Here is a 72,089-nt window from a genome sequence, read left to right as displayed (position 1 = left end):
TTTCACATCAAGAGACAAAAAAAACTGCTAAGAGCGGGTTTGACTTGCACACGAAGGATTCTGCATCAAGATGCAATAGGTACACTAGATAGTATTGACATTATTAATATATGAATTTAAGTAGTAGGAAATTTATAATTTCTGAATTTTCGTGGTCTGGTCTGGTTCCGGCGGCTCCGGCCGTGACTAGCTACCAGCCTTCCGGAAAGGCTTGACGCTAAGCCATGTAGCGTTCCGGTGTAATGTCGCGTCGAAACCGATCAGGGGTATGACTACCATGATCCCTAACAGGTTAGCCCGCTACCATCTAAGATTGCATCATCACTTACCACCGAGGTGAGATTGCAGTCAAGGGGTAACTTGTAGTGGAGTAAAAAAAAAAGGATCCCATGACAATTATCATTATTTTTAGTAACAGCGGCAACAGAAATACGCACTCTGTAAAAATTTGAACTCCTTACTTATTACCCCCTGACAGGCATACGGACAGGGGAGATTATGGTACGTAATAAGGTCCCGTTGGTACTCTTCCGATTCCAAACTCTGAAAAGGCAATTCCGATTTTACTAATACTATAAATGCGAAAGTTTGTATGGATGGATGTATATTATATGTCTTTTTCAGCCAAAACTATTGAACCGATTCAACTGAAATTTAGAATGGAGATAGATTATACCCCGGATTAACACATAGGCTACTTTTTATTCCAATAATATGTACGGTGCCGTAGGATTTATGAGAAACCAAAGAAACGCAGATGAAGCCGCGGGCAACAGCTGGTTGAATAAATATAATCGATCATAGAGGCAAGTCTTCAGTTAAACCAACTGTCAAACGGAAAGGGTAAATATCTATTCGAGTAACTTCGATTGGAAAAAGTTTTTGAATCGAACTTTCCATTGCATCAAATGGATCCGGGCGCTATAGGTAAGTAATTGTACTCCCCGCTCTGACCAGTGACTAGTGAGTTCCTGTTTGGAATAAAAAGCAGAAATAAGTTAGACCTACCTTTTTTGTTGTAAAGCTTTTATTTACAATGGAAACGGAGGCTTTAGGGCATATTTTTTTTTGGATTGAAACATACTCCGACTTCCGAGTGGATAAATTCTGTGCTTGCGACGAAAGCACGTAATACGAGTAATTTTTATTTTAACCCACGACGCAAAATCGACGGGGTGTTATAAGTTTCTGCGTATGTGTATGTGGCATAGTAGATCCCGGTTTCTTTCTTTTCTTTGTTTGAAAGATGAAATCACTGGTAGTGTTCTTAGCTATACATGACAGATATAGAAACTGCCAGGATTGTGTATTTTAGTTACTTTCACAGCATTATGTCCAGCAAATTATTATGGGGTAAAGCTGCTGATATTGATTCTATTTTTGTACTGCAGAAAAGGGCTGTTCGTGCAAAATATAAAATGGCCCCAAAAGAGTCTTTCAGGGATAAATTTAAAGAAGCTAAAATTATGACGGTGCATAATGAACACATATTTGAAAATTTAATTGATGTACATAAAAATATAACAAAATGTAAAAAGAAAGTGGACTGTAAAAATATTAATAATAACTGCATAAAATTAGTAATTAATTTAAGGGTAATTGTATATCATTTTATAAAAAATTACCACATGAAATCCTTAAGATGTCTCTTAGTAAGATCAATTAATTATGTTTCATGGAAATCGGTCCAAGATGGCCGCCGCGACAAAATCCGGATAACATACTCCCTAACTGCCTCAGTAGTCAGTATGGGTATCAAATGAAAGGTTTTGACTAGTAAAATATTAAACACTATGACACATGTCAAATCCAAGATATCCCCCACATAAAGAAAATATCCTTGACCATAAACTGTTTCATTCCGCTATAAATTAGCCTTGAGTGCATTATTTTACCTCGTTGTAAGAGATAATACAATCTAAGATAGTAGCGGGCGAGCCTGTTAATTAGGTTTCTACGTGGCATCGTAACAAATAGTGGAATCATCTGGTCCCTAATCGGTTTGGAGCATGTATTCGTCCTTAGGGTGGTAACTAGCCATGGCCAAAGCCTCTGACCAGAAGTCATAAATCTCCTAATCGCCTCTGCCGGAGGTAAAACCCGGACCTCCCACTTTTAAGACCACATTACTCACCACTGTGCCACGGATGTCGTCAACAATAATACCTGTAGGTTAAATATTTGTTGGTTTGATTACGTTCACCGTCATGAGAGTAGTTGGAATCGTTCAAGTACTACGTTCTCCATATAAACTGTATTGGTACTCGGCCAGATATTAAACAGGAAGCCAGATAATTAATTAATAATTACAATATGTTATCTATATTTGCACATAACAAAAGAGCGATAGTTGTTAGTATCTTCTTACATTTACATTACACATTACTAGCACGTTAAATTAACAAAATACACCAAAACTAATACATGTAAATTTTTGGTACGACCTGCGATTTGAACTCAGGACCTCGTGATCCTTAGTACTAAGCCAACGAGGCAGTTAAATCTGAATAAAATATACTTAATAAAAGGCTGTGAGTAATTTTGGCTTAAATCCTCGTCCCTATGTTATTTTTTGCTGGAATCAATAAACTTTAAACAAAATTGATTTAGAGGGTCGGTTTTCTAAATACAGGATGACTTTTTTCGTCTCACAACATCAGTGACCCTGAGAATCTGTCCTCTGTCTGTCTCTGAATGTGTGTTGGATGAAAATAATAAATAAGCCACATATAAAAAAATAATAGCATCGTGTTAAGAAGTATCCTAAATATGAAGTGTAAGCGGCGCGGCATCAATTCAATCAAATATTGGTATGTCTATTAGATATATGATCAGCTCCTTCCAAATTTCTAAATTAATGTTAGTAACTGTTTCACTGTCTGTCTGAACTCCTTAGCAGACAACAGTCAACCCATCACGTATGCCTATCTAATTATTATCTTGGTTAAGCTTCTGAATACGAGCCAACTAAATGCGATTTTGACTCTTCCTTCGACTTCCTATTTGTTGTTAGGAATAGGAGCTGAGACTGACAGATGCCAAATTTTCTTTTCAACCTTCCATAGTCGAGCACCCATTCATTTACTGACGTACAGTCAGCAATGCGTACCTATACTAGGCCATATTATTTACAGTCATTTGTTAATTGAAAGAATAATAGGTAAGGTGAAACTGGGGTAGGACCCCGGTGATATGTAATGTTTTATTGATTGAAGGTTTCGAAATAAAGCAAACGTTTTAAGCTCCAAGAGCAAGAATGGATATATTATTCGAAAACAGCTAAATTTATTAAAAGTTGTGAAAGAATTTGCATCGCAATCTTTATTACACTGATACTGTATTAGTAATCTGTAAAATATATTCATTAGGTAACTGATTTATTAAGGAAGATTGTAAAAGTTAGCGTCCCGTATTTTATGCACAGTACAGCTACAGTTTGATATAAATTACGTGTCACGTGTTTGATTGAATGAACTTCGAAAGTACTATAATATAATTTTACAAAATTTCGCACACATGTGTTATTAGGATTATTTTAATTCACAGTTTGATCCGTTTCTAAGTATTGTAGTGTAAGTTATAGCGTTACGAATAAATGTTAATCTACAAAAGAGCAATATATCGCAGTCATCCTTACAGTGATATATAACTAAGGTAACTTAATACTAAGGTAATAATAATAAATAAATAAATAATAAATATACTACGACAATACACACATCGCAATCTAGCCCCAAAGTAAGCGTAGCTTGTGTTATGGGTACTAAGATAGCTGATGAATATTTTTTTATGAATATGATACACATAAATACTTATAATATATAGATAAACACCCAGACACTGAAAAACATTCATGTTCATCACGCAAACATTTTCCAGTTGTGGGAATCGAACCCACGACCTTGGACTCAGAAAGCAGGGTCGCTGCCCACTGCGCCACTCGGCCGTCAAACTAAGGTAACTTTAGGTATGACTGCAAACACCCATGAGAATATTCCATCTAAAATTTCATCTCTGACTGATATATAACTCAATTTCCTTGTGAGGTATTATCGCTTTTTGAGAAATTGCAACTTTACTATACTGATAAATAAAATTAATAAAAGTATTTTGTTATAGGTACGGTACCTATAGACAAAAAGGTTGGGTTACGAGCCTCCTTGCCCAGACATTTCCCAGCGTAAGACTTAAGGAAAATGTCCCGCAATAGTAAAAAGTAATTTCGTATGAAATTGTATGAATTCAACTTCGTTACTACCCGCGCAGGTATTCCGCCACCGCTCATTTAACGTGTCTTTTATTCCACTGAAAGCTTGCACTTGGCTGCAATCTCAACTAGTGGTAAATGATAAAGGCCGGATGATGGCAGTCTATGATGGCAGCCGGATAACCTGTTTGGGGCCACCCTAAATGGGTTACCCCGAGCATAATACCGAAACGCTAAGTCTCTTGAAGAACACGTCTTTGTGAGTAGAATGGTAACTAGGTTCGGCCGAAGCCTGCAACCAGACAAACCAACAACAGTACAGATTATGAAAACGGTTGTCGAGACTTATACCTACGGTATTGCCTAATCAACGGATTATCGGAATAAATTTCTTTTTATCGTAACGAACTCTCGTTCGTGACGTGACTTGTTAAAATAATAAGTTGACACAGTTTAAGTAAGCAGGTATTGTTTTGTTGTGTAAAACACGTGATTTTGACCACAAAACAACTGATTGAGAAATTGATGATGCAGTCTGATGGAAAGCGCTAAGCGGCGATTACACTTGTACTTCCGTAACAGATTCTAGAAGTCCCTTGCGATCAATTAATTTATTTATTTATACTCTTTATTTAGACACCACATCAAGTTCAGAAAAACAAAACAAAAGAACAGACACTTCAAGTACGTACTAGGATACAAAAGGCCTTATTGCTTAGTAGCGATATCTGCTTTAGGATTAGGAAAACTAAAAAGAAAAACGAAAAATGTACCAATATAAATACTTTTGTAAGCTAGTTAATAATGACTTACGTAAGCTGCAAGTCGCGGAATATAAGTCAAATGCAAATACGTCACGTTGCGCAACCTGTACAGTAGGACGTTGAGGCGAGATGAATCTAAATCTTTCTACAATAATACGTATTTTGACCCCATTTTTTTCTCATAATCGATATGAAAAGTACGTACTTCTGGTCAAACTGGTTATATTTCGCGACTTACAGCTTACCTACGTAAGTCAATATAACTAGCTTACAAAGTTGTTTACATTAGTAAATTGATCATAAGGGACTTCCGTTACTTAGTTTCAAGTGTAATCGCAGCCTATCATAATTAACATTTTACAAAATAGAAATACTCATTTATAATTAACATTTTATATGCTCGAACAAACGTCATAAATTGACAAATTCATATAAATCTGACATATGAAAATAACGCCGCTGATACGTTACACTAATAAACTTAAAAACTTTCTCTGTATGCATGTCATACTATAGGTTAGTACACACCCTACGTGTATTCAAAAAATTAAAAATTAAAAATTCATTTATTTCAATTAGGCCTAATATAAGGACTTTTGAAACGTCAAGTCTGTCTGTGTATAGTGACTCTACCACCGGTTCGGAAGGCAGATTCTACCGAGAAGAAGCCGGCAAGAAACTCAGCAGTTGCTCTTTTCCAACATTAACAATTTACATTTCACATTTTAAAATTCATTTTTCTATCTTGTGAGAGATGAAAGCGGAACCGGATGCTTCCAAGCAACCTTGTCACTAAGAAATTCATCAATTGTATAATAACCTCGCTGTAATAAATGTGTTTTAACACATTCTTTAAATTTATGCATTGATAGGTCCAAAATTACCTTAGGAATCATATTATAATATGCGTATACGTGTAGTGGAAGACTGAGCCTTCTGTGACTTTATTGTAAATATTCTCTCCTGCAAGGCTAGCACGGGCGGGAGATAAAAATTATGTCCCCGATTATTTCCCCTGACAAGGGATATAATTAACGTGCCCACCTGCTAAATCACGGGAACATGGAATAAGAGAAGTTTACCGCCGTTTATTATTACATATATATTATTAGAATATTATTTCCACTTGTGCGATACATATATTTTTATTTATACTCTTTACTTGTACACCACTCAGAAAAACGAGACAAACACATGAAGAATGAAGCAGGATACAAAAGGCGGCCTTATCGCTAAGTAGCGATCTCTGCCAGGCAACCTTAGGATTAGGAAAACTGAAAAGAAAACGAATAGGTGGGGTACACTATTTAATACATACATACGAATATCTACATACTAATACATAAACCAGACTACACAAATACAAAAATACTATTGATAAATATAAAAAATAAATATAATAATACATATCTTAATATACCATAAATACTTAAATATGAGTTTGAGCAGATAAATAAATAATAATAGTCGTCTTTACTGAGCGAGATAATGAGCCTTAAAAGCATTTTCAAATATGCCCAATGACTTCGACTGTCTCATGTAAAATGGGAGATTTATGATGGATAGATAGATGGATAGATAGATGGATAGATAGATGAATAGAAAGATGGATAGAAAGATGGATAGATAGATGGATAAATAGATGGATAGATAGATGGATAGATAGATGGATAGATAGATGGATAGATAGATGGATAGATAGATGGATAGATAGATGGATAGATAGATGGATAGATAGATGGATAGATAGATGGATAGATAGATGGATAGATAGATGGATAGATAGATGGATGGATTTTTATCCTGTCCTCGGGGATATATTTGTCTCCTGCCCATGCTAGCCGAGCTGATGGTAAATAATAATGCAGACTAAGATGTTAATGCGTTTGAGGGTAGGTATGGCAGTTATATTCAATGCAATTTTCAAAAAGCTTGCTGAAGCTCTATTAATAGGTAGCCAAATAACTTGGAAGGAGGGCTACTTTATCCTGTGGCAAAAGGTATCGACAGTAGAGAAATAACTAAATTCTGCACAGACCGAGTTAACACTTGCATTACCGTAACAATGCATAATTTGTTTACTAAAGTACAAATTATACTTCCAAAAAGTGGTACATCAACAGTAAGCACTGTAAAAAACAATTGAAACAGTTTTTTTGAACGGAAAAAAGAGAAATATTAGAATATAACTGCGTCAGCACTAACGTGAGGCAACATCCGTTTTGCCAACCGCATCCATGCAAACAAATAAATTCAGAATCCTGACATTTCAAACATTTGTGGCCTCAAATTTTTTTTTCAAACATTTCAGTGAATAAAGCAGCCTTAAAATTGTATAGACACGACAGTTAATTGAATAAAGTCTGTTTGGGCTTATTGTGCTGAAAATGTTGTGAATGGTAAGGAAATATAAAAGATGGGTCTCAGAGTATATTTGGTTGCAATTTTACTTTGTCAGTCCATGCGTGAATCTATCAAAGAGCTCTAAATTAGGGCGTGGTAACTACACTTTTTAATTTAAGCAATCTAAATATGACTTGCTTTAACGGTGAAAGAATACATCGTTATCCGTAACCGCATGCCTGAGAGTTCCCATAATGTTCTCAAAGGCATGTGAGCCAGCTTGGTCGACAACAGCCTCAATTTCACTCTGAAAGGAGACCCGTGCCCGGTAATGGGTTGATAATGATGATGAAGATGATGATGAACTTCAAATTGATGAACTTTGGGTTATAAAATGACACATTTTATAACCCAAACTCCAACAGCATTGTACCGACTGTAACACAAACACGACAAAAATGAGGTTTCTTTTCATACAAAACCATATAGTTTGACATCTCTTAATTAAAAAAGTGTGACGGTTTTCCTCCCGGAACGTCTATCTTTGTCCCTGCATGACTGTAGAGTAAGAAAACGTATTTTCTTTTCATTTCACGGCGTAATGAAAACTGTCGCACCTAATGTTTGGCTGACGCCATGGAAAAAAATAGCGCCATCTATTCGCAGTACTTTAAATTAACTTGCGAGCTCCTCTAGTAGTGATCACCGTCGGTGGCGACAACGACGACGAACCGATTGACTACGTCGTATAGGCGGCGTCTGTCGCGGAATTTAAAGGTGTCGCAGATATGTCATCTATCCACCAATCTGGAAAACTACCCAACAGAACTGTTATACCTATAACATTACAAATGAAATAGTCTGTTTTTTGGTTTATCATTTCCCGTAGCAATAAAGCATCGTATTTATTATTTTTATCATAGATATAGAAGGTATATGAAGTGGCTCGTGATATAGTCTTCTTTTTAAATTTTCTGGATATTTCACGGCTTTACGCACGTGTCCGAAACCGGAAGATCCTCAGGAGATGTTGACTTTACAATCAATAATTGTTAAGACTTAACATAGGGTACATTGCCGAAGATTTGTTTGGTGTGGAGTATCCTTATACCCCATGAATAAATTATAAATTACACCACACAGATTCTCCTGCTTTTCGCGGACTATAGCAAATTAAGCTTAATTTTCATTATTTATCAAGGATTTCCGCAAAGTAACGCCTGCTTCTACCGAACGTCAATGACCCTTTATTTAACTTATATAAGCTACCATTTACCAGATTTTAAGAATCACTAATCAAGAGAAATCTTTGATAAAGGTACAATTTTACCTACTGGTGGTACTTATTTTGTTTTGAGCACAGAATTAAGAACATACAGAAACCGAGTACACTACTTATATTGAAGCATCAAAAACCACTCCAATTTAGTAGTGTTTCTCGAACAGCCGGTTAGACACTTCATTCATTTTGACAGCAGTTGACAGTAATTATATAACCTCTAATGTTCTAAACGGAAAATTGGGAAAAGTTTGTTGGATAGCGATGAGGCCACGAAAGAATTAATTTACTTTATAAACTATGACAATATGAACTTATTGTTCACAACCTCGCATAACGCATTTCACTCCCTGACCCTACAGAGAACGATCCAACCCGCCAAGAAGAAAAACCCAGTCTCCCGCCAAAACTCACAGCCGTCCAGTTAGGATCCCATCAATTTGATTGGTTCCCGCCGTTATGCGTCTACCGGCGTTAACCAATCTGAGAATGACAACCGATCATCTCGTTAAAAAATAAGATTAAATTAAAAATAACAAACAAGTGGAACTTATAACGCTAGTTAAATTTAAATCCTAACAATAGCATCTTCTTCATCGCAATGGTTGTTATTTGTATCACCCGTTCATTTTCCTCATAGGTACCCAGGAGATTTATTTTTGTGACTGTTTTCTTTTCATTATACAAAATGTTGAGCTATAGTTAATTCAACAGTTCACTGGTTGTGATCAAACATTTTATTGGTGTCAATGTAATTAAAAATACCGCTTGGTAAATAAAACAAACAGAAGCGAATATAAAATCCTGTGGCAGTTTTATTTATTTATTCAATCATAAGATACCGTTTGACGTTATAAATATATTTCAGGCAAAGCCTATATTAGATACAAAATACTACCATTTCAAAATAAACTAAATTATAAGCAAATTTTTTTGGCTTCACGTTATCAGTCTTAGAATACATTACTGCATCAAAGAGGTCCGATAAAGAATGTTCCGATTTTTTTAAGTCTAAACCCAGATCTAAACTTTCGATGGTGTTCTGAGTCTGTGGGTGTTATTTGTGTTTGTCAAAAGTACCTACTACTAAATATAAAATAATAGATAGATAACGTTAATAGCTTCGATCACTTAAATTTGTTTTTTTTTTTTAAACGAGGAGGAAAAAATCCCTTCGGACTTCTGCCTTATGGCAGGGCATGTCCGACTTGCACGGACTAAAACAACCCCCCCTATCTGCCAGGTCTGCACGGAAGCGCTGGGCATTACTTCATGCCGACCTTCTTAAGTGTTTTCTCTCTTTTCCTTCTCATCTCTTTCTCGTTCCTCTCTCCTCACTATAATGCTTCTTAGCATTTGTTCTTAGCATGCGCGCTATCAGACTCTGGGAGTCTACATTACTGCTCGCTCCCTGTGCTACGGATCTCAAGTCTGTGCAAGCAGTACATTCAAAAATAGCATGTCTTGGGGTGTCTTCCTCTCCACAAAAGAAGCATTCCTCTCTTGGAGCTTTCCCAATTGCGAAAAGGTAGGTGTTGAACACCCCGTGGCCACTGAGCGCCTGAGTGATCCATCGGTCCACCTCTCCGTGCTTCCTGTTATGCCACTTCTTAAGGTCCCCAATTAACTCCCTTCGATCACTTAAATGCTCACAGATATTAGTCGATTGCGCTGGGTAAGCAACTCAAGTCAGTAAATTAATGCTTGATATGCTTTTGAGGTTTGAAGGAGAGTAACGCTTTCTTCGGTTTAAATATTAATCATGATCATCCTATGATATTTATGCATTTCTTACATAACCACTTAGATACGCTCACGGAGTTTAATTAAGAAGTGTTTCGTTATAAATAAAATATTTTTTTCTACAATTAGCGTGTGAATTCAATATTTAAAAATGGAATTATGAATATCACACCTTTATAATTTTAAAAGCTTACCGTCTAACTCTGAATACTACTCACAAACCCATACAAATAAAACTATGTTGTCTTACCACTGTGTCTCACAGTGCTCTCGATCGCATCGTGGACGTTTCCACCAATCATGAACTAAAATAACGTTACGATTAGGTGTATGGTTTAAATATAATCGGCATACTCTCTTACAGGTTAGCCCGCTACCATCTTTGAATGCATCATCACTTAATATCAGGTAAGATTCAAATACCACATCAATTCTTGACGCTTTTAATTGAGTTGCCATTTGCAACATTCTTTTAGAAATGTTGCCGAACGTTTTAGGTACATTTCTCATAGTGTGTAATAAAAAAAACCCGTCGATTATGAATACATCAATTCGAGGTGGCTCGTCATGCTCAACTTCTTTCTCTAAACATTTCATTAAAGCAGATTTGTCGGTCTTGCAAATGGTTCCATCCAAATGGCACATTGATAATGGTACTGAAGTAATGGGGTACGATAAAATTTTCGAAATGTCAATCTTGAAATCCATTGAAATTCCTAGCATACGTCCAAATAAATCTCTTTGAATTTTAACTTCTTGAATTTTCCCACCAACATTATTTTTTTTCTTTTTTTCGCAATCTTTGGAGAAATTATTAATAGATGTCTTTTTAATAGCTTTTTCAAATCGGCCGAAACGAACGAAACGAAACCGAACGGCCTGTCTCACTCGCACCAGTTAGTACCTAAGCACCGCGCTCTCACATTTTCTATGCACTCCAATGCGTCTGGCAGGATGATAGAACCCTCGAATGTGTCTGACTACTAAAGAAACATCTTTTTATAGTTCCCCAAAAAACATATATAAAATTCAGCTTTTAAAAAATAACGTAAGTAAAATTACAAAATATTATAGTTTAGGGGTGTCTGGCGAAGGGTTGGAACCGTATTAAGCGTCTGGTAATGAATGACGTAAGTTGTGATATTGTTACAAACAGATATATATAAAAAATAAGTTTTATAAATTAATAAATTTAAGATGGAATTTTATACACCTTTATTACCTGTTACCTGCCAAAGCCACCACTACCCAGGTATAATGGGTGGGGATCGTTCTTACCTTTACTAAAGGTATACATAGAAAAACTTTCAGCTTATATTATAAAAGGAAGGTCTGGCAGTCACGGGCTCTTGCTCTATTAAGAAACATAAAATATTTTTTTCTACAATTAGCGTGTGAATTCAATATTTAAAAATGGAATTATGAATATCACACCTTTATAATTTTAAAAGCTTACCGTCTAACTCTGAATACTACTCACAAACCCATACAAATAAAACTATGTTGTCTTACCACTGTGTCTCACAGTGCTCTCGATCGCATCGTGGACGTTTCCACCAATCATGAACTAAAATAACGTTACGATTAGGTGTATGGTTTAAATATAATCGGCATACTCTCTTACAGGTTAGCCCGCTACCATCTTTGAATGCATCATCACTTAATATCAGGTAAGATTGCAGTCAATGGCTAACTTGTAATGGAATAAAATAAATCGTTAACTAAATTATCGTTGTATTATTTGGTGCTAATTCACTAAACACCTACTGCGTACCAATTTTAAGCACGGTGGTTGACCCTTTAATTGACCAGGAACGGTTGTTGACCACTTGCAGCATTAAGTTTAAATATTAAGATTTCCCGCCTTTTACTTTTTTTTTTATATTGGCTATATTTGTATTGTTAATTACTAAGTATATTTATACTTAGTAGTTTTACATTTTACTAGGCGCCTTCTTATAAATGTTGTATTAAATGTTTATTTTTGCTTTTTAGTTGTTTAACAAAATCGGTTTTTTTGGTTAACATTTTTTTTTTACAATCAGCATCTATTAATCACCATTGATAATATTGTTCAACCTACACACACGGTTAACAACTGGAGCCTAGTAGTCAACAAGGGGGTATATTCTAGATTTTGGAATTCTATTTAAATTAACAAATAAACCAAAAATGATTAAACAATTTTTCAATGCGTATATAACTTTACATAAGATAACAAATAAAAGAAAACAGTAGTAAATATAGAACCTATTTGATATAACAACATTTTGAAGTGAAAAGGTATCCCTAATTGGTTTGGGACTGGCAAATCCACCCTATATCTAGATCTAAACCTACATTCCAAGTTCAATCATATCTGCATTGTAGTTCCGTAGTTAAATTATCACCCAAATAGTTTTATCAGTGAAAAATATTACAGATTATTTTAAGTAATCCGGACGACATACAGATAACCCGTCTACTGTACATTATTAATTCTGACATCATAAATCACACTTAATATTCTATTTTTTTGAAGATTCCTCGCAAACCTGATCGCGTTTTATCGGTAACAACGCGTGGGTTTGATAAGGTCAACGATAAGTCTTATCTAACAAAGCGTAAAGCTGCCGTAGTAGACACATAATGATACAGGAAGCGTTAAAGGGAACCATTTTACTTGCCAACGTGATGGACATTCTTCTGTGTCATTCAACGTTCGTGAAACGGCTTCTCTCGCCAACGTAGCCGGGCGGCATCTTCTTCTTTCCCCTAGGTCTGTCTCCGTACTTTATCGGTCTTTAACTTCAGAACGCAGTATTTTGTCACACTGAACTGACAGCACTTCTCAATGCCAAAACGTGACACAACATTGCGTTACTACTTCAAAGCTGCAGCATGTTTATTAATAAGGTAGTAAGGGTCTTGATAATATATGTGGCAAAACGTTGGAATAGTTACGCCGTGTATACACAAAAAGTTGCTGTACCTTCCAAATGTCACAGTGTGAAAAAAACATTGCTTATCTGTTTCAACATTATGCACCGTCAATTAATAAGGGCATAAATGATTGAGTCCTGCCAATATTGGTGGAGGCCTTATGGGATTCTAACAGGTAGCGGTAGTTGTCAACTGTGAGTAAAAGTCTAACCTGTTCGGGGTGTGACAGTTGTGTTATTTATTCCCAACTTACCACCCACAGGGGATGGAACCCGGGACCATCCACTTATAAGACCACTGCGCCAGCAAGGTGAGCATGGACAGGAGCCATTTTATCCACGGGAAATAGACACAATGTTTATCCTCTCCCATGGTTTTATGAACACATTCCGGGATAAATCTGTGCGCACGAATAGAATTAATATCCAAATAATATACGTGTATTATGAAATGGGGGTTACCATCTCATTGCCTGTTGCCCTGCTTTGTCGGGTCAACAAGTAAAGTCCTGTGTCAGTAGATATAATCGGGGGATAAACTTTGGTCCCCTTCCTTTGCTAGCCGTTCCGGGAGGTCGTCAAAAGATATCTACTATAGTAGTTCCTTCATGTCTATGTAAAGAGCATTTGATGTAAAAATAAATAAGATAGGTATAAGTACAAAACATAAGCGTAATTCCTACGAGATTTGAAAATTAGCACCATTATTATTTATTTTGCCCATTATGACATATGCTTGATATGGACGAGTCGCAGTTGGCAAGTCTAATTAATACCTTTAGTTTCAATCGCTTTGATTATTCAAAAATGACTTTAAATTTGTTAGATTGGTTCCGTGGCAGAGTGCTTACAATATAAACATTTTGATAGAATACCAAGCAAGCCAACATTAAAGATGACAATCGTTTGATATGATGATAACGGCGATGATGAAGTACTGAGAATGCCTATTGAAAGTAGCGTTTGTAGAATACATCTGAATCCTAACTTTATGATTTCATTGTCTTCATCATTATCAACCGATTCTAGTCCCAATACAAGGCACGAGCACAGTAAATATTTAATATATTTACTGTGGCTCTGGTCTCCTTGCAGGATTAGGATTTAACCCGTAGTCTTCGGCCACAAATAAGGAATATTCTACGTAATCTTGAAAATAAATCCGCGCTTGGTGATTCGTTCCCTTATAATCATAGACTCTACTGTACGGCATTTAGCTATTATTAGAATATATATTAGTAGGATAGCGATGAGGCCACGAAAAGATGCAAATAAACATACTATACAAATATCACTTTATTAATTTACTTTATAAACTATGACAATATGAACTTATCGTTTTACAACCTCGCAATTCACTTCATAACTCTCTAAAGAACGATTCAACCCGCCAAGAAGAACAAACCCAATCTCCCGCCAAAACTCATAGCCGTCCAGGTAGGATCCAAGCAATTGGATTGGTTCCCGCCGTTATGTGTCTACCGGCGTTAACCAATCGGAGAATGACAACCGATCGTCTCGTTCAAAAATAAGATTAAATTAAAAAAATAACAAAGAAGTGGAAATTATAATGCTAGTTAAATTTAAATCCGAACACTATTAATAAATATAAAGAGGCAATTAATAAAAACACCTGCCCGGATGTATCAAAAATTACCTCCAACAATACGTTAGGTTACGTATAATATACACGAATAATAAATAGGTAGCTGTGAAACCGTAATCTAACTTTTTAAATTCAAATCCACTTGACATTGTTATTATTTGTCAATATTCAGCTTTAACTGATTTTTCAATCTCCAAATAAGTGACGAACTAACTGAGGAATTTTCTTAATATGTCAATGTTTTATATGAAAATTGATACACCTTCAAAGCATCTAATATCGCATTGTTTATTTTTATCCTTAATTTTTTAATATGTCCATGCCGTATGTCTAACGCGCAAATTGTCTGAATTATTTTGCCACTTGTTATGGAACCCAAATATTACGTTTTTACAACAGATAGGATATCAAAGGCAGTGTGTATACAAACAATCTATAAGCCACATGTATCGCTAGTGTACTACATTGTTTTTTTTTAAATAATTATTATGATGTGGGACAAAGTGTGGGTGTTTTTCGCAGTGTTACTTTTTACTTATATATCTAAAAAGATTACTAGCAATGAACCGAATAAGATAAAATTCCACTTCTATTTCATTGTTTATTACTTATATGGATCCTTCTTGGCGGCCTTTATTTGGCCTTTCTTTTTATTAAGACCAAAAGATATTAAGAATGCACGGTAACTACATTAGAATTTTTCTCTTCGCATAGACGAATGCGTTTTTATGTGTTATCTTTTTATTTATGTTTTATTTTATAATTAGGCTCAAGTTTTAAACACGTTTATTCTCAGGTTATTAATAAATAAATATACTACGACACATCGCCACAATTAATGCCCCACTGTTCTCCCACTTATAAGGCTAAAGGGCATCATACCACTGCGCCAGAAATATCGTCTTTTGTCCTTATTAACCCCCGAAATATTTTTGGCCCGGTGGAAAAGCTTCATGGAGGTACTACCTCCTTCCTTTTGGGACTGGTTAACCCGAACTAAAAACCATCACGGCATGTCTCTTTGGCTTTACTAGACGCCCGGAGAACAGCCGCAGCCGGGGTTCCCACGCTAAAGAGGAGGGCATCGGGACAGCTTGACTGTACACTTATTGAAGCAGATGAAGAGTCTTACCTCGGAATTATTCGAAAACTTTTGTCTATTATATAGGATAGTCTATGATATATGATATAGATAGTGCCCAGCAGTGGGTTACTATTACGCTCAGGATGCTGTTGACGACCACCATTCACAAAGACAATATTGTACAGATTATAATTTAAAACGTACTAACGATATTTTTCTTTTATCAATACATTTTTTTCAGATTTGGAGCATCGCTTTTAAGTCCAGTAACTAAACTATATAAATTAAAATGGGATCTGCGAAATGGCGAGATATTATCCGGAGACCAAGGCGCTGTTATCGTTTCGAATCACCAATCATCACTAGACATTTTAGGTGCGTGTCTAATCACTTTAGACTGTGTTTAAGTTTTACTCGATATCCTATGATCGTCTTAAAATTGACAAAGTTTCTTTTTGAGTTCTAAAATACTAAATAAAAAGTAATGTTTTTCGGATGTATGTTTCACTACAATATAGCCCTTGACTGCAATCTCAACTGGTGGTAAGTGGTGATGCTGTTTAGAATAGTATCGTGCTAACCTGTCAGGAGTATGGAAGGATCTTAAACCCATTCCTTTTATCAGTTTTTGACAATAATGTATGTTTATATAAGGTTTATTTAGTGTACCTTTAGTAACTGAGGTAAAAACATCCCCAGAAGCTTTTAGCAGTAGAGTAGTAGGAAGCACCTAAAAGCACATAATAAGTATAGTGTTTAATTATTTGTAATCTGTGGCCGATAAGGCCACCTTTTGTTTCCCACCTTTTAAGTGTCTTTTTTTCCTGTCCATGTATTTTTCTTTTGTTATATAAAATATTAGATTAATTATAATGCTATCTGATAAACACTTAATTATTTTTAGGAATGTTTAATATTTGGGACGCCATCGGTCAGTTGGCGCCAGTTGCAAAGAAAGAAATATTTTATGTGTGGCCCTTCGGATTGGCTGCGTATCTCGCTGGTGTCGTATTCATAGATAGAAATAACGCTAAATCTGCATACGAAACACTAAAAATGACATCAGAAATTATGGTTGAAAAAAAGGTATTTTCAGCAAATTTTTACTTTCCAAAATTCTAAAAAGGTCTAATTTAATTTATTTCAAGCACTTTTAAAACGTCTAGTATGTCTGTTTGTAGTGACTCTAGTCTCTACCACTGGTACAAAAGGCAGTTTCTACCGAGATGAAACCGACAAGAAACTCAGCAGTTGCTCTTTGCCAACATCAACAATTCACATTTTACATTTTACTACTACAGTTAGCCCTTGACTGCAATCTCACCTGATGGAATAAGACCACCGTGGTATTGCAGTCATATTAAACTCATATCCCTAATTTGGTTTCTTAGCGAAATTATATCGAAACGCTAAATCTCTTCTGGGCAAGTATTTGTTGGTAGAGTGGTAACTATCCACGGCTGGCGTTCCCAGCAGACCAGACCAGAGAAAATTCAGATTCTACAAATTCAAACACTTATTAACCCACCACTGCGCCAGATAGGTCGTCAAAATAATGGTGGTACTGATAGCCTAGTGACCCTATTCGGAGGGACCATGTACGATCCCCGGCACGCACCCCTTACGAATAATAATATATTTACTTGTTAGAGGCGCGTGCCCAAATAGAGTTCTAAAAAATTTAATATCACTTGCTTTAAGTGAAGCCAACCATGGTGAGAAAACCTACGAGCCGGAGTGTTCTCCATAAGGTTTTCAAAGTCGTATAAGTTCTATCTAATTCACTTGTCCAGCGTGGTGGACAACAGCCTATACCCTTCCCACTGTGAGAGGAGACCCGTGCCCTGTAGTGGGCCGGTAATGATAACGATAATATAATACCTAATATAATTTAAAAGTACTAGCTACCTGCTAGAGCTGGGGCCGGGACTTCATCCGCGCAGAATTTCTTTTGTCAATTGACATTCCCGCGATAATAAAGCCTTTAATAATTCTTGTAAATTACAATTCAACAAAAGCAACATAAAGTTCAACATGAAGTATTTAATAATACAATTATAAGCAAATTTAACCGTGTGGTCATATTTTTTTTCTCTAGACAAAGATATGGATATTTCCTGAAGGTACCAGAAAGAAAGACAGAAACTGTAATCTACTCCCTTTCAAGAAAGGGGCATTTGCAATAGCAGTAGCTGCACAGAAGCCTATATTACCTATTGTGTACTCACCCTACTACTTCATTGATGAAAAGAAATACATATTTGACAGAGGTAATTTTTCTTTTTCTCCTTAATCGCTTTAGTCTTGACCAGTCTGTCTGCACTTATGTGTTCGCTTTACAATTAGTTTCCATCCCACCTCTCAGACTGAATAAATCTATATTAGATGGAAAAGATTTTTTAGGTACCTTCTTAGGTACCACACACACAGCGAAAGGCAATCGCAATTTTTTGCAATTCTGTAACAATCGAGAGATCCGTGCATTTTAAAATTCGCGCCGTAAAAATATCTGTGTTTTGATGCAAATTTCACGCGCTGCGCCCGAATATTTCCTGGTCTATGAAGTTACAAAAATCAGGAAGAAATTTTTTCGCAGTGTGGGCGAAATTCCATACGCAAAATAATATAAAAAATTGCGAAATAATTGTTGCAGTGCTGGTTAGCTCTTAGGTTAAAAATTTAACAAGTTCGACAAACAATCTTGTAAAATCTAACCCCCAATCTCAAAGTTAACTTGTTCTTTCTCAATTATTTACGGCCGATTGGCGCAGTGGGCAGCGACCCTGTTTTCTGAGCCAAGGCCGTGGGTTCGATTCCCACAAATGGACAATGTTTGTGTGATGAACATGAATGTTTTTCAGTGTCTGGGTGTTTATCTATATATTATAAGTATTTATGTATATTATTCATATAATTATTCATCAGTCATCTTAGTACCCATAACACAAGCTATGCTTACTTTGGGGCTAGATGGCGATGTGTGTATTGTCGTATTTATTATTTATTTACTACACATACTGTGTCTATAAATAATGTTAATTTCTATAAATAGGTATATTTATTAAACCCGCATCACAATATATTCGTATTGATAGGTTAACAACCTTTAACATTCACTTAGTTTTCTTATTACCTACTATCTAATGAATTTTAAACGCATTCAATTAAGATATCAATTAATTAGATATATGTTTTAATAATAAAACTAGATATTTTTAAAATAGGTGCTAAATTACTGGCACTTGCCAGTAATTTCGACACACACTTTGTTTGTTAAAACGTACCTAACTATTAAAATGCAGTTTGCATTTTATGTCGCAATGGACTGAGGGTTCCGTTGTGTGTTATTTCATACAGCATAATGTATACTAAATTAAATAATAAAATGCCAGCGAACACTAAGGCGAATGGAATGATGGAAATTAGCTATTATTTTCCGAAATACTGTGCCCTGAAATACGCCGTCCGAGTTAATGTTTTAGTTGAATCATCTACAACACCCTCGTTCGACTCATAGAAGTCAAGGACAAGCAAATAATAGCTGCAAGCCCCTTGCTTTTTTTAAATTTATTAAACCCGGCTCAATATACTCGCATACTCTGACTAAATTCAAAGGGAGTTATTTATTTTATTTTAAAACAATTTAATCACGACAGTCAAAACTCTTTTAATATTATAATCAGTGTGGATATGCCAGTCTCAAACGAATCGTTATAGATTTTCACATCAAAATGTTATTATAGAAATAGCTTCGTTGTTTTCTACTGTTTCATTTTTTTTATTATTCGTCATCAAAAATTATAGTTATACAGACAACTAGTTGTTGACCGTATTTGTACCTGAGAGTGGCAGAGGTGGACCAATTTTTTCCATAGTGATTCTTTGATTCTGATTATAAACAAGATGCAAAGGCAAAGGTTAATTGGTATTACATGGTGTAATTTTTTTGAAGGATATATATATTTTACAGATTTATAGTAAATGTTCTTTTTTGACTTTTTTTATTCCACTACAATTACTAGTTATCCCTTGACTGTATTCTCACCTGATGTTGTGTGATGATGCAGTCTCAGATGGTAACGGGCTAGCTTGCTAAGCGTATGGCAGTTATATCGGTTTTATCGCGACATAGTACCGAATCGCTACATCGCTTAGCGTCGAAGGGGGTTACTAGCCACCGTCAAAGCCAGACGAGACCAGAAGAAAATTTTTAATTTATAAAATTTAAATGTACTTAAATCCAGAGCGCTCACCTCTGCGCTAGGGAGGTCGTCATATCATCATTTAGTTCTTAGGATAATCCTACTTCAGTTGTTTTTTGCTTAAACAATTTTGTAATATGCAAGTTAATAAAATTTACAAAATTGTTATAACTTTGACCAATTCAACCATAAGATTTTGTTGACCAGTTTTAAAAAACGTGTAACATGGTTGTTAAGCTTAAATTTTAAGATCCTATAAATCAACAAGAATCTTTTCAAAAGCATTAATTATAATTGAGTTTATCCATCAAATTATGAATTGCTACAATATAGCTAATATTATAAACTACATTATAGCGCATATAAAAAAAATTGACAGTGTCGGAAAATCTTAATTATAACATTTAATGCTGCAAATAGTCAACAACCGGTGCCTGGTCAAATATAAGGTCAACCACCTTACTTTGATGAATTCCTGTGACCTTTCCGATCCCCCGATTGCATTTGACAAACATTTTTTCCTAGATAATATAACATATAAATAGATAGGTACCTACATATAACTTACAATACATAATATGTACTCACATAATGTTTACTTTTAACTAGGGCACGTGGTAATTCAATGCTTGGATCCCGTTAAAACTGAAGGCTTACAAATGGAGGATGTACCTGAACTAATGGAACGTGTACGAAATCAAATGGAGAAGACATACAAAGAACTTACGAAGGAAATTTTAACCAACTTACCGCCGGATTACTCACATTCACTTGCTAATGGCACCTAAAATTACTGTCATTCATAAAGTGTATTTAATGTGTAACTATTGCAGAGTATACCGCCTGTAATTTGAGTTTACCATCTGCCTTAGATATTTAAAAATAATTAATTTAATCCCAACAGCGACGTGTGTTTGTATATTCGTAAGCTCAGGTAGATAAATTATTAGTTTATAAACAACTTTATGTAACTAGGCATAAGAATATAATTTTTAAATAAATGTCTTCGGACAACATACTCATTCTTATCGTACCTATAATGATTTTGTAGACCTCCTCAAGACATCAAATTTACCTAGAATGCACTGCCAATAAACTTCCACACGATTTTTATGTTTTTAAGGAGCTACGTAGGTACGTGCTGAGTCAAAGCAATTTTTAGGAATTCTGTTTCGAAGTTATTGCATAAGCAGACAAACTAAATTTAATGTTTGTAAAGTTTGTATGTTCCCAAAGTTATAATACTAGAGATAATAACTTTGGGAACGAATGCGCCGTACCACACACACACACAAAATTCGAAGATTTTCAGTTTTGAATTCTTTTTTTCAGCTTAATTAAAAATTGCAAATTTTATGTGCTATTAAAGACTTTCGTTGCTTTTTTCTAGACGTCCGCGACTTCCGAATGGAAGGAGCCATCGCTCATATTTTTAGAAGCTTAATTTTGTTGACTAGCTTAAATTAGCGAAAGTGTTATTCGAAATATACTATTAATCCATATCCAGATAAATACCGACGTTATTATCACATGTATTTAATTATGAAACAAATTGCCCATGCCATCATTATTGATTTCAATTAATATATTAGGAGAGAGAAATCAAATTTGTTATTTAAATGACATTTATGATGTGTAAGGCGGGCGGTCATGAGAGATCAAAACAATCTGGATTAATTTTGCATTGTTAAAACCGAGCAAATAAACTTTTCTTACAGAATTCTTTGAGAACCAGATTCTTTGAGAACGCAACCGCGGACGCAGTTGCGTTCAACAACTTATTTCTAATAATTAAAGCGTTGACCACGATCTCCTATTACCGTTGATCAAAATCTCTAATCTGTGATTTGCGATTATTTTCTTACCTGTTGCTCAAACCTCGTACCAAATTGTCAATGTCAATGTCAGTTCTCATAATAATCTGTGCAAAAACTTCAAAAATCAAACCTGCGGGTTGCGGGATGCGGTCGCGGGAACGAACTGCGGTTGTTTGATTGCTCGAATTATAGATCCGTAAAATTAATTTCTGACTGAATATGAAATACAAGAGCTGTTGTATCACTTAAATAATATTATTAAGTGTAAAGTGAAACAAGTGGCGCTATTAAATCAGTGAAGTTTGAGAATGGACCCATCTATATTGATTTCAAAATAATAATACACGACATAAGAAAAATATTAAACAATATCGACTATCCACTCAATTAAAGCGCAAAGTGAATTAATTTAGCTGATTGAACCATAAAGTACCAACCGGGCGGTTGAGTCATGCAGCATTCGATTTAGTTAAGTTCATCATTGTTTGGAGAAAAGAGCCGCAGTCGAGTCGGCTTGCAAACATGTGGGACGTAATTGTTTACGTTTGTGTGATAACAACCGCAACGTATATTTTAAAACAACTGTTTTCAGAAACGCCTAATTATGTGAAGTTCCAGTCAAAATTTCTAGTCTTTTATATTTGGTCATCCGTTGTTTCTTTAGTGATGTTACCATTCTTTGTGTTCAACCAAAAAAATGTGAAGAACTCCTTGTAAGTGTTACGTATTGTATGATTATTTAATATAATGTACTTAATCAAGCATTTGCTACTTTGAACAAAGTTAATGAACTGTGTTTTCTTTTATTCAATACTGTCTTGTATTTTTGCTTAGACCTTTTACAATTAATCATGAAACATACTGTGATTGCTTTTAAGTATTGGCCTATATATATCAAAGAAAAATAGGTATGAAATTATAAATTTAATATTTTTATTTGCTTGAAATTGTTTACAGATTTGGAGCGCAAATAATCAAACATATAACAAAATTAATAGAAATTAAGTGGCATTTAAGAAATGGACAAGTCCTTGCAGAAGACAGGGGAGCAGTCATTGTATCAAATCATCAGTCTACAATTGATATATTAGGTAAAGCCTTGCATTCTCAACCATAAATAATAGCATCAGCACTAGCCTTATTAATGTCCAACTACTGGAAGCAGATCTCTCATAGCTCTAAAGTCTTACACCTGGCTGTTTATCAATAGTTGAAACATGTCTAGATATATAAACTATTGAAGCACTTGATATTTGAATACAATATCTAGACAACTGATAAGATATTTAATTAATTATGAAATTATGTTCTCAAAAGGTAAACCTAACATATCATATAATATAAATATTTAATAATTAAAAAAATAGTAATTTTTGTTTTATAATTCTGTCCAAACGAAGCTACAGATTTAAGTTACTAATTATTCCAGGAAAAATTAAGCAATGAAAATGGCAAACAGTCTTTTACAAGAAATTTCATAAACAGAAATTATAAAACTATCAGATTACATAATTTATATTTAAACCCCCTGATCCTACAATATGCACTTTTGTATACATATTCTGATCTGAGAAGATAACATGAGTGTCAGTGTATAAACCGAGCCATTGCTTTTTTACATAGTATCAAACAAGTACTTTAGGACCTTGTAATGTTAAATTTAATACACTAGGTTATCCAAACTAATACCAGACCAATCTATAAACAAAAATTTAGACTACTGGTTATAGAAAAAAATATTGGAACCTGTTTTGTATTTTGGTGTACTCAAATAATAAAAGAAACATAATTTTCGTCATTGTTTTGCTAACACAACAACTGTAATAAGTAATTAATTGCAGTTTATAAGAATATAAAAAAATAGTGGGATGTTTTAAACTGAGCTAAGGGTAGAGTTTTTTATCACATAAATGGTTTTAATACCTAGTTATGTTCAGGTTAGTGTATTTATTAACCTTGACTCATGCAATAAAATCACAAAATTAATTCTAGAAGATGTATTTGAATAAGCTTAAAAAATACTCATAATATAGCAACCTATTTTAATATTAAAGATTACATAAATGTTACTTTGATATGAACTTCTATAACTACAAAGCTAATTAAATTTAAATGAACTTCGGGTTCATTTAAATTTAATAGACAGTGATAGAATAAAAAATAGCCGGCTAAGTTTTTTGTAGGCTACTTATATTCGCGTATAAAACTGTAGCTTTAGTGTTAAGCTAATAAAAACCACCATAACTTCACAATAATGGGAAGAAATATTTTTAAACCCTTAAGTTCCTGTGATAGGCGTTCATGAATGAAGACTTATTTTGTTTTAAATATTTCTGTTAAAAGTAGTATTAGTCATTTTTACTGCTACTACCAGAAGAGGTGGTAACTACTAGTCTGTGTTATAAAGTTAATAAATCAAAGTCAAATATTTCTTTATACTAATAGGCACATAGATGGCACTTTGATGCATACCATGTAAAATATATCCCATGTTGACAAACCATTTTGATTACTACCCTAATAATAAATCTCTTGCTGTTTTTTTTTTCTCTATACACTTTTAATAAGGTGTCTTATCCACCTAACAACCTTAGTTACCCTAACTATACTTTCTAAGTTCTAACCACTGGGCTATCACTGCATCACTATTCTTGTCTATTGGAGAAATTTGAGAGTTCGAAATTTAAAGTCATGGTTTAATTTAGATTTAGAACAGGCAACAAAAAAATCTCTAATGAGTCAGTTGTAAATGGTGTGGGTTTATCAGGGATCTCTAGTAGGAACTTTCTCTTCCTAATTTATATTAATGACCTTCCTTACCACTGTACAACTAGAAAGTAAGTCTTTTCCGAGCCGCATGATCTCCATCAATTTCCTACCAATCCCGAATGGTAATTTCTTAACCGAAACGTGCAACAAATATTTAACAAACTTTTCGCCCTACCTGAAAATCTAACCCAGAACCCAGTGAGCCTTAATCGAATTTGGCAGCTACCACACCAACGCAAAAAAAAACTCTTCAAAATTGTGGTTTTATTAGATTATAATGGCAGGCTATTTTAAATATTTAATCAGATATCTACTTTTAGAAAAGTATTTAAGCTTTACATTGGTTCAAATGTGTATTTTATTAATTAATATACAAACTAACTGTTGCCAGCCGGACTTCGTCCAAGTTTAGTTAGTTTTATTAAAAATCTGGCCGGAACTTTTTGTCTTCCAGGGATTTAAAGTATGCCTAATATTGGTTCGTTTTCCAGGATGAAAAGTCCTATCCTATGTCATCTTCAGGATGCAAGCTATATACTTGTATCGAAATTTAAAAAGGTCGTTGAGTCGAACATAGTTTACAAATAATACTTTCACATATACTTATTTAGTAATACGATAATGTGAAAGTGTGTTTGTTTGTTTATTAGGTAATATAGCGGTTCCCGTGGGATTATTAAAAAACCAAAAAACCCGGCAGAAATCGCGGCTACAACTAGTTTATGGATTTCTACAGTAAACCTTGAAAGTCTTAATATATTTCCATTCTTTTCCACAGATTCCATTTGGTTAGTTTACGATTTGTATACAAATTAGTTTACACATTTGCATTCAAAATAACAGAATTTATAAAATTAAAGTAACAATGGAAAAAGAATCGCAGAATCGCCATTTTTTTAACAATAATATTACTTTTCTCGTTAGCCAGTTTTTTAAATAATGTTAATTTATGGTAATTAGCTTTTTTAGTTTTCCCGATTATCATTATCACTAAAGGCTGCAAAATGGAAAACTATTCCTTGAGGTCAGGTCACCAACAGCTACGTGTTTTAAACCATAAACAGCATTTATAATAGCAATATCAACTAACGTAAATTTATAGTCTGAACCGATAGCCAGTTAATTATAATGATAAACAACCATGTCCAAATAAGGTCATAGTTCAATGATATTCTCATCAATGTTCATTTCTAAATCATTTCCTGCTCTTAAATAGAAAATAGCTGCTGCGTTTGTTAAGTTAGCAAGTTCGACTACGAGTACGACTACCTTCCTGGATTCGATTCCCGGGCCGGTCTTTTATGGGGTTTTCTGTCAAGACATTTTAGAGAAATTGAGGAAGCAAAGCAGCGTTAAGCACTTATCCTCTCTACTATAAAAATGAGTTCTCCACCCATTACTGAGACAAAAATAGGCCAGGGCTGTAATAGGCGTCAAAGAACTAATAGCGTTATAGCTATCGGATTTAACACGACATCGTACCGAAACGCTGCGCCGCCGCCGTGTCAATTTAAACACATAATTTCCTATATATTAGTGCTACCAAAATCAAAGTTAATAATCAAAGTTATTTTTTATTTTATTTTTATCACTATGAGCACTTTTCGATACAAAGAAAAATGCGAGGTATAAAACATTTTTTTATTATTATTTTTTTTTATGATAATATTATTAATAAAATTACAGGGTTGTTCAACATATGGCATGTCGGCGGAAAAATAGCAGCGATTGCAAGGAAGGAACTTTTCTATGTGTGGCCCTTCGGCCTGTCCGCGTATCTGGCCGGAGTCGTTTTCATAGATAGAAATAATTCCAAAGATGCGTACAAAACCCTCGAGGCCACGTCCGAGGTCATGATCAAAAACAAGGTGATTAATTTTTTTAATCTTCATACATAATCTGCAAATTAATTTTTATATTGTCTTATCTAAAGCGAAGGTTGCATTAATTGTTCTATTCATTTCGATTCGCTTAATCCGTTTCAAGTTAACTTGAACAAGCCTGTGCCAATAACCCTAATCTCGCCTGGTGGTAAGTGATGATACAGTTTCAGATGGCTAGCCTGGCATTTTCATAAAACCTATACAGTCCTACGCGGTGAAGTACCGGAACGTTAAATTGCTTTGCGACAAATGATTATAAACATATAAATAAATATACTACAACAATACACACATCGACATTTAGCCCCAAAGTAAGCGTAGCTTTTGTTATGGGTACTAAGATGACTGATGAATATTTTTTTTATGAATAATATACATAAATACTTATAAACACCCAGACACTGAAAAACTATCCTGTTCATCACACAAACATTTTCCAGTTGTGGGAATCGAACCCACGGCGTTGGACTCAGAAAGCAGGGTCGCTGCCCACTGCGCCAATCTTTATCGGTAGGGTTGTAACTAGATACGTAGCTGTAGCTTCGGGAAATTGTGGAACTCGGGACCACTCACTTGTGAGACCACAGCGCTCACCACTACTTGAGGGACTCGAATCCTATGCATATGCGATTAAAACAAATAAATAAATATATACTACGACAATACACACTCCGCCATCTAGTCCCAAAGCGTAAGCGTAGCTTGTGTTATGGGTACTAAGATAACTGATGAATATTTTTATGAATAATATACATAAATACTTATAATATACATATAAACACCCAGACACTGAAAAACATTAATGTTCTTCACACAAACATTTTTCCAGTTGTGGGAATCGAACCCACGGCCTTATAAGTAGTATTAGAGCTATTTGTGACGGAGCTCGTCCGTGTCCGAAGTACTGCCGTCGTCTTATTTCGCCGAGTAGCATTGCTGTAGTCCAGTCCGAAGGGCTGCCGGTGGTATTAAAACCACATAAAGCCCAGCACCTACGCCTGGGGTTTATGGTCATAGGGCAATACTTTGTAGGACGTGTTTTTGTGGACCTCCCTGGCGCAACGGTGAGCGCTGTGAATTAAAGTAGGAGGTCTTGGGTTCGTTTCCCGGAAGGGGCAAGTTGGGAATTTATAATTTCTGAATCTTCTCTGGTCTTGCACACTACCGACAAAGACGTGCTGCTAAGCGTTTTAGTGTTCCGGTGCGATGTCGCGTGGAAACCGATTAGGGGTATGACTACTATACTCCCTAACAGGTTGGCCCGGTACCATCTTAGACTGCATAATCACTTACCACCAGGTGAGATCGCAGTCGAGGGCTAACTTGTAGTGGAATAAAAAAAACGTGTCCTTTGCATGTACTGTGAAAAGTTGCTCTGTTTATAAACACACAGTTTTCTTAGCTCTCATTAGTTTGAGCCTCCATTTATTACTATACTGGCAGTCCGCCTCGTCTTCGCACGGGTGCAATATACTCAGATACTAACTTGGGACAGTTTGGAGATATTAATAATACAATTCCGTTTGAACTATCTCGTAAGGTTATGGCCACCGTTTGCCAAGTAAGCGCACAAAAATCCCTTTATAACGACATCACATTACAATTCTTTAATTTTTTTTTGTTTTTCTTTACTATAATATGCATGTAAGTAGACAATGTGTTCAAGGGCTAAGTGACAGCCCGGCGCCCGGCGCTTATTGAATATTTGGACAAAATTATTAACGTATAACTTTAAGCTAGAGGTTTAATTCCCTGAAGAGTTTCTTGCCTGCTTCTTTTTTCACCGGAGAAGGGTCACATTTCAAGGGTTTTTATTTTGATGCATGTTTGAGATAGCCATAAACATTATTCAGCGAAATTGTAGGTCATATCATCTTGTTTTATAATAATGAAACAATAATAATCATTAGTCATTTTTCGGTATTATGAGGCATATTAATAAAAATGTGATTATTCTTTAAACTTTGAGTTTATTTATTTGTTTTTAAATTGTTTCAATCTATTTAGATAGATTTAATATCTTGAATTGATATATTATTATAACAGCTAGTAAATAAGCAAGACAGAATGAAAATAACTGCGAAAACAAAAATAATAATTTAAAAATAGCGCCGCAAGTCAGGAATAGCTACAAAAAACATCAAAAACCCAGTAAAAAAAGGTTATATTAAGGTTATTTGTTTAAACTTAGTCCAATTATTTAATATACGCTGGGCGGTCACTTAGCCCTCGGACACATGGTATATAGAGGGAGCGACTTAGCTTTATTATGTAGAATACAACAGGAAAAAAATAACGATTTACTGAATGGATATGAATAAGAAACGGGTATAGGTTTGGTTTCCATTTTGCGTGTGTTGAAAGCAGTTCGGACTATAGTTGTCACCACCCCTCCACTTCCCGCGGGTGTCGAACGACTAAAGGAATTAAGAGATAACGGGCAGAAGCGTGGGCTGCTAGTACCATCTACTGCGATCATCAACCCAGCCTGGCAAATCCTCGTGTTTGGTTAGAGGCTTTTAGTCGCCCTGTGTCCCTGTGGTTGGTTCTGTTTGATCGTTAGGTTTTGTTATCTATATACTCGTATATGAAAGAGAAAGTGTGTGGGTATGTTCCGTATAGGCTCCGAAACGGCTGGACCGATTTCAATGAAACTTTCAGGGAATCTCCGGATTGACCTGGCGAGTAATCCTGTAAAGATTGGTGACGATCGGGGCACTCCTATTTTTGCACTGCCAATCTGTCAAATACAGCTTTTATTTACTATGATGATATTCTATTGTTGGGTGTACATGGGTGTAGATAATGATCTTCACCCGCTCGATAAGAGAATAGAAGAGAATGAATACGGAGATAAATAAATGATTTAATATATTATGAGACTTAAATTAAAAATTTAATGATGTAAGTTTATTGTTTAAATAAAATAAAGCAAAATCTAGCCCGGCGAAGCGGGCTGGGTACGCTAGTACACCATATTTTTTATTTCGCAATCGTATTGTCGATCATAATCTTATTATGTGTCCTTAGCTTTTAAATCAAATTACACCCAACCACCGAGCGTAACATCATCAAGTAATAAATGCAAATAACTGGAATAATTAGTAACAAAGATATTTTTAATGTTATTTTTTTAACCGACCCATTCCAACCAATTATATATTGTCTTGTTCTAACTTGTTATTTCTCTCACGAAAATGTAAAAAATATTAACACATTTTTATTTTATTATTGGTATGACCTACGTGGGAGACCGCTCGCCAAGGCATTTTTTTTTCGTAAAATTTAAGACGCATGTTCGTAGTAAAAACTTGATTTAATTATTTTTTTAGAGAGGTTACAGAGATAAAAAATATATTATTTACTATTTAATTAAAAATAAAGTGTAGTGTAGCTTCGTTGGCAAATCATTTTATAGGCGGCCATAACCGGAGGGATATGGGTTCCAATCCCGTCGGTTCCGAAATTTGTATGTTATGTGCATTTACCGTAACGAATATTATACTGCCACTTTTGCCCTAATTTTTTCGTGAAGAATAGTTATTTTTTTGGAACAATTGAATAAATGCTTTTAATGAATTTTAAAATCATATATGTAAGGAGGTTTAATTCGAGAAAACTATGCCAATTTTTTGATGAGTGTTTCTTGTTCAGGCAGGTAACCTGAATTTTTTCTATTCATTATAAATTTATTATGTACAGCTATGTAGCGGTACTAAATATTTAACTATACCAAATTGTAACTTTATAAAACGGAATGTTTGTTCCAAATTGACTTATTCTACTACTATTCTTCTTTGATTTTAAGTCGTTCGTTGAGTGTTCGTGACTTGAAGATGGGTTACGAACCTTTTCTGAGGTTCTTGTATTATATATAGTTTTGATTTTATATTAACAGTGGTGATAGCCTAGTGGGTAAAGCTTCGGATTTCCTTTATTTGATGCGTAGCACGCACGTCTTAACTTTTTTGGAGCTATCTATATATATAAAAGAGAAAGTGTGTGGGTATGTTCCGTATAGGCTCCGAAACGGCTGGACCGATTTCAATGCACCTTTCAGGGAATCTCCGGATTGACCTGGCGAGTAATCCTGTAAAGTTTGGTGACGATCGGAGCACTCCTATTTTTGAACTTTCAAATACAGCTTTTATTTACTATGATGATATTCTATTGTTGGGTGTGCATGGGTGTAGATAATGATCTTCACCCGCTCGAGAAGAGAATAGAATAGAATGAATACGGAGATAAATAAATGATCTAATATGTTATGAGACTTAAATTAAAAATTTAATGATGTAAGTTTATTGTTTAAAAAAAATAAAGCAAAATCTAGCCCGGTGAAGCGGGCTGGGTACGCTAGTATTTTATATTATTTTATAGCCGGAACATTCAGTAAAAGAGTTACAAGTGGTTGATCCATATTTTTGGAGAAATACCTGCCATCTAGCCTACCGTATCTACCAATAGGTACGGCTAAAGCATACTAATACGATTTCAGTATGCAACTTTGCAATTTGCAATATATTTTTTTGGGTTTTTTTAATCTTCTTTTTGTTTCTTTTTGCAAATTATATGTCGAGTCATAGTAACTTAAACTTTATATTTTTATTAAAGTATTTTTACCTACACTGGAGATTAGATTAGTATCGGTATAATCATCATCATCATCATTGATTTACTGCCGCGTGCGGCAACAGCGACTGGTTCTGTTTTTTTTTTTTAGATTACATGTAAGGGCTTCGCTCATGCGCCTTAATGTGACTCATATACCCTATTTTAGCGCTAAATATGCGTGCACAGTGAGGACATGTAAGGATACCGTCAACGTAGTTATAGGACGGTACAACGGTAAAATATTACGTACCTGATTAATAAAAAACTTGAAATTTTCCTTAGACTAACTTAACATTTGTCACATTTTCCTATGGATTAAAATTTTGGATGGATTGTGAAAGCAGACCACAATTCAGTCAGAAATACGGTCAAGATGAACTTATCTCTTTTTCGTCATAAAGTACGAAAATAGTAATGAATTAATAATAATTCAAACTCCTTTTTCTCTCTTTTATTCTGGGAGGAGACCCGTGCAATTTAGTGGGCCGGTAATGGATTGACTATGATGATGCTCTTTCTACCATAAAGGGTTGTCTGTAGGAAATCGTTCAAAGCGATAAGACCGCCTTTGCGCAATTTATATATATGTATTTATTTGTTTTTGTTGTTTTTTCTTTTATTTGTACAATAAAGACTTTATCTATCTCTTTAAACATCATATAACAGCAGCATTTAATTTAAAACTGTTGTTACCTCCTTAGTGGTGTGGTAAACCAGTAACACGAATACGATTGCTCTTGTTTTCCAGACAAAATTATGGCTGTTTCCTGAAGGGACAAGGAATAGAGATTTCACAAAACTCTTGCCGTTCCGAAAAGGTGCGTTCAACATCGCCGTGGCTGCTCAAGTGCCAATTTTACCAGTGGTCATATCGCCCTACTATTTCATCAATAGAAAGAAATACATATTTAACAAAGGTATTATTTTATTTATACTCTTTACTAGCTGAGATAGCACAGTGAATGAATGAATGAATACACTTTTATTGTACACCACACAGAAAATTTACAGAGATACAAATACAACAGCACAATAAGGTAGAACGTACAATTTGGCGACCTTATCGCTTAATAGCGATCTCTTCCAGGCAACCAAAGGTATACAAGAAAATGCTATACGAAATAACATAATAAATATATAACGGAACGAACGATATAAATAACGGAATAACAGTGATCACGGTGAAGCCTCGAGAGGGCCTCAAATTTCTTTGAGTTATGTGCGTTTTCATCAATTATATCACTTGCTTCAACGGTTAAGGAAAACATCGTGTGGAAACCTGCATCCCTGAAAGTTTCCATAATGTTCTCAAAGGCGGTGGATCCAAACCAATCCGCACTGGGCCAACGTGATTGAATACGACCTAAACTTTCATTGTGAGAGGAGACTCACTGTTCTGTAGTGGGCCGATTACTAGGTCATTCCCGCGTTCTTCGCCGACTTTTCGTACGGGTTTTTACTAATACAGTAGGAACCGTTTGTTTTTCCGCGATCAAACGCTTTTGTTACTCTCCGTCCTTCAACTAACTCTTTGTCAATAATTAAGCCGATTGGTTGCTGAGTTAGGGCGTGAAGGAACGACAAACAAACAAAGACACTTTCACATTTATAATATTAGTTAAGATTTGCACAAGTTAAAGAAACAAAGGAAGAATAGATAAAAAATACTGAAGTAGAAAAAAAGCGGCCTTATCGTGTGGTAGCTAGGTATGTTATGTTATCTTTAAAAAATGTTCACTGGTTAGAAAGATTATACCGTTTTGCATAAATAGTTAAAATGTTAACAAATCACAGGTTGCAGCTTTTTTAAACGCCCTTGGTTTGGTGCTTTAAAAGTCTTTATCGTGAAGAAACAATGAAACTAGTGAAAATAATGTAAAAAAATATATTCCAATACCAAAAGCACCTAAAAAGTAAACGATCGATCGATAATTAAATATTCACTAAGTAATTGTTTATTGCAAAGTCAACATCTGAGGATGCTCAGGTCTTGGAGCGAAACGTGCGTAGGGAGTACTTTGCTGAAGATCTGTTTGGTGTGGAGTATAAAGAGTGTAGAAGTTAAAAATTATACCTTACAAATTCCCCTGTTTTTCGCGAATTGAAGCAGTATACTTTCATAAGCTTAATTTTAAATTAATTGAATATACTTCATCCACGCATTTCGAAGTCGGCTTATGAAAATAATTATTAATTCTAGAATATTCACATTTAACACGGTTCCATATTTTTTCCGCTGTGTGTGCTTTCTAGTTCACATCTTGTATTAGCCTTTGCTATCCCAATTATATCTACCTATAATTGAAGAAAGTTGAAAACTACTGTTTGATTTTGCTTACTAAAATACCTAATATTTTAATAAAGAAAACTGTTTCAGAGTATTTCCTTTAAACGTTATATCCAAAAACCAAAAGTTTAGATGTACTGAATGTATGAATAAAATTAAACCAGCTAGGTCAAGATAGTAGATAGTTTAAAAGGATATTGGATGCATACAAAGCTAAGTCCATTTACATTTTGAACCACAGTTTTAAAATACTGTGGTACCCATCTTCAAGTCACGAACCCTCAACGAATGACGTAAAATCAAAGAAGAATAGTAGTAGAATAAGTCAATTTGGAACAAACATTCCGTTTTATAAAGTTACAATTTGGTATAGTTAAATATTTAGTACCGCTACATAGCTGTACATAATAAATTTATAATGAATAGAAAAAATTTAGGTTACCTGCCTGAACAAGAAACACTCATCAAATAATTGGCATAGTTTTCTCGAATTGAACCTCCTTACATATATGTTTTTAAAATTCATTAAAAGCATTTATTCAATTGTTCCAAAAAAATAACTATTCTTTACGAAAAAATGAGGGCAAAAGTGGCAGTATAATATTCGTTAAGCACAGTAAGTGTACAAGTTAGTCCTTTACTGCAATATAATCTGTTGGTTATTTATGATACCTGTTAGTTGTGTGGCAGTTATATGAACCCCATACCCCTTATGTAGGTTGGAACTCTACATCGCTTGAAAGTTTTTCGGTAGGGTGGTAACTAGGCCACGGCAAAAGCTAGACCAGAATTTTCACTGTCAGGAATTGGACCCGAGAACTCACTTAAAGCATAGCGCTCATCTCTGCGCCAGTGAGTTAGTCGTAGCTGAATTTAAATTAATTCAAAACTTATTAGGTATGATTTATAGTGATAAAATAATAACATAGATTATGTAGTTATAATCTGGTTTACTATCGATCTAAATAACTCAAACGTCCTTATAATTATCGGGTATTAACTAGCATTATCTAAAACATTGACATTCTCCGATACATAGGCAATAATTATTATTAATAGTTTATTGATTCCTAGCAATTAATAAAGCCATTAAATATCTATACCTCCTACTTATTCTGTCGATACTGACGAATATTGTGCTGAAGTATAAATAAATAAATATACTACGACAGTACACACATCGCCATTTAGTCCCAGAGTAAGCGTAGCTTGTGTTATTGGTACTAAGATAACTGATGAATATTTTTATGAATAATATGCATAAATACTTATAATACATAGATAAACACCCAGACGCTGAAAAACATTCATTTTCTTCACACAAAAATTGTCCACAGCCTTTGACTCACAAAGCATGGTCGCTGCCCACTGCGCCATCGGCCTTCAAAAACGTATAAAAAGTATATACGGATATATATGGATATTTGCAAACTCCATCCCTAGAGGGATAAAATAGGGGTTGGAAGTTTGTATAAACGTCTTATGTTTGTGAAGCTAGAGACACCATAATACGCATCGCATTTAAGTTAATGACAATAAATAAAAAATAAAGTGTAAAAAAAAATTTAATATCATTTTTTAAGAGTTGTAAAATATGGGTATTAAACTTTTTTTCGGAGGGAGGCGGGCTTGGGAACCTGTGTATCACGATGAAGAAAAGTACGTTTCTGCAAAGTTAAAACATTTTGCATAGATATACAATATGTAAATGAAAACCGAAATAATACTTCACACGCAGACTAGAGATACATTATGTACTGTCTCTAAGACTTATCTGTGTAACCGAAAACCTAATAGTTTTTGGGTAAACCACTGTTATATGTTTTACTGAAAGAAATCAGATACTTTATAAGGTACACCTCTCGTAGCGTAGGTACTAAACCCGTATCGGTCATATATCTTCAATAGGGTTTTCATAAGTAAACACTTAGAATGTTATGAATTAGTTTGTATACAAAATAAATATGATTCTTTGATTTAATATTTTTACCAGATGATTCCTTATGAAATAATTATACTTATGCATTCTGCAATAATATTCCTTAAATCTGTTAAACATTGTATAGCTTGCATTGGAGATATACATTACAATATTTTTAGCCCGGGCAAATAAAAAATCGAGGATAAAAGCGCGATATCTCGAAATCCACTTGACTTAATATGAGAGTAAAATTAGGCAAGTATATTCTTTGTGTTGTTTACATGTAGGCAACTTTTTACGTTGCTTACATGTACACAACACAACCTTGGTTGTTTTGTATAAAACAACAACAAATATTGGTTGAATTTGATATAAATGCCTTATTCGCGACTTCTAACCGACTTAAATAAAAAATGAGGCACTTTGCGAATGTCGTTATAATAATGTTTGTGCGTAACATAATTCCAGGGCACGCGATAATCCAGTGTCTAGAGCCTATCTCCACCGTTGGACTGACAATGGACGATGTCCCAGCGCTCAAGGACAAAGTTCAAAACATAATGGAGCTAGCTTACAAGGAGTTGTCAAAAGAAGTTCTCAACGCTTTACCACAAGATTACCCTCTAGCCAAGCAGGACTGAACTCGGTAAAAATATATCAATTCTTTTTTCCCCTGTGTATATTTTAGACGCGTGAAAAAATGTCGCGTAGTTTATTACTGGTCTTTTTAGACTTGATTATTCGTTCGTTAAACGTAGAATTCTTTCGTACGGCAGTTTTACCAAATAGCTCCTACACAGAAATTTTAAATGTGTGTCTACCAATTGCACGATTTGTACAATTACCCTCGAAGCTATCGAATTTTCGGCATTCCCTACCGAAATCTACCGATATACCGAAATGTTTTTTTACCAAATATAAAGAGAATTACTTTTTTTACCTTATTTTAGAACATGTACAGATTCTAATGGGCATAAAGAATTTTGCTTTTGACTGTCGAGACTACTGTATGTAGAGACCCATACGTGGTGGTTAGATATAGATTTCAGACAAGAGAGACCACCGCTGGACATTAGAGCTGGACGGCCAGCACTAATGTCCAGCGGTGGTCGTCGTCGTGTCCAACGTGCAATAAATAAAATACAACATTTATATTGTTAAAATTTCTGTGAGGAAGCATCATATGAACCTATTTTGTGTCTTAATATCCAAATATACTGTAAAAATCTTGTCAATAATACAACAAAGCATACTTCTTGCTACTATCGCTTATAGAAGTATTTGACAGTGTATTTGTGACCTTGAAGTTCTAAAAAGTATTATAGTACTAAAACAATATTAAAATAATAATGATCAAGCGATGGTAGTGGAGCTGAAGTTTACAGTCATATATAGAGATTGTTTAATTTAAACTGGCGAGATTACGGAATATAGAAAGGGACATTTTAAATTAATGCTTAAACTAGGAAACACTTGCATTTAAAAATAACCTCACTTCTTTTTGGGCACAATAAATATTCCTTTTGCTAATTGACTATGCAAAGGTAATTGGTTCTATTTTTTTAACATTTTGTTGGTGCAATATATATTAATTATAATACCAAAAAAAAAAAAGTTGGCGTTGTTTTTGCAACGTCTACCTACGTAGTTAAATTAAATTGATGACCTGACAGCAAAAACTTTTTTTACCGCTAAGTAGTTGATATGTCCATTAGTTGCAAGTTGCAGCAAAGTTTTGTTATCAGAGATTTAGTCAAATGCCTAGTAATATAGCAAAGTCTCACTTACTAATTCGGCATAAGGCATATATTCTATTACAGTATAGAAGGAGGCGGTACTATCCCAAAATCAATTTTATTCAATACACATCAGGCTTAGACAACACCTTTTACCGCGCATTATAAATAAGCTTTATAGATAATGTTTATCGATTTATCTCTCACTATACTAAAAAATATTACAAAATGACGCGGCTTCAAAATTATGGTCTACAGATTAAAACAACTGTAGATTCTTTATTTCGAGACGACGACAAAACGTTGTGACATGAACCTTTCCTACTAGACGACGCCGCAGTCGCTATAAGACTGATACAACTGCATATGACAATTCTGGGATCGTTGGTATAAGAAATGTGGTTTAGTTGAATATAATGACTGCCAAAATTTTGTTGATATGATAAGTGGAAGTAATAAAAATACATCTTGCTTAATGGGAATATAGCTGCCTTGTTGCATTTGCAATAAAGACTTTAATCGTCTCTATCTGATAATAATCCCCAGACGGCTAAACATAATTAATATATTCATCATAAATAGCAACGATCATCATTCATTGCTATTTAATACTCATTCGAATATAACGGTTTCATGCCATTTAAATATAACACACACACAAATCTATAGACAACTAAGACATAGATTATATTTTGAAGATTATAATATTCGCTAAACTAGAAGCAATCGAGGATTAGTATAGAACTAATTCTATTTTGAAACCACTACCACTAACCACTAACCACTTTAACTTATACCTGTCATGATGGTCCAGTGGTAAGCATGTTCGACTTCGAATCACAAAGGTCCTGGGTTTGATACTTAAGAAATACAGGCCTAGGTTAAGTCATCATATTTTTCCGTAGGAAATGCGCTATAACAGCCTGAAATTAGGAATTTGGCGTAGACCATCCTTTGCCTTGAAAGCAAACATGTGATAATTGTTTTGACCACTAATTCTTAATAGAGCAGCTTAATGGGTCTTTGTCAAAATTCCTCTGATGATGAACCACATAAAACTACGGATCCTTTACCAAAGCGTTATTAAGGCGGCCCGGCCGTATGTCCATTCATAAGTTTTCGGCAGATTATACCATTATTAACAGCTCTATAACATAAACTCAGCTTATCGTATTATCTCAGCATTATCTCGACCTTAATTTAAACAACATATAATTTATATATAAATCTCTTGGTTATAAAAAGAAAACGAATATATTTGTGTATGTCAAAAATATTGTATATGCTGTTTATCAAATTAAGTTGATATACCTGAGAAAAAGCTATAATTAGATAAGCATTTAAAATAATCAATAGATGAATGATCTGCTGAAAACTTTAGTACGGTGATGCGACCGGGACGACCTTAAAACTCGAATATAGAAAGTCGTAAACGAATAATTATGCAATGAACATAACGTCGCAGTCACGACTCGAATTCAAAATAGTTGAGGGCTGAATTTAAATGATTGTTAGGTCATCGGTTCATTTTAACTCGGTCAGTATTTAGAAAGTAAATTAGGCTGTGGAATATATTATAAAGAAATCTTCCGAACAGGCCGATTTCATTATTCGAATGTATTAAATTGTGATTTTCTTTAATTAGGTAGCTAGTTTTAATAATAATTTGCTCCAATGAATATTTATAACTTGAGTGAACTCAATTTAGCTTATTCATAACATCTTTAATATTAAAAATGTACATTGTAATTATCCTTTTTACTAAAAAGCGATAGAATAAATTCTATGCTGGAAGCAGGCGTTACTTTGCGGAATTCCATTACGCTTACAATGAACATAAAGCTTAATTTGCTATAGTCCGCTGAAAGCAGGAAAATATGTGCGGTGCAATTAATAACTTTTTTAATCTTCATACTGAACAACAAGCAGATTATATGTGACAATATTAAATTAAACTTACAATTATTCTAGATACAGTTAACATCTGCGGAAGATGCTTCGGTGTCAGATAGATACGCATTATAACGAATATAAACATTAAAGAAGTAATTAATTTTTGGGCGGATTATAGCAAATTAAGCTTAATTTTAATCGTATATTATATGTACCATGATAGAATTTTATGTTAACTTACGTTTCAATCTATATTATTAGAATGAAATAAAACAACAATGTAAGTTTGTCGCTTAGTCAAACAAAGAAACATGGCGATCGCAATTAACCTATCCTTTAGGTATAGACAAAGAAACTCTTGTATTTTTATCTTTTTACTGATATTATCTTGCAGGAAACCGATAGTAATAAAATAATCCAGATAATAGTTACATATGTATATAAAATAGTGAAATTAAGTATTTTAAAACTTTTGATGTCTTTTCCATTTTTGTGAACATTTTAAAGGTACAAACCGTTCAGTTTTAAATTTGTATTCTAAAATCGACGCAGCTAAATATTTAGATACCAAATATTTTTGTATAACAATGATCTAGTAAATCAATACAAGTCACTTTTCTTTTTATGCTACTTTGACGGCCAGCGGAAATCGTTTTATTGTTTAAAAGACGTTAGCGAAAAATGCTTTTATATTATTTCAAAATCATGTGGTCCATTTTAAAATACTAAACGGCATTGAATTCTGCGCATGAAATATATTTCGTGACGTAGTGATTTTTTTTCTGTCCAACATCGACAGCCCTTTAATATATCTAATTAAAACATATATGCTGCTCTTGCTCTCTGCTCTTACAATATTTGGAAGCAGGTAATCAAATTAACTTCCTATAGATTCAAATATTTCTAGATACCGCCACCACGCCGCGCCGCTTACACTCGTTATAGAATGCTTCTTTCACACCAAACTATTAATAACATTTTCTTGATATTTTATTTGTTTATTATTTTTACCAATGTATAGTAGACATTGGACAGACTATCAGGGTCCACTGTTGTAAGATGAAAAGCAGTCACCTTATTTTGTGTATAAGTCAACTCTTCATACAATAATTTGTCTGCGATTTTTTAAGTTAAAAAGTGCACATAAGGATTTGTTATGATTATAATATTATACATCATTATAAACATAATCAGGACACTTATAAATAAATAAATAAATAAATATACTACGACAATACACACGTCGCCACCTAGCCCCAAAGTAAGCGTAGCTTGTGTTATGGGTACTAAGGTGACTGAGGAATAGTTTTATGAATAACATACATAAATACTTATAACATACATATAAACACCCAGACACTCAGAAAGCAGGGTCGCTGCCCACTGCGCCAATCGGCCGTCAACTTATTGCATACTTATTATGACTTGAAAAAATAAACAATAAACTACTTATTTCCGTTGACTGCCCAAGCTATCCAAAATGACTGTATTTTATACCATTACAAAGATCTTCTTATAGACTTTCTATCCAACTCTTTTTGATATTTTAATTTTAAAAAGACCGTCTGTATAATCTGTAGCAAGAACAAAAATAATTTGTTAATGTATATATTTTTCGATGGTTTTTTATGGTTATAAATAATCATCTTTAAATATATACAAAAGTTCTTTGTTTGTATTTATACTTTTTGTCTCTAAGTTCCCACGTGAACGGGAATTAATATTAGAAGGAGCCAGAGCGAAGCGTGGCCAGCAAAGCCTAGTTTAAACTTGCAATTAAACTAAAAAGTTTATTAATTAATTTGTTTGATCATGCAAATCTTTGATCCAGGCCAGTCGGATTTGAAACATCTTTTTTGCATTCCTGCCCAACACTTGAGGGAGCACGTGTTGGGCAGGAACAACACGTGCTCCCAAGAGTCTCCGTGGCAAGAGTACATCGGTTCATTCGTACCGATCTACTCTTAGAAGCCTGTGAAACGAAGTAATAGCGAGGTTACTGCCCCTAGCGTGCACTTTATACATGCACAAAAGCACTGTCTACCCTAAATATTTCATATAACTCGTACGACGAGAACTTTTTCATATTGTGTAATCTTTCTTCTTTTTGCCAACACTAGCCTGAAATCCTAAGCACGCCACGGATCATGCGACGCGGTGGCTTGAGAAATAGGGTATTCATTAATATATTAAGCAAAATCTGTTGGTATAAAATGCAAGTATTGAATTACTTTAAAACAGCAAGCAACAGAAAATGTTTAAAATTACACAATGCACAAGGCGTTCGCCATGTCAGGGTTTAAACAGTCAGACGAATTATAAAAAACTTAAAAAAAGACAGTGCTGTTACGCATATATAAAGTGCACGCCACTGTGACCATGTCAGAGCTACATTTCAAAATTTTAAGTGTCCAAAAGACGATGGATGCATGGACAGATTATTTGATTATTGGAACATTGCCGAAGCAAATTTAAAAATTACATGAATTTGTAACCTTTTAAGCAACCACACTTTTATAAGAATTTTAAGTTACCTTATTTACAAAAATGGTAGGTTATTAGACTGCATTCATGGGCTATTACTGTTTTTGTTCTGTTTTTTGACATAACAATATTAAAATTTATTTTTTATTTTTATTACTTTTTCATGTTTCGCTTTGGTGATTACACTAAAAAAAATATTTAAAATTTTATACCTGTTTATTAACATGTCATCTAACTGAGCAGAGTTTGAACAATAGATAGTAGGTACTTTTCATTCAAGTAATTGAAATATAAATTAAGAATATTTTATTACCTGTGTAAATTTCCAGTAGGTAACTTACTCTTTAATTTATAATTAAATAAATAAAGAATAGTACTTGTAATATAAATTGGAAGTTGTTCAATTTTATTCAACAAAAATATTGATAGTCTGTGCATACACACTTTTCTCGCTTATTGAAAAAAAAACTGTCACTAATTTGGATGAAAGCGTGATTTTTTTTTTTTTTTTTAATGTTGGTGGTTTTAGTTAATGGGAACCATAGATGATAGAACTATTAAGAAAATTATTCCCACTTACTGGGTATATGCCAAATCTTAGGAATAATGGTAAAAAATATCCCCTCTAATTCGGTTAACAAAACTACTGGGAATACATGCGAAACGAAATTAAGGAGAGCTTTGAGCTTGGTTCCCTGAGTAAACGTTTGACCGGTATACATTTTTGTAAATATTTACTTTTGTAGTAAGTAACTGTAATTTAATTTGTTACTAATTAATTTCTAAAAATTTAATTTGTTTTGTTTTGTTTATTTTGTAAAAATTTTTTTTAATGCCGATTTTTTTTTCTTGATTTCAAATTGAACATAGCAGATAATCTATATGGGAAACACTGCGGTATTTTTATCGTTCTTATATCGACAGCCTCTTATGCCTCAAAGTATCTCTAGACAATATTCAAAATTTTTAATAAAAAAATTAAATAAGGTATCCGATTTTATTTATCGTTCCTGTGAATATATAAAACAATGACAGAAACCGCGTCAACGCGGTGTACTGGTAGCATTATCTGTTGGGCGTCTCTTATGCACTGAACCCGTATAGTTATACTACGTTTTGAAATATTGTAAGTGTACTTCTTTTAACCAATTATTTAACAGCATTCAATACATTAAGTGGTTAGCCGTTTTAGGACGAAAAAAATCATGATATGTATGTGAAAAGTCGAAAAATTATATTACTTTTAAGCAGTGTTTTTTTTCTATACTGCTCGACTGTTATCAGAATGACACCTGATTAAGATCTTTAAATTAATAAAAATTAATGCGGAGGGCATAGTTGTCAGCGAATAATAAAATTATGTATGTTCAATAGTTATTATTATCTATGTTAATATGTTCTAGGCCTTTTTATCCATCTGTTCGTTAAATTTAGTATAACGCAGTCTTGCATTCCCTTTCAATTGAAAAAATTACCAAAAACGGGTTTGTTCTAGGTTTCGGTTGGTTGCTATAGCATATGCGAAACGAGTTAATTATGTCTACCATTATCTCGTCCTATTTCTCTGAGATAAGAGGACAAAATGGGTGTACATTATTAACTCGAGGCACGCATCTTAGCCGTATAGGTCTTGCTAGACAATCCTAAGGAAATGTCCCTTGATATTTTTAGTGAATAAAATATATAAGTTGTGTATATTATGTAATCATTAGTGTAATTCAATGTATTCTTCAAATGCTTTCTTAAATTTTGTGATGTTTTTAAAAATATATCCTACACTTGTATTATGGTGTACTCTAAACCAGTGTAAAGACAAAATGACAAAATATTTTTCATATATTTTAATAGTACTTATGTGAGTTCTTAATAAATGTTTATATATAAAAGTTCTAGTTTTATTACCTGACTAAAGTTTTACGCAGTAATTAGGAGAGCATGTCTGTCATGCGAGTTAAATACGTCTGGCATGTGATTTGTGATTGTCTTCAAATGTTGCGTGTCCACCGTGTGAGATGCAAGTGTCGTTTATGCAAGTTATGTATCGTATGTCTTTCAAGCGATTTGGAAGTGTTTTTATGAAAGTTCTGTATGACTCGTATGTGAGTTGAAAGTTGTTGTTATGCAAGTTCGGTCTCACTTGTAATAGTATCTTTTATGCTAGTTCTGTATGACCAGTATGTATGTGATGGTTCTTTTATGCTAGTTCCATATGTCCAGTATGCAAGTGATGGTTTTTTTGGTGCTAGTTTTGTGTCTTTAAGTGAGTTGAAAGTGTAATTTCGTTGAAAGTGTCTTGAAGATCGCTCCTGGGTTCGAAATCCATGTCGAGTCAAATATAATTTATTGGAATCAGTGTTTTCTGTATAGTCTATTTCTGATAGTAGGTACCAACCCGAAGTTAGGAATATGATTGGCTTTTTACACACCGTTACTCGGAGAGCACGTTAAACGGTTGCGTCGTTTCCGGTTATTATAACCAACTTGCGATAAAAACTGTTAAAGCCCGCCAACCCGCTTTGAAGCAGTGTGGCGGATGTACACTCCAGATCCCTGAGGTGCACTTAAACCCCAGCATCGGCACATAAATAGGCTGAATGGTAATTCAACTGGAATAAATACAAAGGCCTGATTTTATTTTTATTAGTTTAATTTATTGTAATATATTAAATGTGTACACAGTGTTTCAACAAATGGTTGTTTATATTATTTTAGCACCACATACATTTGACATTATCACAGCCCCGTTTAACGTTTAATAAGTTACTACCTGGAACAAAACGATTTCGCTTAGCATGATCAATGTAAACAAAGTTTCGAAATAATAATAACACTTGTTAAAATGCCGACGTAAGATAAAAATTTATAGGTACAAGGGGAAAATAATTAGTTGCGTCCTATATAATAGGTCATAATATAATTAAGGATTAATATGTTATGCCTAAAAATTACATTAAATTATTTTTTCGACAAAATACGATATTGTAACTTTTGAATTTTATGAGATACGTAACTTTGCTTCTCATTTCGAACAAATAAAAATATCTTACCTAATAAATGTATCTTTATTGATAAATATGAAGTGAAATTGAACCTTTTCTTGGAGCGCATGTTAAGCCGTCGGTCCTAGTTATTATAAATATCTTGTTATAAGATTAATGGGCTAAGGGTTTTTAAGGTTTTAAGACTTACCTAAATTGAACCTATAAGGATATCATATTATTATACCATTCTTATTTTAATTATTACATATTTTCGTGCGTTTACGCAAGTGAAATCACTTGTGTAAATGGAACTGTCAACTACGTACCGAGAATATTATTAAATTGATATATTAGGTAAAAAAAATTGACCTAAATACGGCTAGGTGTTAATCAAATCTTTTTTCTACGAAATAGGTTTTTTTCCAGCCCTCCTGTAAAACAAGTGAAACTGAAAAACGATTCCGTTTTTTTTGTAAGACCTTTCTGTAGTTATCCTTTTAAACTTTTATTAGTAGGTTTCCAGAATAAATGCCCCCCCGCCCCCTCCCCCCATTAACACAATAACATTAACAACTTTAAATTTTGTTAAAGCATGTTCCTTATTTTTATTTTACCTAAATGTTTCGCTGAATCAAATCGACTTTTAAAACAATAACAGTTCACTTAGGTTCATTTTACTGTGACGTTACAGCGTTTCGATTGCAAATATGACAAATTTCGTACTAAGGGACTGGTTGCCTATCATATTATTAAAATAAATTAAAATCTGACAATTACCTTCTAACTACTGCTAATGCATAGAGTGCATCGTAAATGTCTCCGCCGACGTCCTGCTGAATTCTTCTTGCATTTTATGTTGCGCAGTCTCCACCAGTGTAGAAATATCTTCTTTATTTGTACCCTCCGTTTCGATTAAAGGCAATATTGTTATGATTATTTCACCTGTAAACAAATAATTTAGTGCTAATATTTTTTTAAATATTAAAATAAGAATTGATGTTTTTTAAATATTATAATAAACTACCTATCTGCGACTTACGGTGAATAGTCATATTCGGGTAAAAATAGATTGTTCCTGATGCTTGATAATTTGATATTTTACAAAAACCTATGTTTCTCTCCGTTCTTTTAACTAACTTTTTGACATATGGATGGATTGGTTGCTTGGTAAGAGCGTAAAGTAACACAAACAAACAACCATACTGTCACATTTATAATATAAGTAGTACCCAGAATTGATTTTGTACACTGTTATAAATTTAGAAAGAATCTTCGTGCGACTCATACTGCCTCTTTGGCATAGTGGTCCGCAGATTTCTGGGTTCGATGGACGAATCCACATTGAAGCAGCGTTGAGTTATTAGTTCTAAAACCATCCTTTTAGGGAGATGTTTAAAGCTTTGACTCCCTTTCCAAGATATAGGACATTAATTAAAAAGTAGATAATTTGCACACACCTGAATTAAATCTATGACGTTCAGAGTCCAAAAAGTGGTACTTGGAGACCACGATCGGCTGAATAGGAGCTCCAGCGTCCAGCGCCACGTGGAACGCGCCTTTTCTGAACGGCAGCAGTTTGTCACCTGAGTGCCGCGTACCCTCGGGGAACAACAGCAGTTTACGCTGCAAAAGGAATTGAGAAGGAGCTGTCAACAAGTGGATACAATTTGCGCAGTAAAAAAAATGGTTGCATCGAATTCCTAAAAACTATACCTGCGCCGCAATAGTCTCGAGGCTTAGGTATCTATTTCATGCGTCAAAATTATATCGCGCATTCATTTACAATTATATTTTTTAATTGGCTTAAATTCAGTGAGCTTTCGGAGTTTACTTGGGTAAATTGCATTTTGTCGCCCTTAAGCTAGTAAATTGAGGAACATTCTTCGATCAATAAAGCGTTTTGATTATTTTGACACACCTATTTTAATATCATTCCGAAATAGCAGCAACGCCTTAGACTTATAATAATCAAGCTGATATAGGTAAATAAAAATAAGTATTAACTACATAAAATCAAAATCATTTTCTTTCTAAATATAATCTAGCAAAGATGTATCTACCGGTAACGCCATCAAAAAATAATAAATACCAAAATAGAACGTACAAATTGTATTATTTTTAGTTTCCGCAAATGGCAAACAAAAAATCAGACCTAGGCACCTAGGTCTGATTTTATGGACCGACCTACGTAGGACCTACCTTCCTCCAAAATTTTATTTTAAAAGTAGAGCTTTTTATGACAGCACGTCCAAGGAAGTTTAACCGCCAATCAGCATTGCTGTGTTCCGGATTTGGAGAGCGTGATTGCCGGTGTAATTGCACAATATAAGGTGTAACATCTACGCGTCAGGTTGTTGGACACAGGCGGCACTTTTTCCTACGAATTGTTTTTTGCATGCCCAGCAAAGTGCTGCTCTGTTTATAGGCCATGTTTTTCCAGGTGGGCCATCTGCCTGGCCCGTCAATTGTATTACTATATAACTAAACTATCGTTGGTCAAATTTTGGATTAAATTAAAACAATATATTAGAATCAATACGTACCTACTTATATTAAAATAGCGTACCCAGCCCGCTTCGCCGGGCTAGATTTTGCTTTATTTTATTTAAACAATAAACTTACATCATTAAATTTTTAATTTAAGTCTCATAATATATTCAAAATTTAAAAAGAAAATGCACTGTAACAATATAAATATTAGAAGCAAAAATAAACTCGTTGTGCAGTTTACTAGGCTACACAAAATTGCAAATTCATTCAAGGGCAATTGTATATTATTTTATAACAAATTACCAATTGAAATCTTTGAGTTGTCTCTCAATAAGTTCAAAGTTTATATAAAACGTAAGCTTACAGAAAAATCCTATTATAACATTAAGGATTATTTAAACGACAAAAAAGCTTGGGTGTGAATTGCTCTAGCTTCATAGCTTAATTTAAATTTACTGGAAGATGGTGATAACAAAAAAATAAATTTACCCGGCTAAGTTTGTTGTGGGCTCTTCTTAGACCAGGGCGCGTTTGGAACCCTCGTAGCTTTAGATTTAAGTTGGCGAACGAAGTTATCACCATCCCGTTACAATTATGTAAACAATTATGTATGAACGCTTCATAAGTGCCTGTGATAGGCCTACATGAATAAAGAAATTTTGAATTTGAATTTGAATTTTGAATTTATTAAATCATTTATTTCTCTCCGTATTCATACTCTTCTATTGTCTTCTCGAGCGGGTGAAGATCATTATCTACACCCATGTACACCCAACAATAGAATATCATCATAGTAAATAAAAGCTTATTTGACGGTTTGACATTACAAAAATAGGAGTGCTCCGATCGTCACCAAACTTTACAGGATTACTCGCCAGGTCAAATCGGAGATTCCCTGAAAGTTTAATTGAAATCGGTCCAGCCGTTTCGGAGCCTATACGAAGCATACCCACACACTTTTTCTTATCTCTTATTATATATATATATATGGATTTTAGTTTTAAGTGCGTTTAATACGGTTATTATGGATACGAGAATTTAAAAGGAAATGTGGCATGGACGTAAGTATTTGTATACTAATAATAGGAGTTCTTAGTTCGGGGCGAACCGCTGTTTAATACGTAATGACTATAATAGGCTACACAGATGTTTCATTGTTCAGTGTTAGGATGTTATTAGTTGCAGGTAAATTAATCTTAATAGTATCAAGGAAACTTGAAGGTGAGTCTTTGTTTATTTTACGTAGTCCATCCTCTAGCCTCTAATGAACCGTAAATTAATGACTTACAGTTGTTATCAGCCGCTAACGATATAACCAATGAGATGTTATTGCGTTTAGAGACCGCACTGAATAAGAGCACTGTGACTGAGTGAAGAAGTTTATGTTATGTTTTGGGATTCATACTTGAGGAAACGCATATAACTAGACATAAAAACGTGTTTTAAGCCATTTTACAAGAGCCCACCCGCCCTCGGCTTCATGTGCGTTTGTTTATACTTTTAACGAATCAATAACGCATTTAAAATTCGTAATTTACAAGACAAATACACTATTTTAGACCTACTAAAGAAGATTTATGATAAAAGACGCTTGGTAGCGTGTTGTTTTCTTTTATCTACAAATACATTTTATGTAGGTACCTATATATATTCTTTGTTCTATAGCGAAAGAATTATTATAATCAGTTTAGAAGTTTGAGACTTCATTAACTACAAAAAAACAAAATATATTTCCTATTTGAAAAATATAAATATTTTAATAGATGCATTACAGATACCTTTTAATATAACAATGAGGTACCTACCTACCTTAGATATTATTCTTAAATCTTTTATCTTTATCAATTCTTGTACATATATATATATATATATAATTGGAATCTCGGAATCATTTATATAAGACACGACAATTCTTTTTAAGTCGACTCATTCGCGGACGAAGTCGCGCGGTTCCGCGAGTATATTATATACCTATTAAAAATCGTCAAATTTTGATTTAACATTGTAGGTAATTTATCAGCAATAATAAAGTGAGGACATAAAAGGGCATTTCCGGTAACTTAGAGTGCTTGCGTAAAATTACCGTTGACGTAATAAACATATCTATGGTTGTTTAGTTGTTTACTCTTCAGATCCATTAAGAACCATTATGTAGGAAATATTATGGCATACAAGTATTATACTTATCCGTTTAGGGCATATCCTGATTGGATAAGTATTGTTTGTATTATGCCACAGTATTTCCAACAAAAATTACGAAAGTAGGTGGTGCCTGTTTTAAGGCGTTCGTGGCGCGGACAGAGGTTTGCGGTGGGCCACTTATAATTTAATTTGTATTGCACGCTCCGCAATCAGTAGGTATCTTTTCTACCAGTTACTAAACCGTAGCGATCTGTTATTTTGTCTTGTCAATCTTTGTACATAGACACATAAGTACGAGGTAGGTATCTGACTTTGCAAACAAAGACTCGTTATGTGTCTATCTGAACAAAGCAATAAAAACGTTGGCTATTCCGAGGCATAATCGTAATCTTTTACGTCTATGCCCCGAGGTTACTGGACAATTGGTCAACACCTACAGGAAAACCGTTGAGTACTAATGCAGTGCACATTAAAATCGGCTTTGACACACTTCCTTGGCAAGGACTACGGCTAACATTACTCGAAAGGCAGACAAAACGTAAATTTTTACGACAAACTAGTGCGGCTAAACGTGTGTTAAACTTTATTTCTTTCAAAGTAGGTTGCTATACTTACTCGTGCGGGCCCTAAAGCTAGACCTAGGGCTCCAAGAAGCAGACTAACTGTCGCCTATATAACCGTCATCGGACGCTTCATTTGAAGCAATTTGGACCTCATCTTCACCGCCGAAGACGCGTTGATGAGAGTAGATGTACCAACCCCATTATTATGAATTGAGTCTGATGTCTTCGCTTATTGATATAGTCCGAGCATTTACGCAGCCTGGAACGCTGGACCATCGCTCGACGTATACGCCCGAGTATATTACCATCTTATTAATCATTTAAGATCTTTTCTGTCGCAGAGGTTAGTGCAGGTTCCGTTCCGTTAAAAATCAGGAAAAAAGCCAAAGAATGGATCGGTTAAAAAATTTGAGATCTTTTCTGTCGCAGAGGTTAGTGCAGGTTCTTCCGTTAAATAGCATTTTTTGAATTGATTAACTTTGGATACACAGGACTGGCAAACTTTTAAAATTCCTTAAGCGCATCGTACCTAATGCGTTATATGAAGTCGACGTATAGTCTGTAGTGCACATTGGTCCATAAAAGTTAAAAATAAAAAAAATTCGAACTGATAGCCACCTACTTAATTGGTGACGTCATCCTTAAGGGCGATTCCTATAAAGATCCAACCACAGCTTACGTTCAAGTATTGCGGGTTAGATATTCCGAACGACCGTGAAAGGTTTACCGTCATCGTCTTCGTTGACGAAGACGCTGTGTAGAGGTCGTATCTTCGAAACTTGCAAGCATTGACGGTTATAAAAATATAAAGTAAAGCGACAAAACATGAACTTCACCTTACATGCGCCACAACCATAAAAATGCACCAATGTGATAATTGATTTAGATATCTAATGAAAATGCAACAACAATTGTGTAAATACAATAGAAAAACTTTCAGCAACACGTTGCAATGAGCGTAGGCTACAAAACAATATATATACTTAGGTAGGATCTACCTTTAGAATTAAATGAAAGTTATCAAAATTTAATTATGAATAATTGATTAAAATTATACAAAAATTTTACAATAAAATAGCTAATATGTATAAGTATGAACGAAACGACACCTGTAAAACAATTCTGAGAATCTACTCTAAGCTAAGAATTTACTATAAGCATTGCAAAGAAGCTGATCTCAATAGGCACGGTTCGAAAAGATTTAGAAAGGACTTTTTTTTTTTATTCCTCTACAATATAAATTTCCAAATTTCCTCGGCCGGGAATCGAGCCCGGGACCTCCCACTTAAATCCACAGCGTCAAAAAATCAAAATTAACTCTCTCGGAGCCGCTGGATAAAAACGGCCCAGATCCTATGTTAAGCCGATTGACGTCCACTGTAAATAGGTTGAAATGATGTTGATGAAACAAACAAGGTCACACACATAATAGCTTATATAATATAATATCTCTAGGGACTTCCTGCTGAAAGAACGTCTTTCACATAATTCATTATGTGCTTAAAAATAATAATAGGGTACATGCCAAGTAGTGAATTCTATAGGCATAATTTTGCTACTTTGCAAATTATTGCAATTTTCTTAAGGATCTCTAATTTTTGGGAAATAAATTATGTCAGGATAGTTTAGTTTTAAAATCAGTCCAGCACTTTCGGAGCCTATTGGGTACAAACAAACAAAAAAATCATTCCTCTTTTTAATATTTGTATAGATTTAGATAGACGTCCGACACAAAAGTTCACAAGATTGTAAAAAATCCTATAATTTTGAAAGAAATTCCACTTTTAAACAACAGTAGTGGATCAAAATACGCTCTTAATAGTCATATTTATAGAGCTACTCAAAGCTATAATAATAATTTCTCGGATTTAGATTTATTTAATCTTACTCTTGCTCAGTTAAAAAAACATCTTTATTCTAAATTCTAACTTCTAATTATTGTTCTACGTAAAAGTACTACTTATGTTTTCACATATCCACTTGGATTGGATGGATATTGTTAATAAAGGTATTCCCTTATTTACATTATCTGTCAATAATATGTGTTTTATACATATTCTAAAGTTTCATAATTATAAGTTTGCTGTCAATTTTAATGTATTTCGTTAGATTTATTAGCGGCTACTTAATTGGTGTATGTGTTATTTTCTTTGTACTAATTTTAAGTATTAAGTATACTGTTTGGGCCTTAATAAATAAAATAAATAAATAAATATAATATAATAACACTTTGTATAGCATTTTTCACTTTTCAGAAATTGTACGCAGTTATATAAGCAGCTAGAACCTATTTACAATTTAGACGTACTGTTATGCTATAATGTTACATTCCGTGGATGTGGTAGAGAAAAATGTGTGGTATTCAAGGAAGGATATTAATTGTGACCCTAGTTAAAATAAACGATGCGTCAATGTATAGTTACGGTTTATACTATGAGTAATGAGGCAATGGCGCGAAAGATAATAAGTAGTCGATAGATAGATAATGGAGGCCACGTCATCGACTATAGGTACTTCATGGGGATATAAATATACCTACTAAAGAAAGTTAACTTTTCTGTTCTCCTCACTTTTGTAATAAGTTTTAGTAATGATTATGAGTATGTACAGTAACGTTAGCTCTTTTGGCTGCAATCACACCCCATCGTTTAGCCTAACGTGGATGGCGCTTGTCTAGAACACGTATAATTCACTCTTGATTCGAAGGCAAGTGGGGAATACGTAAGCCGGAAGGACATTCCAGCAAGGTTATCTATTGTGTATTTCTTTGACCAGCTAGATGTGACGATCATTTAATTAAGTTTTAATCAATGTTAATCATTTAGCTGTCACACTGATCGCGTAATACCGACAAATATGTGACTGCGTCGAGATAACTGCATCTCGATGATCGCCACATCGAGCGACATAACCATTAATTATTAAATAGTATATTTCTAATAGTATTTTTAATTGAATGTTTGTACACTCATTGATTACTTTATTTGTCAAGGTGATCAGATGAAATAACTAATAAGAAGTTTTTCATAACTTACAGGGTTGTGGGCTGGGTGCGTTAAGAACTCTGCTTTAGTTACATGTTAACGAATATAGTTTTCACCGTCACCTTACAATAATTTAAACTTACATGTACGAAGCTTCATAAGTGCCTGTGATAAGCCTAGATGAACAAAGATTTTTTGAATTTAAATTTGATTCGGACACGTATAGGTATGTGACAGATCTCTGCAGTGCAATAAGATTCAATTCAATTCAATTCAAAATTCATTTATTTCAAGTAGGCCTAATATAAGCACTTTTGAAACGTCAAGTCTGTCTGTTTGTAGTGATTCTACCACCTTTACCTATATTTATTACCTACCTTGTGGTTCTTGACGGCCTCAGACTGCTTGTTGAGCACCGAGCGGGCAGTGCTCGCACCTCTGTCTATGAACACCGTACCCCACATCCAGGAGGCGGTACCGAAGGGCACCAGGTACTGTAGTTCACGTTTCGACACCACAGTGCACCTCGCCATTAACGGCCATAGCACTGCCAGTACTGTGAAGAGAGAAGAAAAATCTGATAAGTGCGTGCCTGGCCAAGAAATGTATAGTTCCGTAGTTGCCCGCCATAATATACGGACTTAGAAGCGGCCTTTGGGATACTCTTATCAAAATCCTTCTCAAACAATCATCATAATATCAACCGACTGCCGACCACTGCTGGACTGTTTGAAACAGACCTTTTGTAGGTTTTAAAGGTCTTTTGCCGCTTGTTTTGAGCGGCTGATTAGGCTTAACACCTACGCCCCAGTTTGATGGACACAGGGCGGCACTTTTTAGGACGTATTCCTGGCATGCCATGCGAAATTTTGCACTGTTTATTGGCGATGCGTTTCCTTTTATCAGATGGGCGATCTGCTTTTGTTTTTACAATAAAATAAAAACATGCTAAGCGAGACACGGAGGAAATCTATAGGCCTTAATCCGGGCCCCAAAGTTGGTAACCACCCCGACTTCAAGAACAATCCAGTGATTACTTTCAGGCTTATTATAAGAGGCAGATATTTCGTAATCACAGTCATAGGCACGCAAATTCGATCAATCTTATGCGATTATGTATAGTTACCTAAGCAATAAAAAAGCATTATGTCCCGCGTAGGCAATAAAACCGAAAGATCAGCATAATATTTTTCTGTGTTGATGTCGTGCGGATAATATCAGTGATTCTATTGTATTTCGATATATATATACGGAATCGCGTACGTAGACACCTATCTAGTAATATATCTAGATAGGTGTCTACATAGACTTTGGTTATTGCACGTTGGACCCTATAGTCCAGAACGTATTCACACGGCGAAATTTTCACGCGCATTTTAAAGTCAGTCGTGAACGAGATACGAACGACACCTGGACCATGTATTATGGTGATATTGTATAAGATTGTTCATTTATCGTTAATATACCTAAGCATTTTGTCATAGACAACTTCGTATTGTTTTAAACTGTCCATTCAAAAGTCAGTGAGAGGGCCTGAAGAGGGCTTCAAACCAGACTAGGCAGACACATAAAAATGGAAAAAAAAATCTCTAATTTCAGTCTTTAGAGTAGATATGCTTATAAGGACGTCTTTTAATTAGATGGCGCTTTCAAGTATTTTTTCAACTTATTTTTTTTTTGAACCTCATTTTTTTATAGGAGCCGCTCTGTTTTTAAGCATGTAAGTAGTGTTTCGACACTGTGTATGCTCCTAGTTTAAAGTCGAAGCGCGTGCACTGCGCGTGAAGACGTCGTCGTGTGCGAAGGCTCTAATAATTCATTTTGCCTACTCAACTTATATCAGTTGTTACACTGCAATCTCTGAATAGATAAAATATTTTTGGCTTATTTAAGTTTTTGTTTACACTGTGAACATTCATTGATTACGAAATTGGTTTAATAGAAATAATACCTGCACTTAAAGCTAGGCACATTCTAACTGATCGGTCCAAAAGGAGAGTATCTTTTCCAAAATCAAAACTTTACTTTTGTTTTATTTACCATATAAATCAAGACTGCTCTGATGGTTAAGCAGAACTACCGCACCTCGGGAGTCGTCAACGTTTTCGAGACCACGCACTGTCCAACGGATGCCGAGCATTCGTGCTGTAAGCCGGAGAAATGCCGCTGGTATTCTAAAAAGAAAATTCTCCGTTGTTCAACTTGTCTTATAACGTAAACAAACATTAATTTTTAGGGTAAAATAATGAAAAAAAGGAGTGTGAAAAAATAAAGACTGTAACAATATTAATATTAGGAGCAAAAATAAACTCGTTGTGCAGTTTACTAGGATACACAAAATTGCTAATTCATTCAAGGGCAATTGTATATTATTTTATAACAAATTACCAAATGAAATCTTTTAGATGTCTCTCAATAAGTTCAAAGTTTATATAAAAAACTAAGTTTACAGAAAAATCCTATTATAATATTAAGGATTACTTGAACGATTAAAAAGCTTAGGTGTAATTTGCTCTAGCTTCATAGCTTAATATAAATAAACTGTGAGATGGTGATTACAAAAACCAAAAAATTACCCGGCTAAGTTTGTTGTGGGCTCTACTTAGACCTGGGCGCGTTTGGAACCCTCGTAGCTTTAGGTTTAAGTTGGCGTACGAAGTTATCACCATCCCCTTACAATTATGTAAACATATGTGTATAAACGCTTCATACATATACGCGAATTTAAATAAACACAAACAAAATTAAAAGAGATTTTCTTTATGTAAGTGATTCGAAATTAACTTTTGCACTAAAAAGTAACAAAAAGATTGTTTAATTTATAAGACAGGTAAAGAAAATTAAAGAATCACCTGGCACAAGGTGCCATTTAAAAATCAGCGCTGTATGCTCCCATTGCATGCCATATGCAGCATGATGCTGAGCTGGCTCCTTCCTCAAGGTCGTGCCACACTTAACATTAGTGGTGTTTTTAACATTGTGTGGCGCAATGTATAAATAAAACTTTTTATTCTTTTATCTGTTTTCTTTCTTCCTCAGAATGATGATGAGATGATGAATACGATACCTTTATCTAAGTTGTTTATAAAATCCAATTGCAAAAAACCTACTGAAAACACTCATGCGACTATATAATTATAGCTGAATTAAATATAAATTATTACTTACAATGCGTTCTTAGGATTAAAAGGTCTGAAGAACATCAGCGGCAGAGGTGCAGATGCAAACACTAGTGATAACACGACGAATAATGTAAACTGAAAACATTTGCATAAATTAAAAAAAAAATTTCGAACGCGCTAACCGCTAAAATCTATCACGTTTTCGTGAACAAACTATAAAGAATAAGTACTTTTTATTATTTAATTTTATTCTAGTTGACCAAGCCGATGGTCCATCTGATGGTAAGTGGGAAACCATCGCCTATAAACAGCAACATTTCACAAGGTATGCAAGGAGCTCGTCCTGCAACATGCCGCCCTGAACTGTCCATCAATTTGAGACGTAGGTGTTTATGTGCCTGTAATTACATCGGCAACCACGCATTTCAGACGGTAACAGTACTGCAACAATGTTCACTACTAAATAATAAATAATAGTTAAAAAAAACTAAAAAACACGCTTTCTATAGAAAACCGAACTAAAATATAGAAAATAAATTTTCATAAATTGAAATTAAGAATAGTGTTAAAAATTTCAATAAATATAAATTAATAATAGTTGGAATAAAAAAAAATATATTTTATTTTAAAAAAAGCGTGGTAAGTAACTACCACCATAACAGTCCCTACGCGGGTGTTGCTAAGCTGAATGCCCGATCAGAGTGTCACTCGAAATGCAAGTTCTAATTATTATTTAAAACAGCCCATTAAAAAGTAACAGCAAACGCCCTCTACCATCTAGCAGCTTAATGTTTTCTGTGGAATTAGTATTTTACCTTAGCCTTCGCTGTTAGGTACGCGAACGCCATCTGTTGGTAACGCCATAGGTTTTTTACATTTGGGTCTAGATGGCGCTGTAGTAATTGTAATTAAGAGTTAGAAAAAACTAAAAAATCTTATTTTTTATAATGAAAATTGGAATAATCTTCTCAAATTAGTGTATTGTCATCGGTCCTCAATCTGTCTGCAAAGTTTGAACGAAATCTGACCGTTTAAAGTGGGTCAAAATAGCGTCAAAAGAAGTCGGTTACAAACATACAAACATACAGGTGAAGCTAATAAAAGCGTGTTTAAAAGCGATACTACTTTTAGCGTTAAAGCAGGACGAAACGGCCCCAAACAACAGTTCCTTCCTTTTTTAATGCACTTCCTTAGCCTACATTTGGCGACGATGATTAACTAAACATACCTACTTAATCAGCTAAGATGTTCTGGACCCAAGATGTTCAACGTCTTAGTCCCAGACAAAAAAAGGCCATAGCGACAGTTAAAATTTGATAAAGGTGTGCGATCTGTCAGATAAGCAGTTACTCCATATTATAAGACACCTATAGTATTATGAATTTCCGCAAAGTAACGCCTGCTTCTATCCAATAGACACCTATAGACCTAAAATTTTTATCTAAATTTCTAGCACTCATAAGCAGGTATAATACGAATACCAATCATAAGATTTATCAGATATGGTTATTGCGATATCAAGCTAACACAACCAGCGACTGTCTTGTATTGTGAAAATGAACGCAGGAAAATTACATTTCTTTTCAGTTTCCAGTGCGCTTCTTACAAAAGTACCTTCTATTAAAAATGTTGTAGGTACGCAATTGTGAAAAGGGCAAGGTTTATCTACAAAAGATTAACATCTTGATAGTAAACAGCCTTCTTTATAAGGATTAAATATATTTTAACCTACTTACAAAAAGGGCTCCTCCCTTTTCCTTCTGAATTTGGTTATATTTTTTTTATGTTTGTTAGCTCAAAACTCAGTCAGTTATAAACCCATTTGAAAAATTATTTTTTGGTTTGAGACAATATACTTCCCACACATCTGGATATATATGGACACCGATAGCAATTTGAGTATTTTTTAAAGTAACTTAAGCATTTGCTATTACTACAATACCATTATATGGTATGACCAAATTTTGGTCAAGTAAAACTGATGATGAAGATCACGGATGGCCACCGGACCTACAGAATAATAAGTATAACACTGGTTGCGTTTTGATTATGGTATAAAGTAGGTAAGCAATTTATGCTCGTCAGAATAAAGGAGCTGATGGTGAAGTGCCGAGAGAACTCCTCGAGCATTAACGCTACGGTTTTGGGAAAAGCAATATTTTGTAGAAGATTATGAGCAGTTGACATTCGGCTTGGATATTATTGCAAACCTACTAACTAAAAAGCGTAAAACATTTTAGTCGATCGCAAGTAAAATGTAGTAAAGTACTGGTACTTTTCTTGCTTCTATATAAAAAGGAAAACGAAGTATCTGGACACAGTACCTTTCTACATTTTACTAGGCACCGACTTAAATATGTTATAGAAAATATTTATTTCTTGATTTTTAGTTGTATTACCAAGTCGGTTTTTTTTGTCAAAAAAAATGACGATTCACTGTCAAATTGTTTTTGGACATTTGGGTCATAGTTTAGTGAATTTGTTATTAGTCTAAGTACCTACTGGAGACTAGTAGACTACAAACGAATCAATTCTTGACGAACTCAGAATCAAACAGCGCCTTTCTTCTGCAGTTCAGGTGCGAATTCTTAGTTTCTTCGGTCACGTGTCCAGGCGTAATGACGTGTCCATTGAGCGACTTGTGGTTCAAGGTAAAGTAGAAGGTACCAGAGCACGCGGAAGATCACCGATGAGATGGACGGACCAAGTGAAGGCCACAATCGAGGCTTCTCTACATGAATGCGCAAGAAAGGCATCCGTTAGAGAAGAGTGGCGAAGTATTGTCAAGCGAGCCACAAAACCCAGATGACGACCACGACCAGTCTGTCAAGACTGAAACGACTAAGAAGAAGGAGACTAGTAGTTTTGTAAAATATAGTATTTCTGTATGACTGACCATTCAAGCAAGGCACGTTGACAAAATAGCCCCCAACGCCTTATCGCTTGGTTCACAAATGACTGAATGGGTGCAATGTTTTAAGCCAATAATCACTATCCCTATCCCTATCCCTATCCCTACTATCCATACTAATATAATAAATGTAAGTTTGTTTGTTACGCTTTCACGCAAAAACGACTAAACAAAGGGTTTGTTTTACAACAATAATTATTTAAATCGGTAATTTTTTGTCGGAGTTACGGTATACGTTTGGGTGGCACCCTGGATGGTTTAGATTCACAAATAAGCCCGATAGATGGCGCTGGGGTTTCTAGTATATATATATATATATATATAGATATTTACTTACCTTAATATAATATCTGGCGATTGAACTTATTGTGAATAAGATAATAAGGAGTGCCATTACACACCCAAATATAACGTTAAAGGCAGCCATCTTTTCTTACAGTCACATTTATAAAAGCCTGAAAAGAAAAAAATGCTTCATTAAGTAAATAGTTGAACCTTAATAATATTAGGAAAGCCAGTTCGAATACACTTGTCACAATAGGAAACAAACATGCAAACAGACTTTAAAAAACCAACAACTTAAATTATTCTCAGGCTTAAACACCTGCATCATCATTACATTTAATTTGATTTGGCAGAATTAATGAAACACAATTATTTACATTGCTAAGTACAACATATAAATATTCTAGATTGCCATAGTATCGTCTCATCCTAGCATGGTAACAATGGCAACGTCCCCTTTCATTTTCAAAATAGGTCCGGAATTGACGGAAAAATCGGGGACATTAAAAAATACATAGTTAGGTTTCCTTTTTACCATTTTTGCAACTAATCGCCTAGTAACCCTAAAAGTAAAAGGAAACATAATTATTCTTAATCAACCGACATAAAAACACAAAAAAACTAGTATATACTTTTTAAAGAGTTATTATTGATTTACAAAAAAGGTTTTCTGGATAGCAACGGTTTATTTTCCCTGTAAAATCAACACTGTTCTTGATAATATTTTACAGTCCGTCCATTCTGATTAATAAGTAAGTACCTATACCAGTACTTAAAATGCGTATACACATAATAAATAATACTTATTTTGGGGGCTCTTCAAGCTGTTTTGTTTTATAAGTTAATTCCACAAAAACAACGCCTACACCGTCTCAAAATCGGAACTTATGTGTTCCTTGAAATTCTAGAGATTAGACCTACGAGGTCATTGTTCTTGCTGGGCAAAGAAAGTATGTGTAGATGCGTAGGTGCTTACTTTCACTTTTGAAAACATTAGGGAAGTACCGAGATACAAACAGCGTAACCCACCCACTAAATGGTGTGGCTATATTAAAATATTGTGTTCCTCAGCCAAGTCCCACTACCGGGCAGAGACTACTGGCTACACTACTGGCTACTGACTTGACTGGCTACTCTCATCGCAGAGTTGCATTTACAGCTTGCTATGCTTTTTTTACGTCCACCTATCCGCAGCGTGGCCAGGGCCAGCGTTATACGTTGTCGGTAATACAGCCGGGGCATCCCAACAGACCAGACCAAAGAGAATCAAGAAATTATTAATTCCCAAATTGTCGAATGCTAAATCGCTAAGCGGCATGTCTTTGTAGGTAGGGTGGTAACTAGACACGGGCGAAGCCTCCAACCAGACCAGACCTAAGAAAATTCGGAAATAATGAATTACTAAATCTCCCCTGCCGGGTATCGAACCCAGGACCTCCAACTGAAAGCCACAGCGCTCACCACTGCGCCAGGGAGGTCGGTTAAGTTATTAAAAATATTATACCGTTGATTAGTTATGAAACGTAAATTATCTTATCTAAGCTTAGCTGATTTTATTACCTATAGTATAGTCCCAGCCGCAAAGTCAAAGTAATATATGAATGTAGGTACCTACGCACTGCTTTATTAGTTGCAAACAAGCGTTGACTGTTAACATAACTATTGCACTGATGACTTACTTCTAATAACTAAAATAACACCTGGCCTAAATAGTTTTAGTTGGTTGTCCGATACTTAAGCTAGTCTGGTCTTACGGTAACAATAAGACTGATAAAAACGGTATAATATATTAATTTCGGCATCCGTGGAATGAGAGCCGTAGCTTAGTGGTAAAACGCTCAGGCCGCAATTGCCAGAGAGTCGTAGGTTCTATTGTTTGTGTGATATTGTGTGATACTATCTGTTCCGAAATTTTTGTATCATCATCATCAACATCCGCAACCTATGAACATTTAACGTCCCACCACTGGGCATAGGTCTCGTCTCTCACAGAAGAAACGGGTTTAGAGCACAGACTCACCAAGCTGCTCCAATGCGGGTTATTATTATCATTATTAAACTCTTTATTTGTATACCACAACATTTAAAATATAACAAAAACAGAAACAGCGAAAGAAGTAGTATACAAAAGGCGGCCAATCGCTTAATAGCGATCTCTGCCAGGCAACCTTAGAATTAGGAAATAAAAGAAGAGGAGAATAGACTGCTGGTGGTACAAATATTAAAATACATACATGCAAATAACTACATGCTAATACATAAACTAGTGTGCACAAATAGATAAAAAGTAAATAATATAATAAATAAATAAATATAAAAATAAACTAATATATATAATAACAACACTTACATAATTAAATACTCGTCGTTATAGCCACGGGTTGGTGGCTATAACGACTAAAAAATATGTATATTTTACTTTCAATTGTTTCAACCACAGAAAATGGCTTTATACAATCATTCAGTGGGTATGTACCTAGGTACTTTATTCAGGAAGCGGTACGAATTATCTTCATAGCACTTTGTCACAGAGCACCAGCTCGAGATGGCTAAATGTACTGATAATGAGTGTATGTCGCATTTCGTAGGTTCATAGTACATACATTGTTTACATGAATCAGATACATAACATGCATTGGTAATTAATTTTTAAGCAATTTCGTAAACCTCCTCGCATAAGTAGGTATATAAAACAAAAGCGAAGTAACAATAGGTTATAGCATATTGACACACATAAAGTCAGTATCACATACAAGTAATTGTGTAGACCTGCAAACCGATTCTGTATCTCAGGTGACACCAAATTAAGCTCCCTATAAATCGATATTTTGCATTCTAATACCTAATTCCTACAGAGTTCACTTCAATAACGTAATGTATAATAATGGTTTGGGCGTTATTTCATGGCAACTTTCCACAGTGGCTAGCTAAATTTGAAGTTGAGATACAGAATGGGCTTTCTATAGTGAAGACCTCCACGAGGCGAACTAAAAATGAGTGATCGTTTGAATAATCGGATTGGTCAATTCCTTGCCCCTATTTAACGACAAATAAACAAACGAGACAAGTCTGCTTACTACTAAATCTTTTAAAGGGTGGTTTAACTAATACCATCTCTGATCGTGCCAGCATGGCTCACATACACGCCCTGAGAATTTTATTTTCTTATGTATAATTAATTAATTGCCTGATGTCATGATTTATGTACGACGTTATCCCCCAGTAAGCAGGTTTTTTTAAAATAATAATAAGTGACGGACCAAGGAGATGGCCCACCTGATGGTAACTGGAAACCGCCCTGTGTCCATTAATTGAGGCGTAGCTTCATCTGCCTGTAATTACACCGGCCATCACGCCCTTCAGACCGGAACACAGCATTGCAACAATGCTTCTTTCTCGTAGCATAACGATCTCTGTCACAAATAGTTCTACTACTAATAAAGGTTATAGATAGGTTGGTCTATCCCTACACTTATTCATGCCCCGCAGGGCTCGTTTAGCTGACGGTCCTGCACCTGAACTCTTTCTGGTCGTGTTGTATCTGCCGTCCGGACTATGGGAGTGAGAGAATAGGGAGTGCATCTGTGTTTGCGCACACACTTGTGCACTATAATAGCTCCTGCGTAGTTGGAAAAAATCTCTTGAAATTTACCACTGGAGCCAGAATCGGTCAGGGAAACTGTGCAATCCCTACTTCTCTATCCCTACTAATATTATTAATGTGAATGTAAGTTTGTTTGTTACGCTTTCACGCAAAAACTTCTTAACCGATCCTCATGAAACTTTGTACACATATTCTTGGAAGTGTTAGAAGTAATATAGGATACTTTTTATACCGACATTAAGCTCGGTTCCTTTGGGAGAGGGGATGAGTGTTTGACGATTTTACACCATAACTCCTACAAATTATAACCGATTTAATTAATTATTTTTGTATTATAGAGAGTTGTATGTGTTTAATTTTGCCTAAACTGTGGTTGGAGATAGAGGACAGAACTCCTCAGAGGACAGCAACAAACCCCTTATTCAAGGCTTAGCTATACTGAATACTTTAAATTTGTTTAGATCTATAACTAAATTTAATGCCACATCAAAAAACAAATCAAACGCAGACAAAGTCGCGGGCAACAGCTAGTATAATAAAATAACATTATGAGATAATTCTTTTTTTAATCGTATTTAGTTCTATATGGTGCGTACTGTACCAAATACCTAACCCAAAAATCGTGAAAGAAGGCTTATCTCGAATAGTATCGACCTAATCTTCTACCGATATATTATATTTTTATGCGATTAGAAGATTTTTATGATTATCTTATAAACGACTTCAAAAAAAGTGGTTCGATGCTAATGCTATTAATGTTTGCGCCTAAACCGTTTTTCAACAAATTTGTGGTTATGAACTGGTTTGCGTGTTTATGTTTTTGGCCAATAGAGGAATCTATTGATATACTATAATTTCATAAAATAGAGCATTTTTTATCGTAGCTCGTAGCGCCATCCTTAGGTGGTTCTACCGCCAAGCAGCATTGCTTTGCTCCAGTCGAGTCTGAGGGACGTGGTTGCCGTTGTAATTACATGCTCATGAGGCATATCGCATGGGAAGGAGGCCCAGACCATGAGGTAGTTAATCAGGACTAACAAAGAATAAGTAATTGTAACTAACACACAAATTTTACTAACATAGAAGAAGAAGAAATACTTTATTCAAAAAAAATTCAAAATTCATTTATTTCAAGTAGGCCTAATATAAGCACTTTTGAAACGTCAAGTCTGTCTGTGTGTAGTGACTCTACCACCGGTTTGGAAGGCAGATTCTACCGAGAAGAAGCCGGCAAGAAACTCAGCAGTTGCTTTTTTCCAATATCTACAATTTACATTTTACATTTTAAAATTTATTGTTCTATCTTGTGAGAGATGAAAGCGGAGCCGGATGTCCAAGCAACCTTGTCATTAAGAAATTTATCAATTGTATAATAACCTCGCTGTAATAAATATGTTTTAACACATTCTTTAAACTTATGCATTGGTAGGTCCAAAATTACCTTTGCGCCTTTACCTATTGCACACAAACCTCAAAATAAACATAAAATACAGAATAAACAAAAAGAACAAAAATTGTAGGCATGCAAAGGCGGCCTTATTGCTGCAAGCAATCTCTTACATGCAACCTCTGGCAGAAGGAACAGCTGCAAATGAGCGGGATAGTGCAATTATACATACATATATATTCGTAAATAAATATACTTTGACTTCGTCCGCGAATAAGTCGACTTAAAAAAACCACGTCAATTATGCCTATCCAAAAAACCACATCACGTCGTCTAAAACTCCGTTGCGCGGATATTGAAAGTCAAATTGGGAAAAAATAGCGGAGCCATCCTGTAGAAGCTGTTCAGAATCAATTAATATGTATCCCATTTGCACAGTGACCTAGCAAACAATCTGCCACAAAGTTTATGCCTTTGCCAAAGGTCCGTATGACATGTCTATCTTACGAATTGGTTGCATTATGTGATCATATAATATTCGCAATTTGTGTACGCAGATAAATAACGATGATAATAAATGATAACCTTACGACCGGTAATCTAGAATAAACGGAGGACGAACTAACCTATAACACGGACATAATTTTATATCTATTTAGATATATGTAGATTTAGGTATATGTTTAACACGTGACAAAGTGCATATGTGCAATTTAAATGCAATTTACGTCACCTTAGTGTACACGCTAGTGTAGCTACATCTAATTCAAACTTAAGTATGATGGGCAGTGGCGTGCACTTCTTATAAGCAGAAAAGCACTGCATACCCTAAAATTTTGTATCACTCATAAAGGTGGATTTATTTTATGCCATTTTCCTTCTTTATGCATACCCTGGTCAGAAAACCTGTGCACGCCATTGATGATGGGCGTACAGAAGAAGGCAGCTGCTTCAAATGTATGGCGGCCAAGATACAGACAGACAGACCAAAAATGAGAAAAATTACAGTTTTGGCTTCAGAATGGATTATAGAGGACCCTCTAAATATATATAGATACAGATAGACTACTAATTATCCTACACATTACACTACATATACTTAATGTTTTATGAAGGTGTCTTCGTGAAACGTGAATGACAAAACAGCCGCGGACGATCTGACCTAAAAAAATCTTAAGCAGTAGAAAAAATATCGGTTCGCGTCACCCATGCGTGTTTTACTTTTTGGATGGGTAAAATCTTGTGTGACCGACATGCATAGCAGTATTTGAAGTTATGCTGACTACTTCAAAAGTTTGTTTTGTGTACATTGTGCAGTGTGCATTGTTTTATTCGTGTTTTCTATACTAATTACCTACTTGAATTTATTAATTGTGAAATAGTACAATAGTGATTACTTAATATACCTACTTATGTTTATGTAGAAAAATAAATGATAAAAACAAATTTCCTATTATTGTCTTAGTTTATCTATTGTGTTACGTTGTCACTTTTGCAGATGGCAGTCCTTAAGACGCCTCTGGTTTTTTTTTGAGTTGACCTCACGTGTAACTGTACAAATATTTTTAAGATGAATAATCGTGATCAGCTCATATTACCTATGCACAGCACAGAGAAGTTAGTAGGTACAACGCCCAGAACGGCTACCATGGAAAGAAGACATTTTTCTCCCCGGAAAGCACAAAATTGTATCTTCTCCCACAGTTTTAACAAATCTCCGAGCATTGAAGTACGTGTCTAATCATATCCAAATAATATAAGGTCCTAGTAGTAGGTAAGTTTGATAATAAATGGGGTAAACTTCTCCTATTCATGTTGCCATGCTTTGGCAGGTCGTGGTAAATTTTATCAATTTTTTTATTTAAGTTAGTAGGGGATATAAATTTGATCTCCTTCCTATGCTAGTCGGGCTTCACTTTTAGGGGGCTGAACTCGAATCTCAGCACGCACCTCTCAAGTGAGGTATGTGCGTTTAAGCAATTAAAATATCACATGCTTCAACGGTAAAGAAAAACATACTGAGGAAACCTGAATGCCTGAGAATTCTCAATGTTCTCAGATGCGCGACTCGGCGTGTGGAGTCCACCAAACACAGGGCCAGCGTGGTGGATTACGGCCCTACCTCTCGCGGTGGGACCTACTCAATTTGCACCTGTTTTAGAATATAAACAATATTTTCACTTCTTTTTATGTCAAATGGGCACTTAGGTCACAGAACTACTCATAGAGGATGAAGGTAGGTTTTAATAATAAAAAATAGGACCTTTTGGGGGTGAAAAATTAAAAATTGTACCTATAGCACTTAGATTTAAATCTGAAGATGTACGCGGAAGAAGTAGCAGGGATATCTGGTAGTGGTGTACCAAGGGATGCTGCAAAAGTTCGTTTGTAGATTTAACCTTTTAATTTTTACACAAAATTAAAGTAACTTAGGAATTAAAAAAAATAATGTGGTGGGGTATGCAATTTTAATTTATAACTGTCCTTAGTTCTAATCCTTCTCTAAAAAAGAAATCACAAAACATTAAAGGTTTCTGTGTAGTTAGAAGTAGGTAGGTACCTACGTAAATAATACACAAATATATAAATACATATCAAAAAACATTAAAATTTAAATATTGTAATTAAAACTTACATGAAAAAAATAAAAATTCACTTCACTCGAAATATATATAAAATTTCCTATTTTAAAATATAGGAACTTTTAAAGTGAAAGCCGCGCGCGACCTGCGCATGTAAACGGCACAATTCAAAAAAACATCCACTCCACACTACAGTATGACAACAACTAAAGTATTAGTACACTCAACACTGTAGGTTGTACAGTAGTCATTAGGCTTAGTACAAGATTTGCTCGCTCGTAATCGAGAAGTCGTTTTCGAGTGTCGAAAAACTTGAGCATTAGCTAAAATGTATACTATTCGAATTGAATTAAAGCTTAAACTTTTCTACAAGTCTTCAGCTAAGGCTTTTGGCAGAGCACGTTTCTAAAATGAAAATCAGAAATACAGGATTTGCAACTCTAAAACAAGTGTCATCAGGGCCATTCTTCTTTGACGGTATGAGTCCGATCTTCGCAAACGAGCTCTCGATCGCGAGCGAGAGAATCTCGTTCTAAGGCTACTGTTGAAAACTACGGATTACCGAGTAGGATTGTTGAGCCGCGTCAGCGTTTGTACTTCGTTGGGCGACTCGATAAAAAATGATAAGTGAGTTCAGTGTTGTGTCATGTGTGGCCCCATACAACAATTCTTTTGTGTTTGGGCATTGTCAGTTACGGTGTTCCAATCAAGCTATATAGTTATAGCTAGATATGAAGTGCCACTAGGCTTTGAACCGGCAGTGGTGTTTGACGGTTTCCATCATCGTCGTAGTCTGTTCGCTGCCGAACTCTCCAGAAAGGCGCGCTGACTTGTTACCCATGTCGGTTCGCATTCTAGTGGTAGGCTTTGGCCGAGGCTAATTACCACCCTACCAACAAAGAAGTATAGAATAGCTATCCCCTTACCGCCAGGTGATATTACAGCCAATGACTAAGTACTTGTAATGGAATAAAATAAAGAAATGGCAAGGCTAGGAAGAATTGCCCAGTATAAGAAGACCTGTACATATTTAAAATGTGTTATAGCATAATATACCTAGGTACTTGAAAATTCTTATCTTTGTTTATTATGTATGCATGATTGGTTAAAATTACTTATATTACGAGTTTAGCAAATAACAATGCATTAATCTGTGACATTAGGTCAAGGTCTATTTCTAAAGTCAACGAGAGATAACCAAACTGACTCTTGTTTTACATTTTCGTGCAAGCTAGTAATTTTGTATATAGGGGAATATATAGAATGCATTTGGTACCTACGAATCAGGAATTGGATTTATTCTTAGTTTCTTATATTATCTTATACTATATTATCATTGATGGCCGATTGGCGCAGTGGGCCGCGACCCTGCTTTTTGAGTCCAAGGCTGTGGGTTTGATTCCCATAAATGGAAAAGTTTGTGTGACGAACATGTATGTTTTTCAGTTTCTGGGTGTTATAAGTATATTTGTATATTATTCATAAAAATATTTATCAGTCATCTTAGTGCCCATAACACGAGCTACGCTTACTTTGGGTCTAGATGGCGAAATGTATATCTTGTAATCTTTTCTAAGCAAAATTACTTTCTAGTTTAGGCAGACGATTTTAAGTTTTTCTTTATTTTGAATATTTGTTATGCCTTTGATTACTCCGCCAATAATTATATTATAATAAACAGATTTTGATAATTCTTTTTTTGTCTGGTCCTTATACCGAGGTGGTCCCATCCCATCCCTGCAATAAATCTAAAACAGGAGGGATCAAATATTAGAGGCACACCAACAGCAATTTGAGATTTTTTTAAAGAAACTTGAGCATCTTCTTTCGAAAGGCACCATAATATGGTCAGGTGAAAGCTGTTGGTGAAGTGCTGCGAGAACTCCTCAACCATGAACACCCCTGCATCGGAAAAAGCAATATCTTGTAAATGGTTATGAACAGTGGACATTTGGCTATTATAACTTAGATACTTGCACAACTACCCACTAAAAAGCCTGTAAAAAAAATGTTTGAGAAAAAAACTGCTTAGTCACTAATAGGCGAGCAATAATTATTTTCTAAAAAATTTTTATGTCAGTCAAGTGTATATAAAGACTTGGTATTTTCCTTGTTAGATACTCTAAAAAAGGAAACCATATTCAAAGTGTATCTATACGTAATAATTTTATTTTTGACTTAGCACGGACTTAAAAATGTTTTAGAAAATATTTGTCTTGCTTTTTAGGGGTTTAACAAAGTCGGTTTTTTTATAAAACAACTGAGGAATTGAAATAATTCTTGGAATTCCATATAGCCTTTCCTCATCCAATCCCGAAATACGTGATATGCTGTGCTTACCGTGCACAGTCTCTGCTGCAGAACATGTCTGCCCCAGCGGTCATCGGTTTTGCAACAGCTATGCTATGTCAGTGACTTCGCTTCTCTCTTGGTCCCTAAAAGACACCCAACATAGTCTACTCCATAGCACAAGTGTGTGAATGTCTGGCATCTGTCAGTGTTCACATTTCCGCACAATGCATCATCGCTCATCACAGATCGTAATACCAAATCAGAGCTATAATAAATAAACCAACAGATTTTCCATGTTTTAATAATAATAATTTGATAATAGAAAAAACAAGTTTATAAATGTAATAATTAGCATATAAATTTTATTAAATATTCACAATCTCCTTAAGTAGTTTATCATTTAAATTGAGTAAATTATATTAAGCTACTATAAAATTAATAAGTTATGCTATGTGTGTGTATGTATACATCAAAAATGTTGCGTTTTATTTATCTATATACAATTGAACAAATTGTGCCCTGTATTTATTGTAATGTGCAATTAATTAAGGTTGTTAAGATACGAAACAATTATGCCATCACTAAGCTAAGTGTCATACTATTTGGATTTGAGTATGAAGTATTTTTTGTAAATAGTAAATAAACAATTGTGTTAAAAACAATATACATATATCAATAAAATAAAAATTGATTTTTATTAACATATCTTTTTATTTATTTTTAACAACTATTTGACTCAAAAATAAAGAAAAGATTATTTACTATTATTTCATTCATTTATATAAGATAAAAATGAATGAAATAAATAGCTAATGGAATCTTAACTCATAATAATAATAATTTAATAAAAAGTGTAACATTACATATTTATTTTCTGTACAGGGGTTCATCGTACAGGGGCTTATTTATAGTGGTATGAAAATATGGTAAGTATTTTTTTTTACTGTAGAAGAATTTCCACAGCTGATTGTTCAAGCATCATCATATTGGCCTTAAGACTAGAATTTAGCATAAGTATAACTAAGCAAAATAGATAGCTAAATTTTAAATCACAATTTATTGCATTTTTTTATTATTTTTTACTTTAATTTTGTTAATCAAATGACTTCAAATAAATAATATGATACTAACTTGAAGAAAAATAAGAAGCAAACAGTCATAAAATATTACGAAGATTTCATTAATTTATTGCATGAGTTTAGATAAAGCTGTGTATGGAATTGCTCAGTATTAAAACTTTCATGTACTGTTTTAATACTTGATATTTTAGAGCTACTAATAAATTATAGCATAATCAAAACATTTTCTTCTTTATTGTTGTATATCTCTCTGAATACTCATTGTACCCTTCAAGTGATGTCAGCTGCTTGGATTCAAATAGATTCCCGTCTATAGTTATTGTATGAATTTTAGAATCTCTGAGTAAGCTTGGTGTAATAGAGTCTAGACTTAAACAATTCTCATCTAACCGCAGTATTTTTAATCTAGGTGCTTGGTGCAAGTCCTCACCCAATGATGATATCTCATTTTGACTCAAGTTTAACTCTGCCGCAAAAAAGGTTGACATTCCATTTGGTACCTCTGTTAACTTATTATTTGAAAGGTCTACCACTTCAATATTAGTTAGACCAAGAAGCTGCTTAGGAAACTCCTTAAACTTGTTGTTGTTTAAATAAATTTGTTTCAAATTAGTTAGACTCGAATAAGATTCGGGCAAACATGAAATAGAGTTGAAGGACACGTTCAACATTTCCAATTTCTTCAGATTAGCTAATGAACTTGGCATAACCTGTATCGCGTTTGTGCTTACATTTAATTGTTTCAAAAACTTTAACCTGCTTATATCTTCTGGTATAATCGCTATTTTATTTTTTGATATGTCCAAATTTCTTAGATGTTCCGACAAATTGAAAACATCTTCTGGAATTTCTCTCAATCTATGATTGGAAATTTGTAAGACGCCCGTTTTTGACGCCGTTTCATAGTGTTGTTTTAGTCCGGAATTGCCCATTTATTTGGTAATTACAACAATCAGAAAACCTAAATTACAGTATTTATTACTATTTATCACGTAAATAAGCACTTTTAATCCTTGTTTTGCGCACAGCTTATAACATTTGAAAATTGACATTGACAATGACATTTTTTTTTCCTTATTCTCCCCGCAGGGAAAAGGCACAGCTATTTCACCTTACAGCCATTTCTTCAGTGTTTCATATTCATATATTAATTTATTTTAAAGTATAAAGTCATGTTTTTAGTGTTTAATCGTCATCGACGTCATATTACAAAAATATTCCTGTTTACTTATATTACTTCTTTCAAGAAGTAAATGAAATGAGTATAACAAAATGTATTTTAATATAATAAAATAATAAAATGAGATATTAATAGTGTGCTCAGGAGCTATTCGATCTGGTTAAACCATTTCCTTCCTACTATCGAACTGCGAAGCACCGAAATACTATCAACGAAGTACGAAACGCTTTGCTTCTCTCTTTCTGATACGCACCGCAAAGGCCTGATATGCTCTCACGTCTTCCGCCTTTCCCGATACCTATAATCTAGTCACTTTTAAATCTAGAGTGAATAGGCATCTTCTAGGTAAGCGCGCCCTCTAAGGCTGTATCATCACTTCCCATCAGGTGTCATTGCAGTCAAGCACTTGTCTGTATATTTAATAAAAAAAACTTATTTTTTTATTTAAGTTTATTATAATATATGTTTACTTGTAATGGCTGCTCAAACTGAAAATAAATATACTGCTGATAAATACGTATCTATTCGAAATCCACAAATAAAAAGGGTTTGAGGTCAGTGATGATTGAGTGTTCATCTGTATTTTATTGGTGGTTCAGCAATTAATGTTTTGTCTGTCAGTTTATAAACAGTTTTAGTTTGGAAAGGGCTGCTCAGATAAAAGTATAATAAAATAACTCAAATTAATGTTGTCAATTGAATGATTACTTATACTTTACTAGCTGTTGCCCGCGACTTCGTCTGCGTTTGATTTTGTTTTTAAAGTATTCAGTATCGCTAAGCTTTAAATGAGTATAGTAGTATATATATATAACATGTGACTGCCAATTAATTATAGACAAATAATTTGAAATAAAATAAAATTGCGACTATAATTAAAGATCTAAGCTATCCTATCTCTTAAGTTGGACCAGACTGCTCACGGTGTACCAAT

General features: G+C 34.5%; 3 protein-coding genes across 4 annotated transcripts; 1 reads left to right on the top strand and 2 right to left on the bottom strand.

Moving 5' to 3' along the window:
* The first annotated feature begins 15,308 nt into the window (after positions 1 to 15,308).
* On the top strand, positions 15,309 to 36,571 carry LOC120623507. Its single transcript, XM_039889552.1, has 10 exons — positions 15,309 to 15,545; positions 16,189 to 16,322; positions 16,852 to 17,033; positions 18,046 to 18,217; positions 20,759 to 20,934; positions 22,384 to 22,679; positions 22,924 to 23,057; positions 26,422 to 26,603; positions 31,981 to 32,149; positions 35,909 to 36,571. Exons 1-10 carry the CDS (start codon positions 15,352 to 15,354, stop codon positions 36,079 to 36,081), a joined length of 1,812 nt encoding a protein of 603 aa, XP_039745486.1. The 5' UTR covers positions 15,309 to 15,351; the 3' UTR covers positions 36,082 to 36,571.
* Positions 36,572 to 44,188: 7,617 nt separating this feature from the next.
* Positions 44,189 to 66,793, bottom strand: LOC120623286 (1-acyl-sn-glycerol-3-phosphate acyltransferase alpha). 2 transcript variants are annotated; one of them, XM_039889229.1, is made up of 8 exons: positions 66,658 to 66,793; positions 59,084 to 59,201; positions 55,882 to 55,970; positions 54,754 to 54,887; positions 53,091 to 53,269; positions 45,992 to 46,157; positions 45,312 to 45,476; positions 44,189 to 44,320 (listed from the first exon to the last, which is right to left on the bottom strand). In XM_039889229.1, exons 2-7 carry the CDS (start codon positions 59,171 to 59,173, stop codon positions 45,325 to 45,327), a joined length of 810 nt encoding a protein of 269 aa, XP_039745163.1. In that variant the 5' UTR covers positions 59,174 to 59,201; positions 66,658 to 66,793; the 3' UTR covers positions 44,189 to 44,320; positions 45,312 to 45,324. The 2 variants fall into 2 exon arrangements, with proteins under 2 accessions (XP_039745163.1, XP_039745164.1); XM_039889230.1 differs by lacking the exon at positions 66,658 to 66,793 and adding an exon at positions 66,042 to 66,153.
* Positions 66,794 to 69,732: 2,939 nt separating this feature from the next.
* Positions 69,733 to 71,000, bottom strand: LOC120637793 (leucine-rich repeat-containing protein 57-like). Its single transcript, XM_039909810.1, has one exon. The coding sequence runs from the start codon at positions 70,905 to 70,907 to the stop codon at positions 70,191 to 70,193; it is 717 nt and encodes a 238-aa protein (XP_039765744.1). The 5' UTR covers positions 70,908 to 71,000; the 3' UTR covers positions 69,733 to 70,190.
* Positions 71,001 to 72,089: the final 1,089 nt, after the last annotated feature.

This window comes from Pararge aegeria, chromosome 4 (genome assembly GCF_905163445.1).
Source record: "Pararge aegeria chromosome 4, ilParAegt1.1, whole genome shotgun sequence".
Lineage (NCBI taxonomy): Eukaryota > Metazoa > Arthropoda > Insecta > Lepidoptera > Nymphalidae > Pararge > Pararge aegeria.
The sequence above is the reverse complement of the archived record's forward strand: the minus strand, read 5'-3'. Positions and strand labels throughout refer to the sequence as shown.

Coding starts and splice junctions, on each gene's coding strand:
- LOC120623507 (XM_039889552.1), top strand. CDS start 15,352: ATGATGTGGGACAAAGTGTGGGTGTTTTTCGCAGTGTTACTTTTTACT. Junction 18,218..20,758: donor GAAATACATATTTGACAGAG/GTAATTTTTCTT, acceptor ACTTTTAACTAG/GGCACGTGGTAATTCAATGC. Junction 20,935..22,383: donor ATTCACTTGCTAATGGCACC/TAAAATTACTGT, acceptor TAATTTAGCTGA/TTGAACCATAAAGTACCAAC.
- LOC120623286 (XM_039889229.1), bottom strand. CDS start 59,173: ATGGCTGCCTTTAACGTTATATTTGGGTGTGTAATGGCACTCCTTATT. Junction 53,270..54,753: donor GAGCAGTCTTGATTTATATG/GTAAATAAAACA, acceptor CTCTCTTCACAG/TACTGGCAGTGCTATGGCCG. Junction 45,477..45,991: donor ACGTCATAGATTTAATTCAG/GTGTGTGCAAAT, acceptor ATTTGTTTACAG/GTGAAATAATCATAACAATA.
- LOC120637793 (XM_039909810.1), bottom strand. CDS start 70,907: ATGGGCAATTCCGGACTAAAACAACACTATGAAACGGCGTCAAAAACG.